General features: G+C 41.5%; 3 protein-coding genes and 1 pseudogene across 3 annotated transcripts; all 4 read right to left on the bottom strand.

Moving 5' to 3' along the window:
• Positions 1 to 6,617: 6,617 nt before the first annotated feature.
• Positions 6,618 to 7,691, bottom strand: LOC103700679 (thaumatin-like protein 1b). The gene is made up of 2 exons (XM_088723585.2): positions 7,540 to 7,691; positions 6,618 to 7,451 (listed from the first exon to the last, which is right to left on the bottom strand). Exons 1-2 carry the CDS (start codon positions 7,592 to 7,594, stop codon positions 6,781 to 6,783), a joined length of 726 nt encoding a protein of 241 aa, XP_088579711.2. The 5' UTR covers positions 7,595 to 7,691; the 3' UTR covers positions 6,618 to 6,780.
• Positions 7,692 to 35,219: 27,528 nt separating this feature from the next.
• Positions 35,220 to 37,373, bottom strand: LOC103723365 (zinc finger BED domain-containing protein RICESLEEPER 2-like). Its single transcript, XM_089923737.1, has 3 exons — positions 36,132 to 37,373; positions 35,352 to 36,038; positions 35,220 to 35,267 (listed from the first exon to the last, which is right to left on the bottom strand). Exons 1-3 carry the CDS (start codon positions 37,371 to 37,373, stop codon positions 35,220 to 35,222), a joined length of 1,977 nt encoding a protein of 658 aa, XP_089779863.1.
• A 10,439-nt stretch (positions 37,374 to 47,812) lies between these two features.
• LOC103698510 (thaumatin-like protein 1b) lies at positions 47,813 to 48,838 on the bottom strand. The gene is made up of 2 exons (XM_088724199.2): positions 48,784 to 48,838; positions 47,813 to 48,663 (listed from the first exon to the last, which is right to left on the bottom strand). Exons 1-2 carry the CDS (start codon positions 48,836 to 48,838, stop codon positions 47,984 to 47,986), a joined length of 735 nt encoding a protein of 244 aa, XP_088580325.2. The 3' UTR covers positions 47,813 to 47,983.
• Positions 48,839 to 58,194: 9,356 nt separating this feature from the next.
• LOC103715410 (thaumatin-like protein 1b) lies at positions 58,195 to 59,160 on the bottom strand (annotated as a pseudogene).
• Positions 59,161 to 72,089: the final 12,929 nt, after the last annotated feature.

Genomic DNA, 72,089 nt, shown 5'->3' with positions numbered 1-72,089 from the left:
TAATACTTCTCTTAAATGATACATTGGGTATGAGTTTTAGCTCCTTTTTCTAGCTATTTTTGAAATGAAATATGCTAATATAATAAATTGTTATGATATCATTCGTTACACATCCCGATATTGTCTACTTAGTTAATATCCTCAGCTAATTCATGTTACCCAGAAAACCTCAAGTTGTCACTCCTCTTTTTGAGGCATCTCCTTTGATGGGTCACCTATCTTTTTCTTGGAAACTATGGAAAGAAAATATATTTTAATTCATGTGTAAAGTTATTCCATTCTAAATGTGCTAATGTGGTCATTCTTGTAGGAAGAAGAGTTTTTCAAGTTAGTTAATATCTCAAAAGCTAAAACATTTCACTAGCTATTTTAGTTGGCAAAATCATAATTTGTTTAAACTAGATATCTCTATTTCATCTTATTTATTAAGTGTATTTCATCATGTTAAAAAGCAAGAAATGTTTTATAGTCAAAGATCACATCCAACTATGTCAATTGCAATATGTTTATATTAATTTCGCCATATTGCAACATTACTTTAATTTTTTGTACTTTTAAAGAAAATAATAAAGAGTTAGCAAAAAAAATCTAAAGAGGATTTAGACAATTATATAGAGCTAGTTATAATACACATGCTTATGTATGTGCAATAGAAAAAATAGTTTAAAGTAAAAAAAATAAAATAGATGTAAAATGTAAACTATATATATATATATATATATATATATATATATATATATTCTCCTTGATAATAATTTAATTAATAAATGGTATAAATATGTGAAAAAATATGTGTAGCTTATATAATTGAATAATTATTTGTTGTTAAACTAAATTAAATTCCTAGAAAATGGATATAACTTACAATAGTCAAACCGGACGTATAGCCTCTCTATCAAATCAAAATTTATTTGATTAGAAAGATTATAACAATTAAATGAATGAATAAATTTGGATTTTAATTTATATATTATTTATGCCACAATATAAATACCAAATCGGAAGATTCATTAAAAGAGAATATAATCTAAAAAGAGTTTATCATGTTTTTTTTTAAATAATGCGCTTTGGCTAGTGGTAACTCATGTAGCTATTGTTGAAATAATGTAGACACAGTTTTTTAAAATGATAGCTGATAACTTATTATTGACACTTGTTTAGAGTGTTTTGAATTTGTTTACACCACATTCTAACATATAAGGATCACCATAAATGTGGCAGTATTGAAGAAGAATTAGATAAGGTGCTCAAAGTTTTAAGACAGGATGTACATAACCACCATGATGACCAGTAGAAAGAATAGACCGAGGTAGATAAAGTGGTCTCAAAGATATTCCTAAGTGCAGAAGACTATATGGTAGGCTGAATAAAGAGAGATGCCCAATATGAGCTATGTCAGGATAAGCTAAGGCTGATATAATTTGATTATCGATCTGATAGTTGATGCAGAAGGATCATGCTAAAGAATATGCATGGTGGAAGGCCAGCTGGCATCAGTTCTTAAAATTACTAGAAGTAAAGGCTAAACATAAGTAAAAACTATCAAAGTGGCAAGTTATTATATTTTATTATAAATAATATATTTGTAGTCTACAAAAGAATTCTTCAATATTCCAAATCAATACATTTTATCTTATCTTAATTTATAGTAGTTTCTATCCAAGGAGTAGAAGTAATATAACTTAGATTTTTATTACTATAGCTCAGTACTATATCTATATCTGTCGAAATCTATTTTTATTGAATAGTGGTGTGATGATGATGAAAATCCATAAAGATTAAGGTACCTAAACCTATGCCGCTCTCTATTTTTTCTTTGATCAGCATTGCTAGCACCTGATTCAGGATGAAGCAACAGTTACCAACAGGGAATAGTTGTACCAAACTCATCTGTACAAAACATTTGAAAAGTAGGTATCTAGCTTGATTATTTCTAGTGTTCATCTTAACTGTTGATGCAATTCGGTGCTTATCTTTCTGCACCATTAGCCAAATGTTTGACCTATGCATTTAAACATGCTTCCTTGTTTCCTTAAATCCTTTGCCCTTGTTGGACCAATGGTGGTGTTTTGAGGCCTTGAGAGCAATAAAATGATGAAAAACTAATATATCCAGGGCCAATAACATGGGAAAACCCTTATTACTTGTGTTTTTTCGGATATTCATGCATGATTGTACGTGCAATAATCTGTATCATAGCAAGTGGACTGCTTATGGAGGGCTACCTACAGCTGATTATAGCTAGAAAATTATTGTTTGCTGGATAACTGCAGATCTTATGTTCTCTTGATGGCGAGTCTTTTTTCCTGATGACCTTATGTTATTGTAACGTTTTGTTAATAATATATATATATATATATATATATATATATATATATATATATATATATATATATATATATATATATATATATATATATATATATATATATATATATATATATATATATATATATATATATAGGGGATTGATAACCTACTCTCTGTTATGGTAGGTTATCAATCTACCCATTTTTCATTGGACAAAAAATACCCTTATTTTTTGTAACTCTTAAGGATGCTTTATGTCTTTTTATAATCTCACCATAACTCACCCTCTCAACCCCCAATTAATGCTCTCTCCCTCTCTCTCTCTCTCTCTCTCCGGTGTGTGTGTATTTATGTATGTACATACATATGTATGCATGTATGTATATGTATGTATGTATGTCTATATATGTATGTATGTATGTATGTATGTATATGTGTGTATGTATGTATGTATGTGTATGTATGTATGTATGTATGTATGTGTATGTATGTACGTATGTATGTGTATGTATGTATGTATGTGTATGCATGTATGGATGTATGTGTATGTATGTATGTATGTGTATGTATGTATATATGTATGTATGTATGTATGTATATATGTATGTATGTATGTATGTATGTATATTTATATGTATATGTATGTGTGTGAGAGAGAGAGAGAGGGAGAGAGAGCATTAATTGGAGGGGTTAAGAGGATGAGTAAATGTGAGATTGTAAAAAGACATAAAGTGCCCTTAAAAGTTATAAAAAGTAAGGGTACTTTTTGTCTAATGAAAAATGGGTAGATTAATAGCCTACCATAACAGAGAGTAGGTTATCAACCCCCATATATATATATTTAAAAAAATTAAACAGGTGCAAGAATACATAGATGACACACAGGATTATGTGAACATCCAACTCGACAACCAAACGAAATGACCTCATCCAGCTCCAGCTGATATTGACCACTGCATCCTTTGTCATAGCTATTAACACACTAATAGTCGGGATATTTGCAATGAACATTCCATGTCAATTGGATGCTCCCAAGTACCAGCCCTTCTTTTTTCCCTTTGTTGGAGGGACATCGGCAGGCTGTTTCTTGATGTTCCTGCGAATGCTAGGCTATGCCAGATGGAAGAAGTTGCTTGGTCCTTGAATGAAGCTTGTTCCAAGCAACATGGCTGGTACTGCCAGAATAATCAAGGGCATTGAGAAGTGGAACTTGTCAGGCTATTAGGTTCATAGCATGTCGAGTTTATGGACTAAACACTATGTAGAGGGCTAATACTCTGAGGTCTGTGAGGAGTATTTATAGGGGATACTGCTTGACTATGTGGTTAGAGGGCGAGCCTTGGTATAACATAAAGCTTGCTCACCTAGAGCTCATGGGTTTCGAAATACAGAAGACACTCTCTTGGCGTGTGGAAACGCTGCATATATCTGACGTTTCCTAGACTCAACATTTACAGGAGCCTCGTGAAGAAGATGGAGTATGTGCATGGAAGGGAAAAGAGATGTCCAGGTTTGAGACTATTGAGTTGTGGAATTTTTTTCTCTCCACCAAGAGAGAGGAGTCCAGGCTTGGGTAGCGGGCCATTTGCATCTCACTAACTTGGACTAAATCGGATTGTGAAAGTAATGGAACAAAAAATGGTTCACACTTATACTGGTTGGAAAGACTAGACACAGTATACAATTTTATGAATTTCTAAGTCATCCTACGGACTTGGACTAATTAGTGGGAAGTTGTTGGCTCGTGGAAAGTAATAATAGTACATAAAGTTTGTTGTTATGATTCATACTTTCTAATAAAAAAAATTATGTTAGAAGACACCAATCCTCTAATGCCATTTAGGAGGAACTTGCACGCATGAAATCGGAGCCTAAAACTTTAGTCCTACATCCTCTCATTCACGGACGGCCCAATATATTTGGAGGCCTAAGACAAATTCAGTGAATGAAACCTCATTTTTTTTAATAATAAAAAATTTTAATAAGTACAAAATACTTTAAAAAATAATATGAAAATAGATAGCTGTTAAGTATACTATTTCAACAAAAATGCATGATTCTAGCAAAGGTAGACAAAAAGCCTCTTTAGTTTAATATAATTCTTGAATGGAAGCATAGAAAAGTAATTACTCTAAAAGAAGGCTCATGAAACTAATTAAATAACTGGGATGATGCTTGACAATACTGTTTACCATGTCAAGCAAGAGCAGAATAGGAAATGGTTATCCCATGGCACTTCATGGTTCAAGTTAAAGGAAAGAGTTTGTCCAGAAAGGGACCTCCCCATGAGAGAAAGTAGGGGCATTATGGAAAATTCACTCCATCTAATTAATAAAAGTCCCATCCCACCATCTCCCCTTCAAGTGAGTACCCAAGCAACAACTGCAACATCACAGCACAGCAGCCATTCAACCCCCTCCCTCCTTTTCTCTCTCTACCACCCAAGAGGGGAGAAGAAACAGAGAGGAGAAAATTAAAAGACTCTCCACCCTCCAAGAAGTTCATCTCCAATCCCCCTATCTTTCTTCCTGATGGCCCAGCTGGATCAGGAGTAATGTGAGGGAAGGAAAACCAAGACCAAAACCAAAAAAGAGAAGGGACGAAAGATGAGTGGCTTCAGACGTGTATCAAGCCAACTAAATCCCTCCTCTCTCTTTCTCTCCACCCAAAACAAAACTACTGTCCCCAGCTTCCCAAATTGCCCCTCTGCAGGCCAGGAAACTCTCCACCTCCCTTCCATCAAGGGGGATGACTCGTAGCCAGCTCCTGTTCCCGTTTTATATGGGGCTTTGCTTCCTTTTGGTCATGATCAGACATAGAAAACAAAGCAAGGAACCTCCCTCTCCCCCCCCTCTCTCTTTCTCTCAATCTCTTTCTCTCCTCTCCTCTCCTCTCTTTATTTCATTGCAAGTCGGTACCTTTTTGCCTTTCTCCCTTTCTTCTGTGGTTATCTTCTCTTCGCCTCTCGGAGGCCTTCTTTGGGCCGAGGCCTGAGGCGACCAGCCCGAGCCAGACCGGCCGCTCGGGTCGGCCTTGTCTGTTGTTAGGGGCAAGTTAAGTTTCTTTTTTTTTCTTTTTTTTTTCCTTATTGCTTCCTAAATCACCATTGTAATTTCACCGTTCCCTTCTCACCCCCTTTTTTTTCTCCCCCTATTATCCTTTTGGAATTCCTACATTCTTACTTCTCTCGTTCTCACCGTGTCTCTTATAACATTTTAGTGTTTTAGCCAGCATTCTTACTTTTCTCGTTCTCATCGTGTCTTTTATAACATTTTAGTGTTTTAGCCAAAAGGATTATTTTTCCCAAACACTTTTTTCAAAAAAGCGGAAAAAAAATCTAATCGAATATTTAGATTGATCTCATGTTATACTATACTTGGTTGAATAAGTCTCTCTTTTCGGCGTGCCCAATACACAGTCATTCCCACCCCCCCCCCCCCCCCCCCCCCCCCCCCTCCTTTTTCCAGCAAGAAAAAAAAAAACAAGTCTCTCCCTCCAGAGTGATTTCTAATTTATTATATAAATCAGCCTGAGTGGCAATCTTTGATAATATCAAAAACGCATATACGGACATAGGAATCCCAACTCAGTTAAAACAGAAAGAGTGCCTATCATGATAGCAGCCCCATATCGAATTCACACGGAGACCAGGATTTGGGTGGGTGGTGTGTGACATCAGCACCGTGCTTGTCGGATCTACACATCATGCTTGTTTGTTTAGCTTTATCCTATGACCCAAGAAAGGTCTACAAGCAACCACAAGAAAAGAGCAATTTTAATCTGATTAACACATCAATTATCGTGCCTATCAAAATTTAAACATAAAGATATATGGAACTCTTTCACATTCAACACTACACTAGATTTTCGAACCTAAAGGCAATTTTGGTGGGCAGATGCAATGGGCGTGAAGATGGAACTCTTTGATGGATGTTATGACATTAGAGGAAGTGCAGACGGTTGCGATTCCCATCATACACCTACGTTTAACTTATACCCTCTTATTATTCCTCTCTCCTAATCAAAAGTTTGAACTGATTAGAGCATGCATGCATGCACAGACACACATATACATATAAATATATAAATATATACATGAGCACACATATATGCACACATAGAATCTATAGATAACTACAGACAGGTGTTAGTTTTGGAGCATGGAATCGGGTTCGAAAACTGTAGATGACGACTGACATGGGCCGGGAAACTAGAATTTGGCAGTTGCAGTGCACATAAATTATCTAAATTGTCGCAATCCAATTATTGCCCTTCATACAATTTGGGAGGATGCTCTCCCTCAAACGTAAGGAGCAAAAAAGAAGTTTATTTATTTGAAATAAGCATTATTTTGTCGTGCAGAGGATGACCGCACGACGTGGGAGCCTCAACAAACAATGATTTTGGGCTTTATTCTCCTATTATTACTATAGTGTAGATAACAAGGACTCGGTGATGCACCAAACGTTCTCAAGGACAGAAGGTGATGAGGTAATTAGCCCCAGTGCAAGTGAAGAGACTGGTTTTATCATCATAAGCGTAACTGTAAGCCTGAGGGCACTTATTCTTGAAGAACTCCGAGTAGTTCGTCGGCGGGCATGTTGCCTCGGTGTTATGATCTCCAGTGCAGCAGTACTGGGGCTGGTTAAATTCCAGGCAAGCGCTCTTGCAGCCAACGACGGAACCGGATACCGTGTCCTGCAGCACTGCCGGGCAATCGGCGTTGATGTTCGCCGAGCATGATGGGGCGGTGCAGCCCGACACGCCCTGTGGAGTGATGGAAACCGGCAAGTTGAAGCCATCGACCAAGCTAATGTCGTAGTTATCCTTCCCACCATCGCCCTGCAGCGTGAACTCGACGAGCGAGGCGGGTGGGGCACCACCGTTGCCGTTGCATGCGACCTGCCCGCTGCCGCAGTCACCGGTCTGGCATGTAAATTTCCCCGACGAGTCGGTGGAGCAACTGGTCCGGCCCCACATCCGGCCGGCCCACTTGGCCGGGGCGGTTATCGAGTTGGAGGCTGAGGCGGCGAGCTCGAAGCCCGTCGATGGGAACGCCGGGACGTTGGGGTTGGTCAGCACGCCAGGCCAGATCGTTTGGCCGCAGTTGTTCTTGATGGTGAACGTAGTTGAAAGCCCACCTGAAAAATTTTAGAGGTTAGCCAGATATTATAAGAAGGGAGACGAAAACGAGGCTCGGAGGCTTTAAAAATGGATCATGAAGAAAACCTTGGACGTAGAGGGCAGCAAAGAAAATGGCAAGGAGAAGCGATGGGTTCGCCATTGAGGACTAGGAAGGCTTGCACTGGATGGATTCCGAATGCAAGAGAGGAGGAGTTGGTGAGAGCGTCTGAGGTTTGTGGGGGTATTTATAGGGGATATTTTTTGACTCTCTAGATGGAACGTGGATGATAAGATGGAGAAGTTTGGCTACGTGCATGAAGGGAGGCGAAAAGTCTTGTTTGATTTGTAGAATTCTTCTTCGAGTGGTGGAGGTCTTTCACACCGGGGGTAATTATAAACGGAGATAGTCCTGGCCTGGTTAGTGGAATTCTTGCTCCTGTTAGGTGCGTAGTTTGGGGACCTGACCATGTCGCATTAGGGAAGAGTAGAGGAACCGGAAGTAGCATTGGTAGAAAACAGAAGTTTCTTGTGTTCCTAAATTAGCGGGAAGTCCTTGGGTCGGGGGGTGTCGTGCCGTATGCGCTTTTGCCACTTGCCTGGAAGAGGCCCAAGAGGGAGAACCGCCATGGTTGAGTTCTCATTTGTTTGGTTTTCGACAAAGAATGCCTGAAAACTTGTATTCTTTGAAAAATTTGAACAAAAGAGAAAGGATGAATTTGGACGATTGATTCACTCTTCTTTTTAGGAGAAGTGGAAAAAATAAGAATGCACTATTATCTATTTTATAGATTTATCTATTTTGAATGTTTTATGAAAATAATAGAATAAATTATCAAGAATATTATCTAAATGATATTAAATATTTATATACTTCAAAAATAATCATGTTCCTGCCTTTCACTAAATTGCATCCAATATTTTATAGATTCAAAAAGTTTACTGAAGAAAGCCCATTGTAGGGCTGTCAAACGGGCCGAGCTGCTCGGGCTCGGCTCGGGCCCGGCTCGGTAAAAGCCCGGCTCGAGCTCGGCTCGTTAGTCAAACGAGCCCGAGCCCGAGCCCAAAATGAGGCCCGTTTAAATCTGAGCCCGAGCCCGAGCTCGAGCCCGAGCAGCTCGCGAGCCCAAATGAGCCCAAAAGAGAGCTCCAAAATCGAATTGGATTGGTTTGGGTTGGGACTTAGCCCGTTAATCCAAACCCAATCCGTTAATCCTTCCCTCCCACCTGACTGGCTGACCACCTCCTCTTTTTTTTTTCTTTTTTTCTTCTCCTTTCTTGATTCTTCTGGGTTTCTCCAGAAGCTTCCGGTGCCCTCCCCTCCCCTCTTCCGGGTATCCCTCCCCTCCTCCCCTCCGGGTGTCCCTCCCCTCCCCTCTCGCCTTTCTCCTCCGCCGCCGATGACTCGCTGCCTCCCTCCGCCGCCGATGCCGAGCTCGGTTCCGTTTCTCCCCTCTCTCTTTTCCCCTCTTTGCCGACTCCTCCACCGGCGATCGTCGCTTTCGCGAGCTCTCCAGATCCGAGCTCCCTCCGCCGCCCTTCGTTCGTCTCAGAAGAAGAAGGCACCGGTCGTTAGGGCTGTTAACGACCGCGAGCTCTCCAGATCCGAGCTCCCTCCGCCGCCCTTCGTTCGTCTCAGAAGAAGGCACCGGCCGACGAGGTGCGTCTTCTCTTTTTTTATTTCTTTCTTCTGAGTCGCCTTCGTTCGTCTCTCCCTCTCCCTCTCTCCAGATCCGAGCTCCCTCCGCCGCCCTTCGTTCGTCTCAGAAGAAGGCACCGGTCGTTAGGGCTGTTAACGACCGCGAGCTCTCCAGATCTGAGCTCCCTCCGCCGCCCTTCGTTCGTCTCAGAAGAAGAAGGTGAGTCATTCTTCTCCTTTTTTTTAATTTCTTTCTATCCTTCTTCTCTTCTTCTTCTCTTTCCTTCCTTCATTCATCTCCGACGAACCGCCGGAACTGAGCTCGGCTGGCGGCTGCTCGTTCTTCTCTCCGACGGTCGACGGAGACAGGGACGGGGATGGCCGGATGGGGCTGGGGATGGGGCGGGCTCGGGCTCGCCGCTCGGGCTCGGGCTCGGGCTCGGGCAAACGAGCTTCACGAGCCCGAGCCCGAGCTATGCCGCCCGAGCCCGAGCCCGAGCCCGAGCCCAATCCTGGGCTCGGTACCGAGCCCGAGCCCGAGCCGGGAAGTTGGTGAAACGAGCCGAGCCGAGCCTGCGGAGGCTCGGGCTCGGCTCGGCTCGTTAACAGCCCTAGCCCATTGAGCACTAATTAGAAGAAATAGAGAATTCTGTTCTTGGGGCTTGAAGCCGATGTCACTTGTTGTCACTACTAGGGATGATCACAATTGTTAAAAACTCCAAGAACTCATTCAACATGTATTGTAGGATCATAAGAAGGGTAAAGCTAGGACGATCATGGTTTTATTTGAGAGCGAGAATAGGGATAAGCTCATCATTTGCTTGCTTGATAAGCTTAATTAGGTGAATGGAGAAGGTGTGAGGACCATGCAGACGTATGTTTTGTCATACATTAATTATGCACTGGATAAATATTGAGTACTTATACAGGGTCAAGAAACTTAAATTATCATCCTTCATTGAAATTATAAGCTTCTCAAAAAAAAAGGGAATCATTTTTTCTATTAACTATGAAATTCTTATACTCAATGGCTCACATATTTTATTTTCAAATCTACAAGTACTCCTACATATAGTATCATCTTAAAATAAAATTTCTCTGGTGTGTGCATGTGAGAAGATTAGAAAGAGTAGTCTTCCTTTTTTTTGACATGTATCCTATCACGTCCATCTTAAGGTGGATACAGAAGAGTAAAAGTGTGACAAAACTCTTCATACTAATAAAGTCTATCCATCCTTTGACTTTGAAAAAAAAGAAAAAATGTGACGTGTTGTCTATAAGGCCGTCCACCCATATCCCTCTATTCTTCCTCATCAATCCATCCTTCCCTCTTTATCCATCCATGAGCCCTTTCTCATTCTCCTAAGTCCCTTTCTTCTCCTTCGAATTTTCTTCCTCATGAAAGGTGTTCGTCTCTTGCGTCTGTCTATGAAGCCTTTTCCTTGCTCCCCAAGTTTCGTGGCTTTAACTCTTTGGTTTTTATGGATGCGATAAGCTATGCAAAAAAAAAAAAGAAAAATCACTCCATATAGTCTTCTCTCGTGCGCGCACCAGAGAATTTTTGTTCATCTTTACCATCGGCATTGCTATCATGGTGCCACCTGCGCTATTGTAGGCATTTCAGGTGTCATATCCCACGATCCCTAAATAGGCTCAAGAATTTTTTTGGCATGTTAGTTGAGCATTACATTTAGGCTCACGTCAAGATGGCCAACTAGGCCTTGAAATTTAGCAACAGGATGATTGTGGGAGCGAGAGTGAAGCTAGTCGGCCTGCTCGAATAAAGCAGAATGGAGGTTATCCGCTCCATGTCTATTTCATGTCCTTAAGGCTAGAACAGTGGTTCCTACCCTATACTAGTATAATTTTGTGAGATATAAGGGAAGTTTTCTCAAAAACATGAATAGACATTTTTTCTGTTTTGAACTAATCAAGGTTTTGAGAGTTGAGATCAGATCCTTTTTGCTTTGGAGCTAAAAAATATACGGAGAGGCCTAGTTTTGAATCATAGGCGATCCGTATATTGCAAGCAGTTGTGACTTAGTGGAGCTCAATGTTCTTCCCCTTCATTTTGTATACTATTACCTTGCATCTTAATATATTGGGTTAAAACCTCCTATCTCCTCTCTCTTTTCTTATAAAAATTGTGAGGTGATCCACTCTTCATGTTGCAGAACAAGTGTGTCCCGCTCAATTACGGGCTGTCTCGTAACAAGTTTGTGAAGTGAAACTGGAGCTCTCTAGCTCGGCCCAAAATGGTGTTAGTCCAAGAAACAAATATTTGAATATAAAGTCTACCCGAGAAACCCAATACTCGGAGCTATTATGTAGCCATCGCTTCGTAGGGTTGCATGTAACATCAGAGCTCTCAGTCCGATGGTTGAATGATGGTTTTATAGTTCTGTGACGCTTCTCTTTGAAATTTCAAATGATTTTTTTATTTTCTTAATAATCAAAGCTGATAGAGGTGGAAACTTGTTCCATTATCTATGCTGCATAATCATTATATCATGTACGATGAAGCATCTTATTATTTTGATTAAAGACTTTGACTTTGCAAAAGAGTTCTCCTTTGATCCTCTTGCTCATATTTATTTGCTTGATTTCCGATAGGTAGAGAGTTTATGTGGATTTTCTTTGTGCTACCTTGTTACCTCAAACTTGGTGCCCAATCTACTAGTTTTGACATTGAAGCTTAGGTTGTTATTGAATCTAGTGTTCATTACATCATGCTCAAAATACCAAGAAGACAAGTGCAACAAATTCAATGGTGTTTTGCTTACCCAAAAGCTTCGAGATGTGATGCATCTCAAGCAAAGATAAGCAGAAGGTAATCCACTTTCATCAATTTCATGAAGGAGAAACCAACAAATCTAACCCAGATCTCTTGTGTCAAAAAAAGAGATTTTACTAACCCTGCCAATCCTCATGATGTGGGGATGTTTAATATATTCATTTCAGTTTCTTTCTTAAATTATCACCAGACATGGATAATTCAGTAGTTTAAGTCATGTGACATTCTGATCATGTAGAGAATTACAGGTGTTGGGGGAAAAACCCCAAGTCATATCGCCACGGAGGCGCTCGGCTAGAGAGCGCCGACCGGAAAGGCGCTCGGCCAAAGGGCGCCGACCAGAGAAAGCGCCAAGAGGCGCCCAACCGAAATAACCAAAGTAGGGATGCTCGGCTAGAAAGAGCCGACCAGCGGGCGCCGACCAAAGAAGCGCTCAACTAGAAAGCGCTGACCAGAGACAGCGCCAAGTAGGGGCGCTCGGCTAGAAGGTGCTCGCCCAGAAGGCGCCGACCAGGAGTACTCAAAAGCAACCCCGCCACAGGGTGCCCCATTGGGCGACCAGCTCGGCTCGGCACCCTTGCCGAGCCGATGCCTTCACCAAATGATTCAACTCTCGCTTGACCCTCTAAGGGACCTGACAACTCCACTATAACTTGCCGCTATCTTCAAGCCATCAAGGCATAAGATCTCCGCAGGTATTCAGCACGACCTGCCATTACACGAGGCTCCCTCAAGTCTCCGATGCACTCAGTCATTTAATGAACACGGCCCAAGACGATCTCCGGATCACTGAACCATCAGAGCGTATGGCTCTCCCTGACCGCCGGTTCATTCGGTAATAAATGCACTTACCATCCACGGACCCCAGGCCCACCACGGCCGGCGGTTCAACCACTTCAACAGGTCCGATCGACCGTGACAACTCCCTGATTCCGGTCTGATCCGGTCCCGTTCTCCATCACGCCATTAATGGGCCAAATCGTGCCCAATTATTACAGAACGGGACAAACCTACTGTCACCTCCCAGGTAACCAAATCCTCCTATAAAAGGAAACCTGGGGGGAAGAGGAAAGGGGACTGGGACTGGACTCGGACTGGACTCTGGTAACTAGACTCTGGGGTCTGGACTCTGAGGACTCTCAGGACCCTCGGGACTGAACCCTCTTGGACAGCACAGATACAATGGATGACATCATCTTCTTCATCCTCTTGATCTGATCTAAATATTCTTGCTGTTTTCTCCACATACTTTCTTCCCTGCTCTCTCCACATATTCGCCCCCTCTGACTTAGGCATCGGAGGGCCGGCGCCGGGGAGCCCGGCCACCGGTTCTTCCTGCAGGACTCGCACCCCACAGTGGAGGACGCGGCCGGCCGGCGCACCGTCGACCACCCTTCCAGCGGCGGAGCTCTGCCCCTCCAGGAGGACGCCACCAGCCGGCGCACCGTCGACCACCCTTCCAGCGGCGGAGCTCTGCCCCTCCAGGAGGACGCCACCAGTCGGCGCGCCGTCGATCACCGCCCCTGCGGCGGAAGCCCCTCCTTCCCCGGCTTCGCGGCGGCCCCCGGGTCCAATTTCCAGCAACAGTTGGCGCTAGAAGGAGGGCCCGATATCACTGCCATGAAGCTAAGAAGCAAAGGGGCTTCCAATGCCTCTCGACGTCCTCCACCTAGCCCGGAGCGTTCCGTCCGAAACTCATCACCTCCGACCGAGTCAGTTCATCAAGTTCGGCCGGAGCAGTTCGATGCCCTGGTACAACAGGTGCAGGCCCTGGCTACCGCTGTCCAAAGCCTGCAGCCCAGAGGCATCCCAACGGCACCGCCTCCTCCGGCTCCAGTTCAACCGGAGCCTCCCACAAGCGGACTTCCCCTTCGAGGTCAGGACTCCCAAGTCCAAGCCTCCCTCTGGAGAGAGCACCCAGCCAGAGGCCACGGAGGCTGGCCACAGCCTTCAGAAGCTGAATCGGTTCCAGGGCAACCTGCGCTCGAACGAACCGCTGCAGCGATCCTCCAGAACGGTGGACTCGACCGGAAGGTCGAGAGGCTGGAACGTCAAATCCAGGCACTCCACGGGAGGAAGTCAGGACATAACGGCGACTTTGAGTTCAATACGAAGTCGCCCTTCTCCCAGGAAATTGAAGATGAACCGGTCCCGTTACGGTTCAAGATGCCCCAGGTGGAGCCCTACAACGGCAAGGCTGATCCCTTGGACCACCTGGAAAGCTACCGGGTCTTAATGGCCCTACAAGGAGCCTCGGAGGCCATGATGTGCAAAGCTTTTCCGGCGACACTCCGAGGACCAGCCCGGCTGTGGTTTACCGGGCTAAAGCCGAGCACTGTCTCCTCCTTTGAGCAGCTCGGCAGACAGTTTGCTGGCAATTTCGCCGCCAGCCAGCCCCAGCGGCGGACATCCGACTCCCTCCTTGATATCGAACAAAAGGAGGGAGAATCCTTCAAGGAGTATTTGGACCGGTTCACCGCCGCAACATGGGAGGTCCGGGAGCTTGACCAGTCAATCGCCATGTCGGCACTGAAGACTGGAGCCCGGTCCTACAGATTTCTCTTCTCGATTGAGAAGAATTTTTTCGCGGACCTCACCGAGATGTTCGCTCGGGCGCGGAAGTACGTCAAGGCCGAAGAAGCCGTGGCAGTCAGGCGGGGCGGGACCGAGCAGAACCTCAAGAAAAGACGCCGCGAGGAGCGTGGCCAGCCCAGAGGCCCGTCTCCGCGACGAGCTAAGAATCCGCCCCGCCCGAAGAGTCCACCCCGGCTGAGGGGACCGCCACAGCAGAGGTCACCACTCCGCCCGAGGTTCCCACTGCAAGCCCCTGCACCCGAAGGGAGGTATGAAAGATATACTCCCCTCAACGCTCCTCGGGCTGAAATCCTCATGGAGATCGAGAGTCGAGATCGCATCCGGCTCCCACCTCCGAAGCCAGACACCCGAACCCGGCGTGATAACCGGAAGTATTGCCGTTTCCATCGGGATCAAGGCCATGATACCGAGGAGTGTTACCAGCTCCGAAATGAGATCGAAGCACTCATCCGCCGAGGGGTGCTCGATCGGTTTGTGCAAGGCCGGCGTGAAGAAAAGCAGCCAGCCGAAAAAGCCGCGCAGCCTGAAGGTTCAAATGCCAACAGGCCCATAGCTGGCATCATCAATACCATCCGAGGCGGGGCCTCGGCAGGAGGAGCTTCAGGGGAAGAAACCTCCCCGAAACGCCTGCGCGCCTATGAAGCTATCTCCTTTTCAGACGATGATCTAGAGGGGGTCGAAACTCCCCATGATGATGCCGTCGTCATCTCCATGATCATAAATAGATTTGATATAAAACGCATCTTAGTTGATAATGGAAGCTCGGCGAATGTTTTGTACTTTGGTGCATATTGTAAAATGGGGATGACCAAAGAACAGCTGCGGAGGATGAATGCTCCGTTGGTTGGGTTTACTGGGGATTCAGTCCCAGTAGAGGGCGAGATCGACCTTTTGGTCACAGCCGGGCTCGCCCCCCGTGAAAGTACCGTGGGGATGAACTTCCTCGTGATACGCCTTCCCTCGGTCTATAATGCCATCCTCGGAAGGCCGGGCCTCAACGCCCTCCGAGCGGTGGTCTCCACTCACCACCTGCTCATGCGATTCCCCACCAGCCAGGGGGTCGGCGAAGTCCGAGGGGACCAAATGGTGGCAAGGAGATGCTACCTGGCGACCCACGAGGCAAAGCAACCCGCCGAGGTGCCTGCCCCAGCGACTGACCAGCCCTCAACTGAGGTCATGGAGGCACGGGTCGACCCTCAGAAAGAGCGGGTACAGCCTGGTGAGTTACTAATCCAAGTTCCCTTACGAGAGAGCTTTCCTGAGCTAACCGTGCAGGTCGGCTCTGGCCTCGATGAGCACGAGAGGAGTCGTCTCGTCAGCGAGACAACGTGGATGTCTTCGCATGGTCGCCTGCAGACATGCCGGGGATAGATCCAGAGGTCATGGTCCACCGGCTCCAAGTAAGGCCAACCAGCAAGCCTGTGCGGCAGAAGAAGCGAGGCGCCGCCCCTGAGCGCCAGCGAGCAGCAGCCGAGGAGGTCAGTAAGCTCCTTGGAGCTGGCTTCATCCGGGAGATAGCCTACCCGGAGTGGCTCGCCAATGTGGTCCTCGTCAAGAAGGCCAACGGAAAGTGGCGTATATATGTGGACTACACCGACCTGAATAAAGCCTGCCCAAAGGACAGCTTCCCACTTCCCAGCATCGATCAGCTCGTAGACTCCACCTCGGGTCACGAGCTGCTGGCATTCATGGACGCCTTCTCCGGATACAACCAGATCCGCATGGCGCCGGAAGACGAGGAAAAGACCGCCTTCATCACGGAGGGGGGAACCTACTGCTACAAGGTGATGCCATTCGGCTTGAAAAATGCCGGGGCAACTTATCAAAGGCTGGTCAGCCGGATCTTCAAAGACCAGATAGGCCGGAATATGGAGGTCTATGTGGACGATATGCTGGTAAAAAGCAAGGTGGCACAAGATCACGTAGCCGACCTCAATGAAGTATTCTCCACACTCCGAAAATACCAGATGAAGCTCAATCCAGCCAAATGTGCATTCGGGGTCACCTCCGGCAAATTCCTCGGTTTCATCATTACACAACGAGGAATTGAGGCCAATCCAGAGAAGATCCGAGCTCTCCAAGAGATGACGCCTCCCAGGACGGTCAAGGAGGTACAACGGCTCACAGGCCGAGTTGCAGCTCTCGGGAGATTCATCTCCCGCTCGGCTGAGCGCTGCCTTCCATTCTTCGCAGCCCTCAAAAAGCCGAAGAATTTTTTGTGGTCGGACAAGTGCCAGCAATCTTTTGAAGAGCTCAAGCACCTCCTGGCTTCCCCTCCCCTGCTCACAAAGCCTCACCAGGGCGAGCTTCTCTACCTGTATCTGGCCGTCTCCCCTGTGGCAGTAAGCTCGGTCCTGGTCCGAGAGGAGGGCAAACTTCAGAAGCCAGTATATTACACCAGCCGGGTCTTGAGGGACGCCGAGACCCGATACACCAAGCTTGAGAAGACTGCCTATGCCCTGGTCATCTCAGCTCGGAGGCTCCGACCCTACTTTCAAGCCCACACAGTGGCTGTGCTGACCGACCAGCCGGTCAAGCAGATCCTGCAGAAATCAGATTGCGCGGGACGGATCGCCAAATGGGCCATCGAGCTCGAGGAATTCGACATCGAGTACCGACCCAGACCGGCGATCAAAGCACAAGTGCTCGCCGACTTTATTGTCGAGTGCACTATACCAGATGAGATTGAGCCCGAACCTGAACCACCAGTGGAGCAGACCCCGAGTTTGACATGGACTCTGCATGCCGATGGCTCTTCAAACTCGGGGGGTAGCGGAGCAGGGCTCATCCTCACCAGCCCAGAAGGGGTGGTCGCCGAGCAAGCCTTGCGCCTCGAGTTCCCTGCTTCCAATAATATGGCGGAGTACGAGGCGCTCGTCGCCGGGCTCAAGCTAGCCAAAGAGCTAGGAGTGAAGGACTTGAAGGCCTTCAGTGATTCCCAGCTCGTCGTCAACCAAATTGTGGGTGATTTCGAAGCCAGAGACCCGACCATGCAGAAGTATCTTCAGAAGGTACGGGATCTCGCCTCGACTCTGGACTCTTTTCACATTCAACATGTTGCCAGGTCGGAGAACCTCAGGGCCGACCAGCTATCAAAGCTGGCGTCCTCTCGCATGAGCGCGCTTCCCAAGGAGGCAGTACTGGAGTATCTCCAAAAGCCCAGTACAGATGAGCCCGAGCAGACCCTCTGCACTGAGTTCGAGCCAAGCTGGATGGACGAACTCATCGGCTACCTGCAAGACGAAGTCCTCCCCACCGACGAACAAGAGGCTCGCCGGATCAAACGCCTCGCTACCCGGTACATATTGTACGAGGAAAAACTCTATCGGAGATCCTTCACCTCTCCCCTCCTCAGATGCCTCCGCCCAACAGAGGCTGATTATGCCCTACGTGAAGTCCACGAAGGGATTTGCGGGAACCATCTGGGAGGGCGAGCATTGGCCCATAAAATTCTGCGCCAAGGATATTATTGGCCGACACTCCAGAAGGATGCTATGGACTTCGTCCAAAGATGTGACCGGTGCCAAAGGAACGCCAATGTTCAGCGCCGGCCCTCGGCCCCTTTGACTTCTATCAGCTCCCCTTGGCCCTTTGCCCAGTGGGGAATTGACATCCTAGGGCCATTTCCACTGGCCACCGGGCAAAAAAAATTTCTGGTCGTCTCCATCGACTACTTCACCAAGTGGGTGGAAGCCGAGCCCCTTGCCCGGATCACCGAGCAGAAGATGCGGGATTTTGTCTGGAAGTCCATTATCTGCAGATTCGGGCTTCCCCGCATCCTCATCTCTGACAACGGTCGCCAATTCGACAACATCCACTTCAGAGAGTTCTGCTCCGAGCTTGGCATTGACCACCGCTTCACCTCGGTCGCGCATCCTCAGACGAACGGAGAAACCGAGGTAACAAATCGTACTATTTTGCAGGGTCTCAAAGCCAGGCTCGACAAATCCAAAGGGCAATGGGTCGAAGACCTATACAATGTCCTGTGGGCTTACCGGACCACGTTCCGTGTCCCCACCGGCGAGACTCCCTTGAACCTAACATATGGAACGGAGGCCGTCATCCCACTGGAAGTTGGGCTTCCCTCTCCAAGAGTCGAGCATCATGATGCCAGCTCCAACTCTTCGCAGCTCAGAAGCAACCTCGACTTGATCGAGGAAACAAGGGAGGCCGCCCGAGTTCGTATGGCGAGGTACCAGCAAAAGACAGCTCAGTACTACAACGCCAGGGTCAAAATCAAATCTTTCAGACCAGGGGACCTTGTCCTCAGAAGAGCTGAAGCCTCCCGACCAACTGAGCAAGGGAAGCTGGCCCCAAACTGGGAAGGACCATACCGAGTCACGCGCGTCCGCCGACCCGAGACTTATCAGCTAGAGTCTCTAGATGGGACTCTCATTCCGCGGAGCTGGAGCTCTGAAAATCTCCGCGTGTACCATCAGTAGAACCCTAAGGGGTTCCCCATTATTCAATTATTGAATTTCATTTTATGAATTCCATTTCATAACGAACTTATGGTCCGCATACTCATTTTGAGCTCACCGATTCTCCTGATTATCTCATGGTGTCAGGTTTATTTCTCCTACCCTGACCACGGTCAGGATGCCCTGCCACAACGGGATGCCCCGATTCGTCGGGATGGCCCGAGACGTCGGATATGAGTAGCGGTCCTCTCTGACCGGACGAGCTCGGCTCGTGCTCCATCGGCTATGAGTTAGCGGTCCTCTCTGACCGGACGAGCTCGGCTCGTGCTCCTACCCTGAGACGTCAGGATGCCCCAATATATTGGGATGCCCTGCCACAACGGGATGCCCCGATTCGTCGGGATGGTCCGAGACGTCGGGATATGAGTAGCGGTCCTCTCTGACCGGACGAGCTCGGCTCGTGCTCCATCGGCTATGAGTTAGCGGTCCTCTCTGACCGGACGAGCTCGGCTCGTGCTCCATCGGCTATGAGTTAGCGGTCCTCTCTGACCGGACGAGCTCGGCTCGTGCTCCTACCCTGAGACGTCAGGATGCCCCAATATATTGGGATGCCCTGCCACAACGGGATGCCCCGATTCGTCGGGATGGCCCGAGACGTCGGGATATGAGTAGCGGTCCTCTCTGACCGGACGAGCTCGGCTCGTGCTCCTACCCTGAGACGTCAGGATGCCCCAATATATTGGGATGCCCTGCCACAACGGGATGCCCTGCCACAACGGGATGCCCCGATTCGTCGGGATGGCCCGAGACGTCGGGATATGAGTAGCGGTCCTCTCTGACCGGACGAGCTCGGCTCGTGCTCCATCGGCTATGAGTTAGCGGTCCTCTCTGACCGGACGAGCTCGGCTCGTGCTCCATCGGCTATGAGTTAGCGGTCCTCTCTGACCGGACGAGCTCGGCTCGTGCTCCTACCCTGACCACGGTCAGGATGCCCCGAGACGTCGGGATGCCCCGATCCGTCGGGATGCCCCCGAGACGTCGGGATGCCCCGGCTATAGGGATGCCCGAGACGTCGGGATATGAGTAGCGGTCCTCTCTGACCGGACGAGCTCGGCTCGTGCTCCATCGGCTATGAGTTAGCGGTCCTCTCTGACCGGACGAGCTCGGCTCGTGCTCCATCGGCTATGAGTTAGCGGTCCTCTCTGACCGGACGAGCTCGGCTCGTGCTCCTACCCTGACCACGGTCAGGATGCCCCGAGACGTCGGGATGCCCCGTTTATAGGGATGCTCGAGACATCGAGATGAGTAGCGGTCCTCTCTGACCGGACGAGCTCGGCTCGTGCTCCATCAGCTATGAGTAGCGGTCCTCTCTGACCGGACGAGCTCGGCTCGTGCTCCATCAGCTATGAGTAGCGGTCCTCTCTGACCGGACGAGCTCGGCTCGTGCTCCATCGGCTCCAGCCAACGAGCTCGGCCCGCTCTTCACTTTTCGATTTCTCTGCTGACGTCCCCAAAGAACGGAGTCCGAGCAGAGAAGCGTCTTCAGTCGCCTCGGCGCAAGGACGCACACGGTACAAGGTACCCATTTACTAAATGTTTCTACATTAATCTCTCTATATTGTCTATTCTATTTTTGGATTTCTCTGCCGACGTCCCCAAAGAACGGAGTCCGAGCAGAGAAGCGTCTTCAGTCGCCTCGGCGCAAGGACGCACACGGTACAAGGTACCCATTTATTTAATGTTTCTACATTATCTATTCTGTTCTCGGATTTCTCTCTGCCGATGTCCTCCAAGAATGGACACTGAGCAGAAGAGCATCTTCGATCGCCTCGGCGAAGAAGTGCTCATGACACCAGCACAATATTATACTAAGTCCGGCGAATCCCCGTCACGAGCTGACGGGCATTCGACCCATTCGTTGGAAACGAATCTGGTCCGCCCCGGCAACGCGAGGATCGAAACTCGCTAACTTCGCTGAGGGTCAAGTCCTGGTGACCGCCTTAGGGCTCGGTCGAGTCCTGGACTAGGCTCGAAAAAACTCTCCGAGCCCAAATCCTTGGTATAAGCACAAGCGTTGCTATACCACTGGTTGAAGGACCGAGCAATGGAGCTCGGCAAGCTAAACTTAAACTCAAACCCTGTGGCGGGAAAAGCTGAGGCCCTAGAGCCCATATCCTCGGAACCTAAAGCGGATCCGAGTAGGAAAACTTGGACTACGACAGACGAGTTTCCAAAAAAGAAATGTATATTCATTTCAAAAAGGCCCGTAGGCTAAGTACAAAATTCGGGTTTGGCCCTTACAAGTACGGGAGGCCATCCCGACTTTACAAAACGAAACAAAAATTACACTAAGGCCCGCTCCCGACCACTTCGGCTTCGGCAGTGTCGGGAGCGGCGGGCTCGGCAGTCGGGACCTCCTCGGCCTCGGCAGCGATGGGAGTAGCCTCGGGGGCGGCTTCGGTCGCCTCGGCCTCCGGAGTCTCTGCCTCCGCATCCGGCCTTTCGACCCCTGCTCCCAGTTGGAGCAGGTTCACATCAAAATCCGGGAGAAGCCGCCGCAACTGGTTACGGAAGTCCTGGAAGCCTTGGATTAGCCCGTTCACGCCCTCCTCTTCTAGGAGGTCGCGGAACTCCGCCGATTCGCGAAAGAGAGCCACCGCGCTCTGAGCTTGCTCCCGAGCCTCGAGCTCCCGAGCCTCGTGGTAGGTGGCCTTCTTCTCGAGGGTCTTTATTTCCCGCTCAAGCTCCGAATGTCGGAGGCGGGCATTCTCCACCTCCTGCTCGCGGGAGGCCAGCGCTTGCTCGACTTCGGCCAATCGAGCCTTAACGGCGCGCAGCTCGGACCTCGCCAACGCATGCGCGCCCTTTTCCTCATCGAGCTCGGCGGTAAGAGCTCGAATTCTTCCCTCAGATGCTCCGACCTTTTCTTGGAGCACCTGTCGTTCGGCCTCAGAGGCCTGGTACTTTGCTTCAGAGGCCTGGTACTTCGCCTCGGCGGCCGTGTACCTCGTCTGGGCCTCGTCGTACCCGTGCTGGCACCTCCGGGCCTTCTCCCGGTATTCTTGAACAAGGTGCATCAGCATCTCCGTCTCGTGCAAATGCTGTAAAAGAGACGAAAAGGAAAACATAAGACGCCATAAATAAAAAATCTATACAGATTACACAGGTGGAAAATTTTACTTACCCGGACGGCGTTGCAGCGGGTATAGTCCATGAAAGCATTATAGCTCATGGACTGTATCATTGCCCGGTCGGCTGGGAGCAGCGCGACCCGGAATATCTCCAGCGCTACTCGAGGGTTCTCGAGGGCTGAATCACCCTCGAACACCGACCAGGTGGGTGCAAGGGGCACCCGTCCCCCCGAGCCCGATGGGCCCGGAAGGCCAGCATCGGCTGGCCTAGGTAGAGCCGACCCCGAGGCTCCCTGACTGCTCCCCGGTTCGGAGCTAGGGGGCTGGGGTCGGACGAGCGGCCGATCAGACCGCCGCACAACTATAGCGGGGCGTGCAAGCACGGGACCCGCTGAACTCCTCTCCTGGTCGGCAACTGGAGCGTCCTGCCGACCAGGAATCTGCGCCAAGGGCGCCGGACATGGGGGCGCCATTGAGGCTCCTCTGGAGCCCGAGCCCCCGGAATCCGCGCCCTCCCTCCGACCAGCTTCGGGGCGCGCGGGCTGAGAAGGACCCGCCTCGGAGCGAGCGGGGTGAGAAGGACCCGCCTCGGAGTGAGCGGGCCGGGAAGGACCCTCCTCGGTCACTGCTGTCGCTGGGGCCTTGGAGGTCGCCGAGACCTTTTGCCTTTTTCTCGGCTCGGTCGGCTCGCCCGAGAGCTCGGCTGCCCTCTTTTGGAAGCGGGCGTAGAGGACTTCACTTTTCGTCACCATCTTTGCGATATCTGCAAAGGCAAAAAGGATTAGAACATTAGAACAGTAAGGAAATAAATACACCTTGAAATTACCCTTACCATGGGGACGCGCCGAGCTCAAGCCCACGTTTACCAAAGCGTCCTCACATATGAGGCCGTTCAGTAAGATGCCGTCCCCGAGGCTGCGGATGGCGTCGAAGATCCCCTGCTCACGCTGAGAAAGTCTGGGGGGTTTGTTGATGGCCTTGAGCTGAGCCGGTCCCCACCTGGGGTACAAACCCCCAGGACTGTGCAGAACCAAGGAAGAAGAATTTCTCCTTCCAGCCATGAATGGATGAGGGGGCACCATGAAAAAGTGGCCGACCCACCCGAAGGGCGATGTACAGCCACTCTCCGTCTCCCGGATTCGACTTAAAGATAAAAAGTCGCCGGAAGACGCTGACAGAGGTCGGAATCCCCTGCAGTAAACACAGGGACAGAAAACCGACCACCGTCCTCCAGGCGTTCGGAGTGAGCTGCGCCGGGACCAACTGGCACGCCGTTAGCAGCTCATTCACGAAGCCGTGAAGAGAAAATCGGAGGCCGGCCCAGAGCGACTCCAGATGCACTCCGATCCGGCCTACCGGAGGATCGGTTATCCGATCCCTCCGCCTGGCGGGCTCCAAACGGAACCCGTGAAGAGGGAAGAACCACTCTTCGGTCATCTCGACCTCCAGGACACTCATGGTGGACTCAACTTCGCTAGGGATAGAACCCATTGCAAGAGAAAAAGAAATCAAAAGAGGAGGGGAACCTGGGGAAGATGCCGGAGAAAAGGGACTTCGGTCTGAAGAAGACTGGAAGAATAAAAAGCTGGAAGCAGAAGGCAATAGAAAGAGGATAGAGGGCCAGGGAAGAGTTTAAATAGACCTCCCCAACGGCCCGGATCAGCGAGAAAAATGCTGCATCCTGTTTAGATGGCGACGCGTGTCGGTCCAAAAGACAAAGCGACGCATCTAATTAGGGCTAGCGCTTCGGACGCTGAAACGCCCCATCGGATCGTGCGGCCCCATCATGAGCCCACGACGCGAGGACGCTTCGCAAGAAGTGTCCCAATAATGAGACTCCTCGGGTAAGGAGAGACGCCGCCTATTAAAGGCATCTCGAAGCGCTCGATAATTCAAAACGCGCAACAAATTAAAATTTTCGGAATCCGTAATGCCCCAACTAAAGCTAGCTGGTAGCCAACTGGAACTCGGAAGTCGGGGGGTAGTGTTGGGGGAAAAACCCCAAGTCATATCGCCACGGAGGCGCTCGGCTAGAGAGCGCCGACCGGAAAGGCGCTCGGCCAAAGGGCGCCGACCAGAGAAAGCGCCAAGAGGCGCCCAACCGAAATAACCAAAGTAGGGATGCTCGGCTAGAAAGAGCCGACCAGCGGGCGCCGACCAAAGAAGCGCTCAACTAGAAAGCGCTGACCAGAGACAGCGCCAAGTAGGGGCGCTCGGCTAGAAGGTGCTCGCCCAGAAGGCGCCGACCAGGAGTACTCAAAAGCAACCCCGCCACAGGGTGCCCCATTGGGCGACCAGCTCGGCTCGGCACCCTTGCCGAGCCGATGCCTTCACCAAATGATTCAACTCTCGCTTGACCCTCTAAGGGACCTGACAATTCCACTATAACCTGCCGCTATCTTCAAGCCATCAAGGCATAAGATCTCCGCAGGTATTCAGCACGACCTGCCATTAATGCACGAGGCTCCCTCAAGTCTCCGATGCACTCAGTCATTTAATGAACACGGCCCAAGACGATCTCCGGATCACTGAACCATCAGAGCGTATGGCTCTCCCTGACCGCCGGTTCATTCGGTAATAAATGCACTGACCATCCACGGACCCCAGGCCCACCACGGCCGGCGGTTCAACCACTTCAACAGGTCCGATCGACTGTGACAACTCCCTGATTCCGGTCTGATCCGGTCCCGTTCTCCATCACGCCATTAATGGGCCAAATCGTGCCCAATTATTACAGAACGGGACAAACCTACTGTCACCTCCCAGGTAACCAAATCCTCCTATAAAAGAAAACCTGGGGGGAAGAGGAAAGGGGACTGGGACTGGACTCGGACTGGACTCTGGTAACTAGACTCTGGGGTCTGGACTCTGAGGACTCTCAGGACCCTCGGGACTGAACCCTCTTGGACAGCACAGATACAATGGATGACATCATCTTCTTCATCCTCTTGATCTGATCTAAATATTCTTGCTGTTTTCTCCACATACTTTATTCCCTGCTCTCTCCACATATTCGCCCCCTCTGACTTAGGCATCGGAGGGCCGGCGCCGGGGAGCCCGGCCACCGGTTCTTCCTGCAGGACTCGCACCCCACAGTGGAGGACGCGGCCGGCCGGCGCACCGTCGACCACCCTTCCAGCGGCGGAGCTCTGCCCCTCCAGGAGGACGCCACCAGCCGGCGCACCGTCGACCACCCTTCCAGCGGCGGAGCTCTGCCCCTCCAGGAGGACGCCACCAGTCGGCGCGCCGTTGACACCGCCCCTGCGGCGGAAGCCCCTCCTTCTCCGGCTTCGCGGCGGCCCCCGGGTCCAATTTCCAGCAACAACAGGCACAATTTACACGGCGATCATTGGATTCTCTAAGGCAAGGAAGAATGAACCTACTCGAGGCAACGACCATAAATAGCCCCCTTTTAATATCTGCTTCCAAGTTCAATTCACATGGAGACTAGATTTTGGGTGGGTGAGATGCGAATAGCACTGCTCATGGGTGGTATAAATCTACAAATGCATGGATGTATGCCTGGCTTTTCCTCGAGAATTGAGCAAAAGGTCAAGAAACAATCGCAAGAAAATTAATGCTTTCTTATATTTGACATATGAATTATTGTGTCTAGCTATTACCGAGAAAGGTAAACTTTTTCTCAATATTTTACTAAATTTTCAAATGTATAGTCAATAATTGATCCAGAAGGATCATCAAATTTGATGTGGCTCATTTTGACCATTACGTATATTTAGGAGGATCACCAAACTCGATGTGAATCACTATGGCAACTATAAATATCCAAAAGGATCACCAAACTCAATGTGGAATACTTTGGCCACTACAGATATCTAAGAGGGTCACTAGACTCGATGTTGAATACTTTGGCCACTACGAGTAGAGCTAGCTCAGAAGCGAGATCTGCCATATCGAAAAGCCAAGTCGAATGCCAAACTTCTGGATGCCATAATTTGTTTGTACGATTTCTGATTGAGATGATCTTCTTTTTCAAAATTGGGTATATTTTTGAGATCTACAACTTTTGGCCAACATCTAAAAAGTTGAATCGGGCTAAAATTTTTTCGTTCAGACTCTGAAATGTTCTGGTCAAATCGAATTTTTCTTTTCAGATAAGACTTTGACTAGACGTAGCTCTCTATCCGAGAAAAATCAGATGGAGCAACATAAAGCGGAGTTAATGTAAAAATAGAAATCTTTCTAAAAAAAATTAGTCTTTTCTAGAATATTTTTACTAATCATATTTATTTTAAGATATCTAGTCCTATTTGAACTAGAAGAGGAATCCAACTTAGATTGTGAAAGGGAGGACCTCACTAGTATTGTAAATAGAGGCTACTTAGCTTAGTTTAAGAGGTATGAAAGATCAATGAAAGAAAATAAGACTTAAAGCCCTATTTTCAAAGTTCCTCTATCTTTTTTTAGTTTTCTTTTGAAAGATTTAAGTTGAGCAGGTTTAAAAAAATTTTTTTTTTCTCTCCAATCGGATCAATGATGCTGGATATAGCGAATACATGTGAAGAAAAGCTTGGATGAATCATACGAAGCATTGATGGTTGCGATTTCCATAGCTAAGTCTAGACACGTGTCTTCTTGGAGATCTGCATAGGTAGTTCATTGACTTGCATGTTTTTCGGATTCCATAGGCTCTCCTACAACAACATTGATCTGGGTTACAAGCGTCAAATCCTAAAATGCCCTTAACATGGCCATCTACAACTCCGCTGGGCACTGGTTGAATATTTTTATGAGGAAAGCTTGGGTTTGTTGGATTCCAAAGGTCGGAGAAGAGGTGTTAAGAGAGGCTGAGGTCCATGGAGAGTATTTACACAGGATACTACTTGACTATATGGTTAGAGGGCGAGTCTTGACATGACCATACAATTGCTCTATTGTGATAGATCCGAAATGCAGGAACATCCTATCTGCGTATGAAAAGGCTACGTATATCTAATTTTCTCAGGCTCTACAATTGTAGAAGCTTCGTGCACTAGGCCATCTTTATTGACTTTGTAGTCATTGGATAGGGTTGGGGGAAGAAGATGAAGAAGATGGGGTACGCGTGCATTGAAGGGATGAGAGACTTCCAGGTTCGAGACATTGCGTTGTGGACTTTTTTTCGCTTCATCAATAAGGAGATGTCCAGGTGGTTCCGGCGGTGGAATTCTTTGTCCCCATTTGCAGTCATCGCATGGACTTGGACAAAATTGTTCTGCTTTTTTATGAATTCCAAAGTCATCCCAAGGACTAGACTAATTAGCAAGAAGTGTTGGCTTGTGGAAAGTAATAATCAGATATAAATGTTGTTATGATGCATACTTTCTGCAATAATAATAAAAAAAGCTTCAGGTGCTCATTTTCATGTGAACAAGCACTTGCTTAGATTCTTTAATGCTGTTTTGCATCACAACAGTTTTGTTAGAAGACGCCAATCCCCTAATGCCGTATAGGAGGAACTGATATGCATGAAACTGGAGCCTAAAACTTTTTCATGTCCTCGGATCTTCCCTTCTTGAATGTGTCCTTCTCTCCCATCCGATGTCCTTCAAAAGATAATTTTTTTGTGAAGGAAGAGAAAAAGAAAGACTCACTCGCTATTATAATTATCGTAATTTCAATTTTGTAAGATGCGCAGTCCAAAAATTGGATCCAGAATTTTTTATTACTAAAAATAAAGAAAGGTGTGACTGCCGAGACCAGCGCTGGTTCACTTCTTTAAGAGACATGAATCAAGCAAATATAAAAGCACAATTATTATTTAACTCAAATAATAAAATATCTTTAGTTGGATTAGTCTAAAGACAACAACCACACCTCATCTTATGTGAATCAAAGGTACCCAACAATTAGTAGGGGGAATGCACATGGACCTATTCTTATTTTTGAGGTGCAGTAATCCTCTTCCTAGTTTTAGAGATCTTAAATTGGAATTTTTCAGCGTAGCAATGAATTTCATTCCAACGATTATAGTAGTAAAGAGAAATTTGTAATGTACTAAAAAAAGAGAGGAGAAATTTGTAGAAATTTTATATATTTTCCATATTTCAATTGTTTTATGAAATAAAAATGTGGACATGATTTACAACAAATTATAATTATGATTTTAAATTTGTCAAGTTCAGTTTTCTTTTCACTAAATTATTCCCATTGCTAAGTAACCAACTCATAAAAAAAATCCTCACCCAAACCAATGTAGCTATTAGGCTACTGACTGTTACGATCTCTTTGACACCAAAATAGGCCCAACAACAAGCATACAAGACGAGTCCAAGTTATGAGCCCATGCATGAAATCCATCCCATGAATATTAATATATAATCCACTTGGTAGATGGGCCTATAGTTAAGTCACTCTCAGAAACTTGGGATAATTGAGAGTTGCTATGATGACTATCCTGAGAGTTGTTTGTCATTGATGTCACACGGGAGCATGCATCTATACTATATAACTAAGCCACTTAATGAATGAGATAAACTATTTTTGAATTCAAACCAATTATCCCTCAAGAAGTTCTTATTCTCTGTCCTCCCTCTCGTTGTGGATTTTAAAGGGGTCTGATTCACAACCCAAAGTGTTCTTTATGCTCCTCGTGTCCCTCCTATAATTCTCAATAACGGAGGAAGAAAGCAAAAATCATCCTACAAAGCTATTAAATTATGGGCGGTAGAGTTTGTGACATTTTAGCTAATTTAGTTAAGATGCATCAACATTTGTTTAATGTGTTTATACTTATATGGCCAAATAAAGAAATAAGCTATCCAGATCCACCTGAAAATCTTATCTGTAATCTACCAATCCAAATTTGTTAGGTCTTCTGTAATGAAACTTATGCATTTTGGGTCTATACCTGCCAACTTGTTGCCACAATTAAGGGTATAGGGCCTTTACATGCATAAATCAAACCCAACCCTGACAAGTAGTGGGATAAAGCTTAAGTTACTTGTTGCATCAAAAAGTATTTTGGGTTGATTGGAAATGCAAAAATCTAGATATTTTATTAAACATAAAGTTGAAAAGAAGAAAACCTTTGTTATCTATTTATTTTGCATGAGATGGCTTGCTATTTGTAGTTTTAAGTGTGTATACATCAGTGTTTATGCATGAATGCATCTCTAGACATAGATATTGTTAAGCCTGATGGCATCGATAATCCAGTCTTTACTTGTTTAAGCTATTAGAGTCTAGTCGCTAGTTAATATGATACTAACAAGTCCTCTAAGCTAATTTCTTCTCTAATTACATAGTTGTCATTTTGTTCCCATTTAAATCTCCGTGCGCTGTGGATAACTCGTGAGGCAATGTTTTAAGCCTGACTTACTTTAAGCTTAAGTTTTTGAGATCATTTGGTTATCTAGCATATACATTCGTGTATGTATATATATAAGCGTGCTTACATACATACATATACATATATATATAATCATATTAGGAGCATATTTGGTTCGCGACTGGAATCAAAATTGGAATTAGAATTGACATGGACCGAAATGAAAATTGAAATGGAAAAATTCTCTGACATGTTTGGTTCGTGACCACAATTAGAATTAGAGTCAGAACAAAATTCGAATATTAGGGGATAGTAAGGATTGAATTTTAGAGGATTGGAGAATTCTCATCCCTCCCTAGAATCGAAATGGGAATAAGACTTCTTCCAACCGAAAGGCTGGAATTGGAGTTACTCATTTCTATTTTCATTCCAAACTCTAACTCTCTCCAACCAAACATGCCTTAGAAGAGTTTATACATAGGCATCCAAAGAACAACCTAAATAAGGTTGGTCCTACTTGGAAACTAGAAGCGAGACACTGATAATCTGAGTCGTTGGATATGATTTATTATCTCTAAATACTTACCGTCAAAAAATTATGTAATTTGGAGATCCCTAGTTTATCCCTCCACTGGTCAAAATGAACAATTTAAATTATAGACAATTCATATTTTTTGACTATAGGATGTATAAACTAACGATCTCTGATCACATGATTTTTTGGCACTAAGTAATTTAGAGAGGGTAGATTATATCCAACGGCTTAAATTATTTGAGTCAGACCTTGGTCATTTAGTTAGAACCAGCCTTATTGGGATTGTTGTGCGGGCACCTATATACTAGCTTTGATACATACATATAGAGAGTAGAGGGGAAATGATAATATCTTATATATGAATTTTGCTAGATGTAAGATAAAGCTGGTCGTTGCAGATTATTTGTAGGCCCCTTTCTAATTGGATTGTCTAGTTAAGATTATGTTGACCCCCTAATGGATTTTGATGAATACAAAATACTAGAGTATAATTCCATTTATCTTAACAATTTATTTGAGAATTTCAGGTGATTAATTATTAATATTGTTAAGAAATGTCTAGGCAAGTTCCCATAATTTTTAAGAATTTATTGAAGAATTTTTGAGTTGAAGAAAATAGATCAGGGACAGCCGAGACGTCTCCGGTTAGTCCCAGAGACGTCTCTGGCACAAACAGGAAGAACTGGCACGTTTGGAGACGTCCCCGGCACCTGGCGAGGCGTCTCGCAGGGTCGGAGTCGACTCCCGACACTGCGGAGTCGACTCTCTCAGAGGCGGCAGAAAGGCCGATTTCAAGGGATGCGCCCGAGTCGTCTCCACAGGACGCGGAGTCGTCCCCGCAAGTAAAAAGCAGAGTTCCCGAGTCGTCCCCAGAGAGTGCGGAGTCGACTCTCTCAGGGTATTCCAGAGGATGTCTTTTTCGGTGTTAAGGCAGCGGAGACGTCCCCGAGGTAGCGGAGTCGACTCTCTCAGAGAATTCCAGAAGACTTGTTTTTCGGAGATATAACGGGGGAGTCGTCCCCAAGGCAGCGGAGTCGTCCTCATGCAAAAAGCGCAAACAAGCCGAGACGTCCCCGTAAAGTGCCGAGGCGACCCTCTCAGAAAAACAGAAAAACAAGGATTCAAACCGTTCGTCCTCAGAGTCGTCCCCGTAAAGCGCCGAGTCGACCCCAAACAACGTCAAAAGTAAAATCTTACAGCCGAGACGTCTCGAGTTAAAGCGGAGACGTCTCCGGAGCGCCTGGGACGCGACTGACACCTTTTTGCAGGTTTGTTTGAATTTCAAACGTTTCTTTCTTTGTGTCTAACGGCTATATTTGCTTTTTGGGCTATAAAAGGGAGCTCCTAAGTGCCTTCCAACAACTTCTCACCAACCCAACACAAGATCATTCAAGAGAGAAGCAAGAGAGAGAGGTTCAAGGGAGTTAGTGCATTCAAGTGAAGAAATCAAGTGCTTTCAAGTTTCCCAACTGATTTCGTGCTCAACTACTCTCTCCCGCTCGGCATTCAAAGCTCACATTCAAGCCAACGCGATCCACATCGGAATAATCACCATTACCCACGCTTCCAACGGCAAAAGGGTTCTTCCGGGTTTTTCATTATTTCTCATTGTCATATTTGCTTATTAAGAGCTTTCAAATCCTTTGTAAAACCTTTGGTTATTGTGCTTGTTCCAGTCAAGGGACTTGGAACAAGGGAAAGGCGTCCCAAGCCTAGGTGAAATTGGGGGTTATAGGGTTCGTTGTTAGCCCGGTGTAAAACAACGAGTTGGGTAGTGAACTCGCAAAACTACCGGACTGTAATCTTGGATTATAGTGAAAATTCCCAAAGGTGCTTTGGGGAGTGGATGTAGGAGCAGTGGAAGCTCCGAACCACTATAAAACCCTGTGTCTACGATTGATTGTTCTCATACCTCTATCTTTACTTTAGTTCATACATTTGTGTGTTTTATTTTTAATTAGACAAAAAAGTTTTAAAACACCCAATTCACCCCTCTCTTGGGTGACCATCTCTGGGCAACAAGTGGTATCAGAGCAGGTGCTCTGTGTATTTCTTGAAGACCTAACCGTCTTAGCCAAAGATCTAGATGGCAACACCCTTCAACAATGTTCCTGCTGAGGGGCAGGCAACCAATAGACCTCCACTCTTCAATGGGACAAATTATACCTATTGGAAGACTAGAATGAGGATTTTTATTCAAGCACAAGATTATGCCTTGTGGAGGGTTATAATCAAGGGACCACACGAACCATCTCACATGGTAAATGGCATTCAAGTTCCCAAACCTGAGGATGATTGGGATGAGAATGATAGTAGGATGGTTCAACTCAATTCTAGAGCCATGAACTCATTATTTTGTGCTCTAGATGTAAATGAGTTCAATAGAGTCTCCACCTGTAGTTCCGCCAAGAAAATATGGGATAGGCTTGAAGTTACCCACGAGGGTACAAATCAAGTCAAAGAATCTAAAGTAAACATTCTAGTTCACAAATATGAGTTGTTTAAAATGGAACCCAATGAAACCATCACATGCATGTTCACACGCTTCACCGATATAATAAATGGCTTAAAGAATTTGGGTAAATCTTATACTAACCCAGAACTTGTGAGTAAAATTCTCAGGTCTTTGCCGAAAGCTTGGGAAGCGAAGGTCACGGCGATTGTAGAAGCTAAAGACCTCAACACATTGGCACTCGAACAACTATTGGGCTCATTGATGACGCATGAGCTCACAATGAAGCAACATGAAGAAGATGTGCCAAAGAAGAAGACAATCGCACTCAAGGCCACTTCGAGTGTGTGTGAAGAAGAAAGTAGTGAGAGTGAAGAAGAAAGCGAAGATGAAGACTTGGGTTTAATAGTAAGGAAGTTTAAGAAATTCATGAGAAGAAAGAAACCTTTCCCAAGAAAGAAGTTTGGAGGGAGAAATGATTGGGAAAAGGAAAAAGAAAAGGAAAGAGACCCAATCATTTGTTATGATTGCAAGAGACCGGGACACATCCGTTCCGAATGCCCTCAACAGAAGAAGCACTTTGGAAAGAAGAAGAAGAAGGCATTGAAAGCAACATGGGATGATAGTGACACATCATCCTCCGAGGAAGAGAAGGAAGAGACCGCCAATTTGTGCTTCATGGCATTCGAAGACGATGAGGTAAGTCATAGCTCAACTACAAATTTTACTTTAGAAGAATTATATGAAGCTTTTCAAGAACTCATGAGTGATTGTAGTATGTTAGGAGCAAAGAATAAAGAATTAAAAGCCTCCAATCAAAAACTAAAGGATGATATTGAAAACCTATTGATTGAGAAGGAGAGCTTTAAAAATGTTAATACCATTGACCTAGAAAATAAAAATTCAAAACTTAGCATTGAAAATGAAACGGCAAAAACACAAATTAAGGAATTAAATCTAAAAGTTAAATTCCTACTCAATAGTAATACCTTACTTGCGCAAAATGTTGAACTCCTTAAAAAGGATAAGGAAGAATTAGTTAAAGAAAATTTGGATCTCAAGAATGAGGTACATAAGTACAAACCAATTGTTGAAAAATTTACACATAGCTCTGAAAAGTTAAATCTTATTCTATCCAATCAAAGAGCTGTTTTTAATAAAGCCGGTCTAGGATATAAAACTAGCAAACAACAAAAGTATCTAAAGAATTTCTTTGTGAAAGCAAAAGATGTCAAATCTGAAAAACCTACATGCTTTCATTGTGGAAAAAGTGGACATAAAGCCTATTCTTGCATTCAAAGAAAGATTCAAACTAACAAGAATACATTTGTAAAGGGTAAAACAACAACTAAAGTATGGGTGCCTAAGGGAACCAACTACACTAACCAAGAAGGACCCAAGAAAACTTGGGTACCTAAGAGTTTCACATGATTATTTTGCAGGTATGCCTTGCAGCCGGTAGGGCTGTTAACGAGCCGAGCCGAGCCCAAGCCTGGAAGAGCTCGGGCTCGGGCTCGGGCTCGGGCTCGTTAACGAGCTTTGTATTGAGCTCGAGCTCGGGCTTGCTTGGCAAAGCAAAAGCTCGGGCTTGAGCTCGTAAAGCTCGTTTCAATTACGAGCTCCAGAACGAGCCCGAGCTCGGGCTCGGGCTCGGGCCCAGGCTCGTAATCGGGCTCGGGCTCGGGCTTGTTTCCTTAAAAAAAAGAAAGGGAACTAATTTACATGTTTCGAAATGGCAAATCATATAAATACAAATCAAAATTAAATCAGGCCTCCTACCAAGACCTTGGAAATTTGGAATTTTTCATATGAATAAGATATCAAAGATGTGTTTCGCATAAATTACATCTGTCTCTGCATACTGGTAATATGTTTTCTGACTTTTATTCTTTGTTGCCAGTTAAGTGCTCTCTGCTTATATGTTTTCTTATTCTTATATACCAGGTGGATTATATTCACACTGTTTGCCCTTGAAGCTGATGCATACTGGAAACTAGCAGTTAGATGTATGGCATTGATGACCTGCATCATAAGTAAAGCTCAATTACCATCTGAAAAGGCTAATGAAGATATGTATAAGCTGATACAGCAAATTTGAATCTTAAAAAACCTTTGCCTGAGTCATAGATGACATAGACAGAGGAGTCTACACATGTGAAAATAGTTCCTGCTTGATTTGATGTTGCCTTTCCCCTATGGTAAAACAAGCGCAGATAACTTCCAAATATTATGAAAAAAGAAGTAAATGCCCACTCGTACATTAGCAGCAAACCCGTCCATGGCATCACTTGCCTGGGTACAACTGCAAATGCAAGCGCAACTGAGACTATGGCAGCCATGAAGCAGAAAACAACAGAGACTGGACCCAGACAATGATGGTCTTGAGTCTTTATCGCCATGACCAGCTATTATTGTCCAGGTTGACCTGCCAAAAGAAAAGAAGATACAGTGATAACAATCATGAATACACAGACTGTTCAAGAACTTTAGTGTCATGTACATCTTACAGCAATGATATGGCTGAGTCTGACCAAGTATCATCTTTGTCTCTGGAACTCCAGGAATTCTGACACTTCATATCAGACCACAACTGTAAATTTATATGATATTGTAAGGACAACAACGACAAATGAAGCATTACCTTGAGTAGAAGAATAACAATAAGGTACCTCATGCTCATAGGCGGTTGAACTTGTTTCTGCTGATCCATCTAGTGGGCAGGCAATTGTTGAAATGGTCACAGACAAAAAAAAGCAATGACAGCAAGCTCGGTCACAAACAAAAAAGAAAAGAATTAACCACATCCAAGCACAAAGGCAATGATAATCAAAGAGAATTTAAATGGTCTAAGTGAAACCCCAACAAACTAAAAAACTTCTGATACAAATCAAGTTCTACAAAAGAGTTCAAGAAGCACAATAAACATAATAAATCTCAAGTTCTCAAGTAGTCTAGTTTAGGCCAGTCTCTGTATTCCATTGCGTAAACTCTTCATCAACCTGCAAATTAAACAAGAAACCAGAAATTATAAATTGAAAAACTAACTACTAAAAGATATATTAAATACTATAAATGATACTTACATTTGAAGACTGCTCCAATCCAAGCTCTTGACGCAACCAATCTCCAGTACAAATCAAAGCTTGTACAGTCTCAGGCTTCAAAGAGCTACGATATTGATCAAGCACTCTACCTCCAGCACTAAATGCAGCCTCTGAAGCAACAGTAGTAATAGGAATGGATAGTATGTCCCGAGCCATTTTTGATAGATAGCGAAATTTTAAAGTGTTGGCTTTCCACCAATTTAAAGCATCAAACTTGTCATAGTCTTCATCACTAGGCTTGAAAATATCTTCTTCTAGATACATGTCCAACTCAGTTTTGTTTGAAGGAATAGCATTCCTATGTTGTTGAGCCCACATATGAAACCGATGATTAGTCCTTTTTTTTTGCAGTTTGGAGGAGATACTTGGGATATTGCTAGCATCAACATCTATTTGTCCATCTGAAGATACATATTCCTTGTAGAGCATATCTAAAGCTTCATGAACATCATCAATATGGCGTTGAAAAACATCCTCACCATAAATTTGTGGAAAACAAAATACAATGAGCTGCATTTTATAGCGAGGATCCAAAACTGCTCCAATTGCCATTAGTAAGTTACAGTCTCCCCAATACTTCTCAAATTTTTCATTCATTCTTCGAGTCATGCGCACCACAAAATCTCTAGTATCAAAGGACATATCATTTAATTTCTCCTTCACTCTCTAAATTTCATTAAGGAACAAATTTGAAGTTGGATATTGACGTCCTGAGAACACTTCTGTGACTTCATTAAAAATTTCCAAAAATTTTGAAACCTCTGTAGCTCGTATCCAGTCCTCCTCGGATGGTAACCATTTATAGTTGGAGTCTCTTTCCTTGTACATTGGAAACACCGATTTGAACTCCAATGCCGACTCTAGCATTTCATATGTTGAGTTCCATCGAGTAGGCACATCAAGTTGAAGAATTTTAGAGGTTGACAACTTCAACTGTTTAACAATTTCAGTAAACTTATGAAGTCGTGAAGGAGACATCTTCAGATATTTCACACTTTCGCGGATATTCTCAATTACATCCCGTATTTCTGCTAAACCATCTTGTACCATTAGGTTCAAAACATGTGCACAACAGCGAACATGAAATATTTTTCCACTGAAGTAAAGCTTTCCTTTGATTGCAAAATTATCCCTCAAGACTTTAACTGCTGTGTCATTCAAAGATGCATTGTCTAACGTAATAGTGGAAACCTTATCTTCAATCTCCCATTCAGTTAGACACTGAAGAATACAATCAGCAATAGCAATTCCCGTGTGGGGAGGTGCCAAGCTACAAAAATTTAAAATTCTCTTTTGCAACTTCCATTCAGAATCTAAGAAATGTCCAGTGATACAAATGTACCCTATTGTTTGATTTGAGGTCCATAGATCAGTCGTTAAGCTAATTCTATCAACATTTCTTAACATTGACCTCAACTTTTGCTTCTCAATTGCAAACATTTTCATGCAGTCATTTCTCAAAGTAACCCGCTTTATTAGCTCAAATTTTGGGTTAAGAGCTTTGCAGAATAAAACAAAGAACTGATGTTCCACCATCCTAAAAGGATACTCATGCACTATAAACATCTTTGCAAGAATCTCTCTTATCTTGTCTTTGTCATACTTGTAAGTTGCTAGCATTGCATGACCTTGAGTAACATCAAACGACAATAAGCTTTGTTTTAACTCTTTATCTTCGCTAGACTTAGAAAGTTTTCGAGGCATGCAAGCATTTAAATGTCTTTTGAGATGAGTTGTGGCACCCCCCTTCTTCCATGCCAATTTAGCACTGCAATAATTGCATTTTGCCTTTGTGTTGCCATCTACTGTTACGATATCAAATTCAGTCCACACCTCAGATCTCTTCCTCCTATTTGGGTCATCCGAAGATTGTCCTGTACCCATTTTTTCCATTTCATCCATTGCATCATCTTTATCAATAATATTTTCCAATTCAACAAGTTCATTTGCACTATATGCTGTAGAGGCATGTTGATCGAATTCATGTTGGCCATCTGACATTTCTTGAAAAATATAAACAACCAATCAAATTACATATTTAGTACATAAGCATGCCATACTGCCATACAATTATACAAAGCCTATTCAAGGCTAAAACAAAACCAAACAAATCTAGACGCCAATTCATTTAAACACTTGAAAACATAACATTCAGCCCTCCTCCCAAACAAATTTTCATAAAGAAATAATAATAGATAAAATCAAACAGTGAAACAGAACGGTTGAGGAGTTGAGGACTGAGGACTGAGAACTGAGGAGCAAAGACTCGGAGGGGAGAAGAGGAAACTCACCAGCAAGTCGGGGTCGGCCGGTCGCCGGTCGGGGGTCAGCGCTACAGCAACTCAGCAAGTCGGAGACTCGGAGTCGGGGAAGATCCGGGAGGAGCAAGTCGAGGGATCGACTGATCGAGTCGTCGTCTCGTCGAGGTCCAGCCGTCCAGTCGTCCAGATGATGGAAGGGGTGAGGGGTTCGGAGGAGAAGGAGGGCCGGAGGGGTTCGGAGGAGAAGGAGGGCCGGAGGGGTTCGGCGGCGCGGCGTGCGGGCGAAGGGAGGCGGAGCGCGGCGGGGCTGGGGCTTCAGCTTCAAGCCTTCGAAGGGGAAGGCCGACCGGAAGGGGAAGGCCGGAAGGGGATCGTCGCCGGAAGGGGGTCGTCGCCGGAAGGGGAAGGCCGGAAGGGCTGGGAGGGCTGGGAGTCGAGTGGGAGAGGCCGAAATCGGGGGAGGGCTGGGACTTGGGAGTCGACTGTCGAGTGGGAGAGGCGGCCGAGAGGGAGACAGGACTCAGGAGGAGACTAGGGCATCGCATGAGCTGATGAGCATCTGGATCTGGTGAGTGGTGGTGATCACGATCTGGGTCGATGGACGGTGGGGGCTGGTCCGGCTGGAGAGTGGGCTGGCCGGGTGGGCCCATAGCCATGGGAGACTAATCAATCAGCATTCAGCAAATAGCTAAAGGCCCAAGCTCGTTTGGGCTCGTGAGCTGCTCGGGCTCGAGCTCGGATGTAAACGAGCCTCATATTAGGCTCGGGCTCGGGCTCGTTTGACTAACGAGCCGAGCCCGAGCCGGGCTTTTACCGAGCCGAGCCCGAGCCGAGCCCGAGCAGCTCGGCTCATTAACAGCCCTAGCAGCCGGAAATAAAAAGAGAATGTGGTATCTTGATAGTGGTTGCTCAAGGCATATGACCGGTGACAAGAGTCTCTTCGTCACCTTGAAATCAAAAGAAGGAGGAGTAGTCACATTTGGAGACAATGCTAAAGGTCAAATCATTGGTGTTGGTAAAATCTCCATATCACCCTCCTCTTTTATTGATAATGTATTGTTAGTTAATGGACTAAAACATAATTTATTAAGTATAAGTCAATTTTGTGACAAGGGCTTTAAAGTGTCATTTGAATCATCACTATGCATAATTAGTAGTCCAATTGACAATGAGATCATACTCACAGGACATAGGCATGGAAATGTTTACATGGTAGATCTTGATGATCTCACCATGAAGGATGGCCAATGTCTTGTAGCCATGGATCCCAAAGTCAATGAGACTAGTTGGTTATGGCATCGTAGGTTAGGGCATGCTAGCATGGATTTAATCTCTAAATTAATTACAAAAGATCTAGTCAAAGGACTACCAAAAATAGACTTTGAAAAGAACAAAATTTTTGCGGCATGTCAATTAGGGAAACAAACAAGAAGTTCTTTCAAGTCTAAGAACATAGTCTCAACATCAAAACCCTTAGAACTAATTCACATGGATTTGTTTGGACCTACTAGAACTGCTAGTCTAGGGGGTAAGAAATTTGGTCTTGTAATTGTTGATGATTTTTCACGTTTTACATGAGTTTCATTTCTTGCACACAAAGATGAGTCCTTTTCCGCTTTTATCAAGTTTCATAATAGGGTTTCGAATGAACTCAATCTTAAACTAAAAGCAATTAGGAGTGATCATGGTACCGAGTTTGAAAATCAGTATTTTGAAAAATTTTGTGAAGAAAATGGTATCAATCACAATTTCTCGGCACCTAGGACACCCCAACAAAATGGGGTGGTAGAAAGGAAGAATCGCACACTAGCAGATATGGCTCGTACCATATTGTGCGAATCGGATCTACCAAAGTACTTTTGGGCTGAAGCAATAAATACTTCATGTCATATTTTAAACCGTGCTTTAGTTAGATCCATCTTAAAGAAAACGCCTTATGAGTTGATAAAAAGTAAGAAACCAAATATAAGCTATTTTCATGTTTTCGGTTGTCGATGCTTTATTTTAAACAATGGAAAGGACAATCTAAGTAAATTTAGTGCTAAATCAGATGAGGGGATCTTCTTAGGTTATTCCTCATCTAGTAGAGTATACAGGGTCTTCAACAAGAGAACTCTCATTGTTGAAGAATCCATTCATGTTGTTTTTGATGAAGCTAATGGAGATTCTTCTAGAAAAGAAGAAGATGGTGATGCAGGTACACTTGAAGACCGAATGAAGGAATTCTCCATACAAGACAAACAACATGAGGATGAGATCAAAGAAGATACAATTCAGCAAGATGAAGAAGATCAATCTCCATCGAGAAATCAAAATCTTCCTAAGGAATGGAGGTATGCACATGGTCATCCAAGGGATCTAATTCTTGGTGATCCTTCACAAGGAATAAGGACTAGATCCTCTTTAAGAAACACTAGTAATTATCTTGCATTCATTTCACAAATTGAGCCTAAATCACTAGAAGAAGCCGAAAAAGATGATAATTGGATGAATGCTATGCAAGAGGAATTAAACCAATTTGAAAGAAATGAAGTTTGGACTCTAATGAAAAGACCCCCTAATGTTTCAATTATAGGCACCAAATGGGTATATAGAAATAAACTAGATGAAGATGGAATAGTAATAAGAAACAAAGCTAGGCTAGTGGCCAAAGGATATAATCAGGAGGAAGGAATAGACTTTGATGAAACTTTTGCTCCTGTTGCTAGATTAGAGGCTATTAGACTACTTTTGGTATATGCATGCTTTATGGATTTCAAACTCTATCAAATGGATGTAAAAAGTGTCTTTTTAAATGGTTATATAATGGAGGAAGTTTATGTAGGACAACCTCCAGGTTTTGAGAACCACTTACATCCAGATTATGTTTTTAAATTGCATAAAGCATTATATGGACTTAAGCAAGCCCCTAGGGCATGGTATGAAAGATTAAGTAATTTTCTAATTGAAAATAAATTTAAGAGAGGAAATGTAGACAAAACCCTCTTCATTAAAAGAAAAGGAAATGACTTATTGCTTGTGCAAATTTATGTGGATGATATAATTTTCGGTGCTACTAATGATAGTCTTTGTCAAGAGTTTGCCAAGCTTATGCAGGGAGAATTTGAAATGAGCATGATGGGTGAGCTCAACATCTTCCTTGGGCTACAAATAAAACAATCAGAAGAAGGCATCTTCATCAGTCAGTCCAAATATATCAAGGAAATGTTGGAAAAATTCAAGATGAAGGATGCAAAGGAAATCAGCACACCCATGGGCTCAAGTTGCAAGCTTGACAAAGATGAAAAGGTAAAAGTATAGACTGCAAATTGTACAGAGGTATGATAGGCTCTTTACTTTACCTTACTGCTAGTAGACCAGATATATTATTCAGTGTTTGCATGTGTGCTAGATACCAAGCATGTCCTAAGGAATCACACTTGCAAGCTGTTAAAAGAATTTTCAGATATCTAGTAGGGACATCTAATGTAGGCTTATGGTACTCTAAACAATCTGACATAAACTTAATTGCTTATTCCGATGCTGATTTTGCCGGGTGCAAACTCGACAGAAAAAGCACAAGTGGCACATGTTAATTCTTAGGTGCTAATTTGGTTTCTTGGTTTAGCAAGAAACAGAATTCAGTTGCCTTATCCACAGCTGAAGCTGAGTACATTGCAGCTGGAAGCTATTGTGCCCAAGTTCTTTGGATTACGCAACAACTTGAAGACTTCGGTATCAAAATGGACAATATACCAATTAAATGTGATAATACAAGTGCAATTAATTTAACAAAAAATCCTGTCCAACACTCAAAATCAAAACATATAGAGATTAGGCATCACTTTATTAGGGATCATGTGCTGAAAAATGATGTGATGATTGAATATGTATGTACTGAAAATCAATTGGCCGATATCTTTACAAAGCCCCTTTGTAAAGATAGGTTCAACTTCTTAAGGAATGCTTTGAGCTTGTATGATCCTAGCAATTAAATTAAACTTGTATTGCAATGCTTTGCCACTCAAACTAGTAATCCACCTCAAGGTCAACATAAGTGAAAGCATCAATCTATCTAAGTTAAATGACGAATTGTTCGACTTTTCGGAGGATGGTTACCCTCCCTTGGACTCTTCATGGAGATATTTTCAGAGCCTATTTCATAGGTATTCGAAATTTGGTCAAACATTCCTCATTTCAATATTAATAATTCAAAAATCATTATCAAACTTTTATAGGATGTATTATTAAAGGGGAGGATCACAAACAAATTCACTCTGTATTCACCAAAAGAAATCATGTTGATTAGTGTGGTTAAATAAAATAAATTGGAAAAAGATAGAAATTAGTCTGAAATGTTTCAGTGCCGGAGACGTCTCTGGCAAATCGCAGAGACGTCCCCCCGGCGAGACGTCTCGCATCAGTCGCGGAGACGTCTCGGGGACCGAACGAGGGTTTTTAAAATAGGTCGAAACAGCTCGAGCCGACCCGAGCTATCCCTTTCATCCCCAACAAAACACAAAACCCTAGCCTCCATTTTTCTCTCCACCTCAAACCGAACCAAAACTCCCCATTTTCCTAGGGTTTCCGAACTATGGCACCTAAAAGAGCTAGGAGAACCGGTGGGAGGCGTCCTAGGGTTGCGACCGACAATGAGGAACGGAGGGAAGAGCCTTCCGCGCCGTCTCCTCCGGTTGCTCCGCCAACCACGACCATTTTCTGTGCGAATCGCACAGTAACCACCGGTAGGTATATAGATTTCCATTTTCTAGATAGTGAGGGGTTCTCTATTGGAGAGAGACTCCGTGCCCAAGGGTGGGAATATCTTTGTACCCTCAATACATCAACCTACCCCGGCCTAGTTAGAGAGATGTTTAGTAATATGGCCTTAGGGGACTCGGGGTACACTGCATATGTCCGAGGGACATTGATAGAGATTAACGAGGATATCCTTTCTAGCATGTTGCAAATCCCTAAAGACGGTGAGGCTCCGACCTCACATCCCCAAAGGGAAATAGCCCTAAACCTACTATTAGGGAGAGAGGACTGCGGCCCTCTTGATGTAGTTAACTCACAAGACCTAAATGCCGAAATGAGACTACTTTTGAGTATTGTCAACCGGGTCTTGTTTCCAAAAATCGGCCGCTTCGATTTTGTTTCGGAGCGAGATTTAGTGATCATGCACCATATCTTACTAGGGATTCCCCTAAACCTACCTAGACTTATGTTAAACTATATTTCTATATGTCATAGGTATTCTAGGTTTAGCATACCCTATGGGATGATCTTTACCCTAGTATTCAAACATTTCAAGGTTCACATTCCAGAAATTGAACCTGCAAAACCCTTGAGAAACACCGACTATTATAATGAAAGCACAATGCGTAGAATGGAGTTTCACAAGGTAGATGGGTCTTGGGTTAAGGTCCCTAAAAGAAAATCTCAAACCTTAGAGCCCGAGATCCCACATCAGGAGCCTGACCACCACTCTCCTCCACATAGCCACATGGCATTCCCTGATGTACCCTCCAGCTCAGCTGGACCTTCCACATCTGTGCCTCCTCCTCCTCCAGTCAGTGGGCCCTTCTCCCTATCAGAAGAACAGATGCGCACTTTAGCATCTGTAATATGCCAGCAGATGAGGGAGGAGATGAGATCGATGATTTCTGCTGAGTTGGCCCCCATCAGAACCTCACATGAAGGGCTTCTACAAGAGTTGAAGGAAATTAGAGCTCAGATAGAAGCTACAGCGACAGAACTAGTTCATGTGAGTGCCACCCAATCCCTTAGATCAATTGAGCTACAGGATGACTTGAAGAGCATATCAAAAAGCCTTCAAGAATTGACAAGCCCTGGAGGCAATGTGGGCACTGTGGTTGCCCAACTTAGAGGAAGAATTGAAAGGGCAAGCATTGAATTTGAAGCACTAGTGGCAGCCTTCCATCAGTCTCAGGAAGATCAGTTCAGAACACTGCTAGATTCAATTAATGCATTTATAGATGCAGCTGCTAGGGCTTATGAGCAACGTCGCCGATGAGGGACATTTTGTAGACATCTAGGGTTCATCTGTTTTTGTAAAACCCTAGGCTCATTTTGACACTTCTTTTGTATTAGGAATCAATACTTGTAATGATTTCCTCTTTTTTAACCTTGTAATGCCTTCAAATGATTGCAATGACATATGAATGACATACAATTTCTTTTGAAATCTTGTGTTTGTTTCAAATCCTGTGGAATCAAACTTTGTGGTTGTGATTCTGTGTTGTGCCATAAAAATCTCATAACATACCTTAAGTGTTCAAACTTGACACAATTTATCAATGCATATAAAACAGGGGGAGCACATCTTGTGATAACTATTTTAAACAAAAAGAGGAGTCTGAAATGAATTCCAAAACAAAGGGGGAGTGAAATGAATGCTGAATTCTACTAGGAATTGAGTTTTAAGTACCTAAGGATAATTTGTCCCCTTCATTGTTGATGACAAAAAGGGGGAGTAGAACCTATATAGATATTGCCAATATGGATATTGGATATATTGAGTAGATATATATATATATATATATATATATGGAGTATATGGAGTAGAACCTAAATATGGAATGCAAAATTTACACTCATACTTAAAAATTGAATTAGAAAAAGATAAAATTGAAGAATATTGGCTTTAAGATAATTGCCCTTCTGGAAAAGAAAGGGGGAGTCAAAAAGAACTTAGCCTTCAATGGTCTTTAGCATCAATATTTCATTAATTTAAATTTTAACTTGATTCAAATTCAGTTGATATGCTAAAATTGCTTAAGAGCTATTAAGATCAATCTTATGCATAAGGATAGAACTGAAAGTTGACTATTTTGAATTATGCACACTGTATCTAGCTCAAATCAAAACATTATACTTGTACATCTGACCAAATACTGTGTATATGTTTAAATTTCGAATTTTGCATATACTCAGTGTTTTGTCATCATCAAAAAGGGAGAGATTGTTGACCCCCTAATGGATTTTGATGAATACAAAATACTAGAGTATAATTCCATTTATCTTAACAATTTATTTGAGAATTTCAGGTGATTAATTATTAATATTGTTAAGAAATGTCTAGGCAAGTTTCCATAATTTTTAAGGATTTATTGAAGAATTTTTGAGTTGAAGAAAATAGATCAGGGACAGCCGAGACGTCTCCGGTTAGTCCCAAAGACGTCTCTGGCACAAACAGGAAGAACTGGCACGTTTGGAGACGTCCCCGGCACCTGGCGAGGCGTCTCGCAGGGTCGGAGTCGACTTCCGACACTGCGGAGTCGACTCTCTCAGAGGCGGCAGAAAGGCCGATTTCAAGGAATGCGCCTGAGTCGTCTCCACAGGACGCGGAGTCGTCCCCGCAAGTAAAAAGCAGAGTTCCCGAGTCGTCCCCAGAGAGTACGGAGTCGACTCTCTCAGGGTATTCCAAAGGATGTCTTTTTCGGTGTTAAGGCAGCGGAGACATCCCCGAGGTAGCGGAGTCGACTCTCTCAGAGAATTCCAGAAGACTTGTTTTTCGGAGATATAATGGGGGAGTCGTCCCCAAGGCAGCGGAGTCGTCCCCATGCAAAAAGCGCAAACAAGCCGAGACGTCCCCGTAAAGTGCCGAGGCGATCCTCTCAGAAAAACAGAAAAACAAGGATTCAAACCGTTCGTCCTCAGAGTCGTCCCCGTAAAGCGCCGAGTCGACCCCAAACAACGTCAAAAGTAAAATCTTACAGCCGAGACATCTCGCGTTAAAGCCGAGACGTCTCGCGTTAAAGCGGAGACGTCTCCGGAGCGCCTGGGACGCGACTGACACCTTTTTGTAGGTTTGTTTGAATTTCAAACGTTTCTTTCTTTGTGTCTAACGGCTATATTTGCTTTTTGGGCTATAAAAGAGAGCTCTTAAGTGCCTTCCAACAACTTCTCACCAACCCAACACAAGATCATTCAAGAGAGAAGCAAGAGAGAGAGGTTCAAGGGAGTTAGTGCATTCAAGTGAAGAAATCAAGTGCTTTCAAGTTTTCCAACTGATTTCGTGCTCAACTACTCTCTCCCGCTCGGCATTCAAAGCTCACATTCAAGCCAACGCGATCCACATCGGAATAATCACCATTACCCACGCTTCCAACGGCAAAAGGGTTCTTCCGGGTTTTTCATTATTTCTCATTGTCATATTTGCTTATTAAGAGCTTTCAAATCCTTTGTAAAACCTTTGGTTATTGTGCTTGTTCCAGTCAAGGGACTTGGAACAAGGGAAAGGCGTCCCAAGCCTAGGTGAAATTGGGGGTTATAGGGTTCGTTGTTAGCCCGGTGTAAAACAACGAGTTGGGTAGTGAACTCGCAAAACTACTGGACTGTAATCTTGGATTATAGTGGAAATTCCCAAAGGTGCTTTGGGGAGTGGATGTAGGGCAGTGGAAGCTCCGAACCACTATAAAACCCTGTGTCTGCGATTGATTGTTCTCATACCTCTATCTTTACTTTAGTTCATACATTTGTGTGTTTTATTTTTAATTAGACAAAAAAGTTTTAAAACACCCAATTCACCCCCCTCTTGGGTGACCATCTCTGGGCAACAGATTAGAAATCTAGAGAAGATCCTTGGTCTGGTGACTAACAAATCAAAGGTGCTCAAGCTTTAAAACTAGAAAAAGTTAGCTAGTTGTAAAGAGTTGTTCAATTTGTAATTAGTTATTAAATAATATCTTTATCGCCAATTTTAATTCTTGTTGTGCTATAACTATAAGGGTATTATGATAAATATATGTCAATAAAAAATATGGAAATATAAATCTAAAGTCACATTTGATTTGGTTAAATAATGATTAAATGGAAAAAATTGCATTACTTCACTTATTCTATTTTAATTCATCTAAATATCAAAATAATTATCAAAATATCTAAAGATGATTTAGCAAATTATATAGAACTAGTTACATTATAACGTACATGCTTATGCATGTGCAATAAATACAATAGTTTAAAGTAATAAAAATTTCTAATTGATGTAAATTGTAAAGTATATATGCATTGATACATAATGAATGGTATGTGTATTTGAGAAAATATATGTGACTCACATAATTGAATAATTATTATTTTCCAAACATAATTAAATTCCTTGAAAATATATATAGCTTATAGTAGTCAAAGGGAACATGTAGGCTCTCTGTCAAATAAGAATTTATTTGATTGGAAAGATTATAAAAAACTAATGAACAAATAAATTTGGGCCAATTTATATATTAATTATGTAGCAATATAGAAAAATCTGAAGATTAATTAAAAAAGAACAGAATTGAAACAGAATTTATCGATTTCCTTCAAATAATGGGCTTTGACAAGTGCCGGCTCATGTAACTCTTGCTGTAATAGGAGACATAAAGTTTTATAGGATGGCCGATAACTTACTATTGGCACTTGTTGAGAGTGTTCTCTTTCCCACTCAGTTAGGCCAATCACCCATGGTACAACAAATATATTATGATGGAATAATGTTAATTTCTAGCTCAACTCATTAATGTATCTTAGGCATAATATAGTAAACCTTTAGAATAAAAAATAAACATAGCATTATAAGTTGGGCCGGCAATTGTTGGCTCTTCTAGGATTAATTGTACATTTTGGATACAAGAAAATAAAAATCTATAATTATTTTTCAAACGTAAATTTAATATAGTGATTCTTTGAATTATATGAAAATTTTATGTATAAGAAATATTGAGATTTTTATATAGCAGTAAGAAAAGATCTCCAAAAGTCATAAGAGAAAAAAAGACTATTAAACATGCTGCATGGACAAAACTAGCCCTTCGCACTGAAAGAAAATAAATGGTGCAAATTATATGTCAGACGAGGAGAAATATTTTGATCAAATGAACATTATATTTAATCAATTGTATGCCAACCCAATTGGATGACTCTCTGTAGGCATAAAACAAAAGCATAAAATTGCATAATTTATTTTGCCAAACTTCATTAAATTTCAATAAAATACATATATTTTATAATAGTCAAACCAAACCTAGGCGCTCCATCAACCTAGAATATATTTATTAAAAAGATTATAGTAGTTAAATAAACAAATAAATCTCAATTTTTAAAATACATAAATTATGTTTAATAATATAGATAAATAAATCAGAAGATATATTAAAGAGGAATAGAATTGAAATAGCTTTTCGATTTCTTTAATGGGTTTTCACAAGCCGAAAATCATGTGACCATTTCTAAAATGAAATAGACAAAGTTTCTATATAAGGGATAGCTGGATAATTGAATTATTGATTCTTGTATTCTCATTTTTTAATGCTTCACAACGATTTCATTCCTACTCGCATTCCTCAATATATTAGGTCACCAATCTCAAGGACAAAATGTAATGAGATAATCAGCCTCCACACAAGTGAAGATGCTGGTAAGATCGTCGTAGGCATAACTATAAGCCTGAGGACATGCTTTCTTGAATAGCTGGGAGTAGTCCGTGGGTTTGCATGCGTCTGGACCCCCATAGGCTCCCCTGCAGCAGTACTGATCCGTATTAAAAGCCAAACAAGCACTCTTGCATCCCACCACGCTGCCATCCTGCGCCTTCTCCTGCAGCACCGATGGGCACAACGCATTGATATTAGCCGAGCAGGCGATGGCATTACAATATCCCATCGCTCCGGCCTGCGGAGCCACCGAGACGGGCAAATTGAAGCCATCTACACAGCTGATGTCATAGAAATCGTTTCCCTGGTCTCCCTGCAGGGTGAACTCAACGAGAGTGGCGGGTGGGGCTCCCCCGGAGCCAAGGCAGGATACCAGCCCAGTGCCGCAATCGCCGACGGCGCATGAGAATTTTCCCGAGGCATCGGTGGAGCAAAGTGTCCGGGCCCACACGCGGCCTGCCCACTTGGCCGGGATGGTGATCGAGAGGGAGGCCGAGGGGGCGAGCTCGAAGCCGGTATTCGAGAGGGCCGGGGCGGTGGGGTTGGTCAGCGTGGCGGGCCACACCGTTTGGCTGCAGCTGTTCTTGAAGGTGAATGTTGTTGAGCGGCCACCTGAAATATAGTTATATATTTTTTTTTAACACATGCAGTCGTTACTTACAAAGATTAAACGATGAAAAAAAGAAAAAAAGAGAAAAGCTTAGAGACCTTTAGATGGATATAGAAACAAACCTTGAACGAGGAGGGCGATGAAGAAGACGACGAAGAGAAGAGTTTGCATGGCCATGGCGGAGAAGGGCTTGGAGTGCTCTAATGGGCTTCTGAAGGAGTGAGTAATTTTACCAAAAAAAAAAACAAAGGCAAGAGAGTAGGAGGGGAGTGGGTGGGAGGCTGAGTCCTTTGGAGAGATTTATAGGAGAGGGAGTTGCATAAAGGCTGTGGAGCGCGGATCCGACGGATGGCCCGTAGAGTTCGTCGGCACGAATATGGACTGGTTGCATCTTGGAAAGGAAAAGGGAGCGGGTGAGCTTGGGCTCGGTTGGAAAGACCATTATTAAAATTTAATTGAAACGCCTACAAAAGCGGGAAGTTATTGACCGGGTGGAGATTACATTATCGAGTGAATTAAGCCAGTCCCTTTCCAGACCATTCTATAATTGTTATTATTATTTTTTTTGCTAACAGAGATGTGAGGATAACTCATTACAGGCGGATGATAGAGTTACCCCCTATATCCGCATTGATGAAGAAAGCCAAAATAGATGGAAATCCTTCAATCCCGATCCTTTTAGCCCGTTTAATGCTTGCAAAATTGGTCGGCCAATCTGCAATGTAATTAGCTTCCTAAAGAACATGAATGCATGAGAATTCCGAAATGGTTGAATAAAGAAGACTGTATTCGATGTTGAAAAAACTCCCTGCCATTAATCCAAGACTGCCATATTCGAATCCCCCTCCAACCATACTATACTCTTTAGGCCCCGCTGACCGGTCTAGGCCAGCCCATAGCCCAGTCTATTGGGACTATACGAATTACAGGAGATCACTAGGGATGCAACCAAACCAGCCCATGGCCCACTCATCTCAGCTCGTATTGTTAATTGGCGTAAAATATCTCTGTAGGATAAGCTGAGCTTAGGTCATAATTTTTTGGCCCAAGTAGAAATCAGGCCTCGTTTGCAAGCCCAGTCGACCCAGCCTAAAATTTATATGGTGCTTGCATATAACTTGCACGGTGCATGAGGTATAATTTTTTCTCTTTTTTTTTCAATTATTTTTAAAATGCAATATAGTTGCATAATAATTATAATAAGGGGAAGGCTTAAATAGACAAATTTATATTATACAATAGGAAATAAACTTTAATAATTGCTAATATGAAACTTCTGCTATTCCTATCACCGAGATTCATACGGTGAATAGAGAGCTCTACACAAATTGAGCCTATATGCATAGTTCCCATCATTAATACTTTTCTTAAATGATACATTGGGTATTACTTTTAGCTCCTTTTTCTAGCTATTTTTGAAATGAAATATAGTAATATAATAAATTGTTATGATATCATTAGTTACACATCCCGATATTGTCTACTTACTTAATATCCTCAGCCATTCATGTTACCCAGAAAACCTCAAATTGTCACTCCTCTTTTTGAGGCATCTCCTTTGATGGGTCGTCTATCTTTTTCTTGGAAACTATGAAAAAAAATATATTTTAATTCATGTTGTAATGTTATTCCATTCTAAATGTGCTAATGCGGTCATTCTTATAGGAAGAAGAGTTTTTTAAGTTAATTAATATCTCCAAAGTTCGCTAAAACATTTCACTAGCTGTTTTAGTTGGCAAAATCATAATTTGTTTAAAGTTGATATCTCTATTTCCTTTTATTTATTAAGTGGACTTCATCATGTTAAAAACAAGAAATGTTTTATAGTCAAAGATCACATTCAACCATATCAATTGCAATATGTTTATATTAATTTCGCCATATTGCAACATTACTTTAAATTTTTGTACTTTTAAAGAAAATAATAGAGTTAGCAAGAAAAATCTAAAGAGGATTTAGACAATTCTATAGAGCTAGTTATCATGCACATGCTTATGTATGTGCAATAGATAAAATAGTTTAAAATAAAAAAATAAAATAGATGTAAAATGTAAACTATATATACATGAATATATATATATATATATGTGTGTGTGTGTGTGTGTGTGTGTGTGTGTGAGAGAGAGAGAGAGAGAGAGAGAAAGAATATATATATATATATATATATATATATATATATATATATATATATATATATATATATATATATATATATATATATATATATATATATATATATATATATATTGTAGCTTACATAATTGAATAATTATTTGTTGCTAAACTAAATTAAATTCCTAGAAAATAGATATAACTTACAATAGTCAAACCGGACATATAGCCTCTCGATCAAATCAAAATTTATTTGATTAGAAAGATTTTAACAATTAAATGAATGAATAAATTAGGATTTTAATTTATATATTATTTATGCAGCAATATAAATACCAAATCGGAAGATTAATTAAAAGAGAATATAATTTAAAAAGAGTTTATCATGTTTTTTTTTAAAATAATGCACTTTGGCTAGTGGCAACTCATGTAGCTATTGTTGAAATAATGTAGACAAAGTTTTTTAGAATGATAGCTGAAAACTTATTATTGACTCTTGTTAAGAGTGTTTTGGATTTGTTTACACTATGTCCTAACATATAAAGATCACCATAAACGTGGCAGTATTGAAGAAGAATTAGATAAGATGCTGAAAATTTTAAGACTAGATGTACATAACCACCATGATGGCCAGTAGAAAGAATACACCGAGGTGGTTAAGGTGGTCTCAAAGATATTCCCAGATGCAGAAGACTATATATATGGTAGGTTGAATAAAGAAAGATGCCCAATATAAGCTATGTCAGGATAAGCTAAGGATTATCGGTCTGATAGTTGATGCAGAGGGATCATGCTAAAGAATGTGCATGATGGAAGGCCAGCTGGCATCGGTTCTCAAAATTACTAGAAGTAAAGGCTAAACATAAGTAAAAAACTATCAAAGTGGCAAGTTATTATATTTTATTATAAATAATATATTTGTACTCTACAAAAGAATTCTTCAATATTTCAAATCAATACATTTTATCTTATCTTAATTTATAGTAGTTGCTATTCAAGGAGTAGCCGTAATATAACTTAGATTTTTATTACTATAACTCAGTACTATACCTATATCTGTCTAAATCTATTTTTATTGAATAGTGGTATGATAGTGATGAAAATCCTTAGAGATTAAGGTACCTAAACCTATGCCACTCTCTATTTTTTCTTTGATCAGCATCATTTGGGCTAATCTAATGGTGGTAGCATGCTCGCATGCATATACCTGTTGCTACTAAGTTTGTTGCTACTCTTTCCTAATTAGCACGCATAGATAGGACTCCACCGACAAGTTCTATGGCACATTCAAATATGATAGAAAAGGCACCGACATGATCCTATTTGATTTGGCCAATCACCCATGGTACAACAAATTAATATTGTGATCGAATCATCCTAAGTTCTAGCTTGACTCATTAATGTATCTCAAGAATAATAAAGTAAAACTTTAAAAGTGAAAGATAAATTTAGCATCATAACTTTAGCCGGCATTCATTAAGTCTTCCAGGAATGTAGGTTTTGGTTGCAAGAAAATAAAATCTTATAATTATATTTTAAAATTGAACATGATATAGTGATATGTTAAATTATTTGAAAATTTTATGGAGAAGAAATATTTAGATTTTTATATAATAGTAAGATAAGATCTCCAAAAATTATAAGAGGAAAAAGACTATTAAATATGGTTCACGGATAAAACTAGTCCCTCGAAATAATTGGTGCAAACTGTATATCAGAAGAAATGTAATATTTTGACCTTACAAGCATTATATTTAGTCAATTATATCCCATACTAACGGGATGACTTTCTCTAGTACATAAAATAAAAACATAAAATTGAATAATTTATTTGCCAAAACTTTATTAAATTCCAAGAAAATGCATATTCATATAATAGTCAATTCAAACCTAGAGGCTCTCTTTCATCTTAGAATATATTTATTAGAAAGATTATAATAATAAAATAAACAAATAAATCCCAATTTTTCAAGTTTATATATTATTTTTAGAAATAAAATAAACAAATAAATCAGAACATAGAATACAGAAGAATAGAATTGAAAGAGAGTTTTTTGCTTTCTTTTAAGTAACGGGCTTTGACAAGTGGAAAATCATGTAACCACTCCTGAAATGAAATACACAAAGTTTCTTTGTAAGGATGGCTAAATAATTTATTATTGACTGATGTTGAGAGTATTTTGGATCTCACTCAGTTCGGCTAATCACTCAAGATAAAAAACAAATATAGTAATGGGATTATGTTAGTTTCTCTCAGGCACAATAAAATAAAACTTTAGAATTGAAAAGCAAATTTGGCAACATAAATTAGCTAGCAATTGCTGGGTCTTCTAGTAACATACATTTTGGGCACAAGAAAATAAAAACTCATATATTTATTTTCAAAATAAATTTGATATAGGGATATTTTGGATTATTTAAAATCATTATATAGAGAAATTTGATATTTTTATTGTTAGAATGCCACATCATTCTTCTCTCAAACTGTCTCCCAGAATTGTTATGAAAACTGTTTACCAGGATTAGTTTTGAATTAGTTTCTTGTAACAAATACAGCTGAGATCTACCAGCTCATTTACCTAATTCTGGAACCTTCATTTCTGCTCTATAAATACTGTATCACAGCTCAATAGTGGCAAGGAAAATTAATACATTCTTCTTCTTCTTCATTTCATTTTCCTCTCTGTTTTCTCTGTACAGTAACTAGCATTTCACCGTGCCAGTTACTGTTCATTTGTATCAGAGTTTCAAATGTGAAACTCTTTATGGTATCAGAGCAGGGATCCAGTGCTTCATCTTATGCACGGATTATATGTCTGACTGCTTCAATCTTGAAGTAGTTCTGCCCTCCCTCAGCAATCAATCGATGGAGTCTCCTGGTTCTGTCAACAAGTTCAACGAGGCTGCCATAAGTTCTTCTACCTTGGTTGTATCTCCCAATCTCAAATTTTTGGTCACCAGAATACAGTCCTTGGTACCTACTCATCTCACATCTGATAACTATCTAACCTGGAAATCCCAGATTACTAGGATTTTTAAGGCTAGTGGCTTCTTCGGTTTTCTTGATGGAACCACTAAATCTTCTTCTCTATCTAATCCTACTGAGTTTGAAACTTGGTCCTTCACTGATCAGTTTTTAGCTACTGCATTAAACTCTACCATTTCTTCCACTGTTTTACCATTTGTGATTAATCTTGATCACTGTGACCAAATCTGGTCTACTTTGGAAGTTCGTCTGAATTCTACCACCAGATCCCACATAATTCAGCTTAAAAATGAACTTCATAATATCAGGAAGAATGAACTTTCCATGCATCAATATCTTCATGGGGTTCGTGAGAAGGTAGATGCTCTGACTGCAGCTAGTTCGCGTCCAGATGTTGAAGATGTAATTCTTTATATTCTCAATGGTCTTCCGCCTACATATGACTCTTTTGCTACATCAATTCGGACACGATCATTCTCCATTTCTCTTGATGAGCTCTATGCTCTCTTATGCAGTGAAGAACTTATTCTAGCTGCTAAAGACAAGCAGGCCACTATAGGAGATTCAGCTTTTGCTTTGTTGGCCATCAGAGGAAGAGGCCGGGGACGTTTTGCCTATACCAGCAGGGGCAGAGGTCGCTCTCGATTTGGGAGTTGGAATTCTTCTGCATAGAATAGGGATCATAGATCAATTGTTGAGTGTCAAATTTGCTCAAAAAGGGGGCACACAGCATCATATTGTTGGTTCTGAATGGATCCCAACTACCATGTGTCCACTGCTACTCGTCCTCAGGCTCTCATTGCACATTCCTCCTCTGATTCTACTTCAGGTGATTGGATTTTGGATAGCGGTGCATCTGCACATATGACGTCGGATTCTTCTTTACTACAAAATCCGGTGTCATATCGTGGTTCAGAGAAAATTCTGCTTGGTGATGGGTCCTCTACTTCGATCAGTCAGTCAGGTACAGGTGTCATTCACACTCCATTTCATTCCTTTCGTCTTTTCCAACTTTTGCATGCCCCACATATTTCTCATAACCTCCTGTCTGTTCATAAATTTGCCACTGATAACAACTGTATCCTAATTTTTGACTCTACTGGTTGCACTGTCAAGGACAAAGTTACCAACAAAATCCTTTTTCAGAGTCCTTGCACTGAGGGGCTTTACACAGTTCCTCTTCAGACTGTTCAACGTTCTTCATCCTCATCATCGTCTCAGGCACTTACTGCTTCCGTGTCTTCCTCTGCATCTCTTTGGCATCATCGACTGAGCAGCTTCATCTTTCCTCTGTTTCAAGTCTTTCTTCATGTTCATCCTGCTGTATGGCAAAGAGTCACAGGCGCTCTTTCAAACTGTTTTCCATTTCTTCTTCTCAACCTTTAGAAATAATTCATTCTGATGTATGGGGACCATCTCCCTCTTCTTCTATAAAGGGATTCAAATTTTATGTGTTGTTTCTTGATGATTTCACTCGTTTTTCTTGGGTATATCCTCTGGCCCGCAAATCTGATGTATTTCCCACGTTTCAAATGTTCAAAACACTAGTTGAAAAACAATTCTCCTCCTCCATTAAAATTTTTTGCTCTGATGGTGGAGGTGAATTCCACAATGGCCGTTTCACTTCTCTCTTTGCTCAAACTGGTATTGTTCATCAAATGTCTGCTCCTTACACGCCTGAGCAGAATGGTGTTGCCGAACGTAAACATCAGCACTTGCTTGAAGTAGTCCGGAGTCTGCTGTTACATTCCTCTCTTCCCTCTCAATTTTGGGTTGAAGCTTTACTCACTGCAACTTATCTCATTAATCGTCTCCCTACACCTTTACTCCATCACAAATCTCCTTTTGAACTGCTGTATCACAGGCCACCTGACTACAAGTTCCTAAGAACTTTTAGTTGTCGTTGTTATCGTTGGCTTAAACCTTATATTTCTTCAAAACTTTCACCACGGTCCGTTCCATGTGTGTTTCTTGGTTATTCTTCTCAGCATAAGGCATATAGATGTCTTAATTCCTCCACTGGAAAGGTTATTATCTGTAGACATGTCGAGTTTGATGAAACCAATTTTCCATTTTCCTCTTCCAATGCTATTGTCTCGTCTCATCCACCTTTACTCCCTTTTTCTTATTTAGTACCACCATCTATGCTTCGGTCTTCATCCTCTCATTCCTTGTTATCTTCATTTTCCGATACTGGTTCTTCTGCATCTACTCATTCCTCTGCTACTGCTACTTCCACTCCTTTACCATCACTCCCATCCTCTATTTCTTCACCTGTCCTGCCTCCTGTGACTGTTCCTCATCACCACATGATTACCAGGTTACAAACTGGCTCTCTACGGCCTAAGCATATATTTTCTCTGCATCAAACTACTAAGGATCATGCCGAGCCTTCCTGCTACACCTCGGCAGCAAAAGATCCCAATTGGAGACTGGCTATGTCTCAAGAATTTGATGCTCTGATGGTTCAAAACACCTGGGAACTGGTTCCTCGTCCTTCTTCTCAGCATGTTCTTGGATGCCGATGGATATACAGACTTAAACATCACTCTGATGGTTCGCTTGCTCGGTACAAGGCTAGGCTTGTTGCACAGGGATTCAAGCAAGAATATGGCATTGATTATGCTGAGACATTCAGCCCTGTTGCTAAATTCCCCACTATTCGAGTTCTTCTTGCTCTTGCTCTTACATCCAAATGGAGTATTCGTCATCTTGATGTGTCCAATGCATTTCTTCATGGTAGTTTGGATGAATCTGTGTTCATAGAACAACCAAGAGGCTTTGTCAATCCTCTCTATCCTGATCATGTTTGTCATCTCAAAAAGGCCATCTATGGGTTGAAACAAGCCCCCAGGCAGTGGTTTGCAGCCTTCTCAGGTTTTTTATTAGATCATAGTTTCAAGTCAAGTGAAGCAGATCCATCTTAGTTTATTTTTCAGAAAGATGAGGATGTTCTTTACATTCTCGTTTATGTGGATGATATTCTACTCACCGGGAACAATCCTACAGCTATGTCTCTTCTTTTCTCTCAACTGCAGAGTACTTTTCTTATGAAATATCTAGGTAATATCTCCCAATTCCTTGGTCTTCAGGCTACTTTCTCTACCAATGGTGTTTCTCTAAGTCAACAACACTATGCTCTCAAACTTCTTCAGAAAGCTGGACTTCATGATTGCAAACCAGTTTCCTCTCCGTTACCCACCAAACGTGAGGTCCCAACGAATTTATCTGGTCTGTTTTCCAACCCAGAGCTGTACTGAAGCTTAGCCGGTTCTCTTCAATACCTCACTGTTACTCGTCCTGATATCTCATTTGCAGTAAATTTTCTTTGTCAGTTTATGCATTCCCCGCTTGACTATCATTGCCAGTTGCTCAAACGGGTTCTTAGATATGTGAAAGGCACACTATCTTCATCTCTTCAATTTCAACCCGGGTCTTTTCAGTTGGTTGCCTATTCAGACTCCGATTGGGCAGGTGATTCCACCGATCGCAGATCTACCTCAGGATTTTGTATTTTTCTTGGGCCCAATCTGGTTTCTTGGCATGCTAAAAAGCAACCAACCGTAGCAAGATCTTCCACGGAAGCTGAATACCGAGCTCTGGCAGTCACAGCTTCTGAACTCATCTGGCTTCGACGTCTTCTCTCCGAGTTTCAGGTTTTGTCTTCTGCACCCACAGTTTTACATTGTAACAACATCTCTGCCATTGCTCTCGCCAACAATCCAGTCTTTCATGCCCGGACGAAACACATCGAAGTGGATTACCACTTCGTCCAGGAAAAGGTTCACTCCGGCGAAATTTGCTTGGCTCATATAGCCACTGAGGATCAACCAGCTGATCTGTTCACCAAACCAGTTTCCATTTCTTGACATCATCATCTCTATTCCAAGCTGAAGGTTAGAATGCCTCCATCAGCTTGAAGGGGGGTGTTAGAATGCCACATCATTCTTCTCTCAAACTGTCTCCCAGAACTGTTATGAAAACTGTTTACCAGGATTAGTTTTGAATTAGTTTCTTGTAACAAATACAGCTGAGATCTACCAGCTCATTTACCTAATTCTGGAACCTTCATTTCTGCTCTATAAATACTGTATCACAGCTCAATAGTGGGCAAGGAAAATTAATACATTCTTCTTCTTCTTCATTTCATTTTTCTCTCTGTTTTCTCTGTACACTAACTAGCATTTCACCATGCCAGTTACTGTTCATTTGTATCAGAGTTTCAAATGTGAAACTCTTCATTTATATCATAGTAAGATAAGAATAATATCCTCAAAAAATCAGAGGTGAAAGAGGTTGTTAGATATGCTGCATAGACAAAAGCAGTAGCCGGGAGGAAAGAAATAGTGCGAACTACATACCACAAGAAAAGAAAAGCGATGTTTCGGTCCAACAAATATTTTTATTTAGTTGATTGTATCCCATCTTCCTCTAAAACACAAGAGAAATAAAATAAAATTTATTGTGCCTATTGACCTCGTACTCTCAACGCTTCACAACAATTTCAGATGCACAAGTATTTCTCGGCAAATTAGGTCAACGTTGTCGAGGACAGAAGGTAAGGAGATAATTAGCCCCCACACAAGTGAAGGTGCTGCTACGATCGTCGTAGGCATAACTATAAGCCTGAGGACATGCTTTCTTGAATAGCCGGGAGTAGTTCGTGGGCTTGCATGTGTTCAGATTTCCATAGGCTCCCCTGCAACAGTATTGGTCCGTATTAAAAGCCAAACAAGCGCTCTTGCATCCCACCACGCCGCCATTCCGCCGCACCTTCACCTGCAGCTCCGGCGGGCACAACGCAATGATATTAGCCGAGCAGGCGATGGCATTGCAATGTCTCATCGCTCCGCCCCGCGGAGTCACGGAGACCAGCAAATTGAAGCCATCTATGCAGCTGATGTCATAGAAATCCTTTCCTTGGTAGCCCTACAAGGTGAACTCGATGAGAGTGGCAGGTGGGGCACCCCCGGAGCCGAGGCAGGAAACCTACTCGGTGCCGCAGCTGCCGATGGCGCATAAGAATTTTCCCGAGGCATCGGTGGAGCAAAGTGTCCGGGCCCACATGTGGCCAGCCCACTTGGCTGGGACAGTGACCGAGAGGGAGGCCGAGGGGGCGAGCTCGAAGCCGGTCTTCGAGAGCGCCGGGGCGGTGGGGTTTGACAGCGTGGCAGGCCACACCGTTTGGCGGCAGCTGTTCTTGAAGATGAATGTAGCTGAGCGGCCATCTGAAATATAGTTATATTTTTTTTAACACATACAGATGTTACTCACAACGATTAAGAAATCAATAAAAGGAAAAAGAGTAAAAGCTCTGAGACATTTAGATGGATCCATGAAACAAACCTTGAATGAGGAGGGCGGTGAAGAAGGCCACGCAGAGGAGAGTTGGCATGACCATGGTGGAGGGGCTTGGCTTGCTTTAATGGGTTTTTTAAGGCAATTAGGGAGGAGGAGGGGAGTGGGTTGGAGGCTGAGTCCTTAGGAGGGATTTATAGATGAGGGAATAGGCAACGGTGTTCTCGGTTGGAAAGACTATCATTAAACTTTTGCTGAAACTTTGATCCAAAAAAAGGAAAAAACTTTTAATGAAACGCCTATATAAGCGGGATGTCGTCAGCCAGAAAATCACATGTTTTCTAAGGTTGAGATAATAAAAAATGGAGCATGGAGAACTAAAATGAAAATAAAATCTAATAGCTATATATATATATATATATATATATATATATATATATATATATATATATATATATATATATATATATAGTAAAATGGAGGCTTGGAGCTTTTCATTCACCATATAAATGCTCATATTAATGATATCATTTATAAGATCTTTATTTTGAATAATAATAAAAAATTTCATATTTATTTGACTATATATTTTATTATACATTATATCTATTATCTACTATATATATATATATATATATATATAAACTAAAATAGGGGCTTAATTAATTGTGCTAATTAAGCTCTCCATTCACCACATGGACATCCTTATTAATTAATATTATTAATTCGGTTCTTATTTTAGAAAATAATTACTCTTATATTTATTACATTCTATTTTATTTCTGTTATCTATTCTATTATATTAATTTTATACTGTATTTTAAGAACAGTTAAAAAAAGAAGAAAAATTTGGACGGTACACATTGCATGTGTTATACGCTAAGTATGAGAACTTGATAGCCAGTCCCCATGCAAAATGTACTATAATCTTTACCCCTTGTTAACCAAGCCAGGCCAGCCCACGACCCACTCAAATATATAATAATTACACAGGATCACTATGGATGCGACCAAGCCAGCCAATGGCCCACTCAACTCGGCTTACATTATTAGTTGGTTGGGCAAAATTGTGGGATAGGCTGAGCTTAGATCGCAAATTGTGAATTGGCCTGATCATAAATCGGGTCTAGTTAGAGTAAATGATTTGTGAACCTAGTCGACCCAGCCTAAAATTTATACGGTACTAGCATATAACCCGCATGATTTGTGGAGTATAATTTTCTTCTTTTTCTCTAGCTGTTTCTGAAATACATGCAATGTAACAATGTAATAAGTTATAATAAGGAGAAGACTTTAATATCCAAATTTCTATTGTACGACAACAATAAATTTGGATGATCGTTGAGCGGAAACTTCTATCATTATTATTGGTATGATTAATACTGGTATTCATATGACAAATGGATAACTCTACACAAGTTGGAAAAACTCTTAATACTCACCTGGCGCAATACACTAGGTATGGCTTTTAGCTCTTTTTTCTAACTATTTTTAGCATACAATATGACAACATAATAAATTACAATAAATAGAAGGTATTAATAGCTAAATATCTATTTCATATTAAATAATAAACTTTAATGATGGACGAACATATTAATATCAATATCTGATGACCCAAAGATATTGATTTTGATGATCACAAAACCTTGAAGTATAAATACTAATGTTTGTGTTGCAAGGAGAAAGATATTTATTTTGCAAGGAACATAGCAAGTTGAAAGAACACAAGAAGACCTCCAAAGCTCTCAAGAAAAGTTGGAAGAAAGCTACAATTTATTGGCCCAAGTTTCAAGTTCAAAGGATTCAAATTGGAGGAGCAAATTCAAAGGAAAATTCAAAAGAACAGTCTTCGAGTCGACTCCAGAGTAGAACGAGTCGACTCCAGGGAGTAACAAGACAGAAAGACAGAAAAGACATTTAGGGCTGAGATTCGAGTCGACTCCTGTGGAACGCGAGTCGACTCCGATGGTTGGCTGGTCGACTCCAAAGAAAGCTAGCGAGAGTCGACTCTCAGTGTTACACAAGGGAAAAGTCAGAGAGCAGTTTTTCGGACACTAAGATTCAAGTCGACTCCCACAAAGTCCGAGTCGACTCCAAGACAGCGCAACCCCAAAGACAGAAGATGGTATTTTCGTCTCTGAGAGGCGAGTCGACTCCAAGACAGTTCGAGTCGACTCCAAGGCAGCGCGAACCCAAAAATACAGAGGATCAGTTTTTCGGGCTCTGAGAGCCGAGTCGACTCAAAGGGAATCCGAGTCGACTCGAGGAAGAAAATCAGAAAGTATGTCCTCTGGATTCCTGAGAATGAGCCGACCCCCAAGTACCCGAGTCGTCTCCAGCCATTGGCGAGTCGACTCCAGTTTGATCCGAGTCGACCCAAGGACAAGGCAAGCACATTAATTCAAATTTGGAACAGTGGCCGAGTCGTCTCCAGTAAAGCACGAGTCGACTCCTGCAACAGGCGAGTCGACTCCTGATCGCGCGAGTCGACTCCGATCCCAACGGTAATATTGTCAGGAGGTGCAGACTGTGTCCAACGGCTCTATTTTTGTCTCTAACGGCTAGATTCTTGTTTCCACGCCATCTAAAGCTATAAAAACAAGAGGAGAGCTAGGGGAGAAGGCATGGAAGTGGGAGAGAATATTTAGGAAAGAGATTTCAAAGAGATTACAAGGGAAATCTCCCATAAGCACAAAAGGGCCACTCAAAGTGAAATAGAGAGAAGAAGAGCATCCAAGTGCATCCCAAAGCTTCCTCTCCATCTGTGTGCTGCCTCGGTGATCCTCTACTTCGTGCCAAATCAGAAGAGGGTCAAGTAAAGAAGAAGCCGAGCTCCTTCATCTTCAAAACTCGTTTGAGGGCTTCTCTTTACTCTATTTGTTTATATTGTTATATTTGCTTGTTTAAGAAGCTTTGATTTGTTTTAAACTTTGTTTTTAATATCTTGTAACTTAATTCAATCAAGGGATTGAATCAAGGGGTTAAGGTTTGTTGGTGAGCCAAAAGGAAAACCAATGGTGAGAGGTTTGTTGGTGAGCCTAGGTCGAAACCAACGGTGTAAGGGTTTGATTGTGATTCCGGAAAAACAATCGGGGTGGTTCTAGTCGGTGAGCCTGGAAAAACCGACCGAGTTCGTTGTGCGCTCGTAAAACAACAAGTTGGGTTGTGAGCTTGTAAAACAACCGGCTGTAATCTGTAGGATTATAGTGAAATTCCCAAGAGGTCTTGGGGAGTGGATGTAGGTGCTGGGGTGCACCGAACCACTATATGTTTGTTGTGTTTGTAATGCCTCTTGTCATTGTCTAACTAACACACTTACTTACTTAGATAAATTGCTTGTTTTACTGTTATCCGCGCATCCTTTAGTTGCAAGCATATTCAATCAAGTCACATTCTATACATCAAACTGTTGACTTTCACTGTGCATCCATACAACTTAGCATAATTAATCAAAAACTTTCAGAAGTAGGTTAAAAGTTTTAAAAGACCCAATTCACCCCCCCCCCTCTTGGGTTGTATCTACTGGGCAACAAGTGGTATCAGAGCAGGTGCTCTAAGTTTAATTATTGATCTCACGATCCAGAGCCAAAGATCATGACAACTCAAATAGATAGTTTTCTAGGAGAAGGACAATCAATTGATACACCTCCACTATTTAATGGCATAAACTATACTCATTGGAAAATACGCATGCGCATTTTTATTCAATCACAAAACTATTATTTATGGAAAATCATAATAAATGACCTTCACACACTCTCTCAAACTATTAATGAAAAGGACTTAGCACAATTGAATGCTAATGCTATGAACATGTTATATTGTGCTATTCAAGAAACGAAGTTTAATGAAATTTCTGCATGCTTATCTGCTAAGGAGATCTGGGATACTTTAGAAAATATTTATGATAAATCTCAGATTAGCTCACATGTGCTTCAATTACCTACTAACAATGAGACTGCAGAAAAAGGTGTTGAATCTCCCACCTCAGTCGAGTCGACTCCCAGGTTGTCCGAGTCGACTCCTAGAGAAAAACAGAGACTTAGTTTTGGAGGTCCTGTGAACGAGTCGACTCCAAGTATTCCAGAGTCGACCCTCAAGTTAACCGAGTCGACTCCAATAAGGTCCGAGTCGACTCCGAGGCAAATCAGCTTCCTAAAGACAAAGAAGAAGAGGAAGCAAGAAGAAAGGAAGAAAGAGGTAAAACGCAAGAAAGCCTTGACCAAGAGAAAGTCAGACAAGGAATTGAAAGTTAGGAGCAACAATGAACCACAAGAGGTAACTAATTTATGTCTTATGGTACAAGAAGATAAAGTAGAATCTGAATCTAATCTTACACCAAATGAATCTCATGAAGAATATTCTTATAATGAACTTTTAAATGCTTTTCATGATTTGTATGGTGAATGTAGAAAACTAGCTATGAAGAATAAAAATCTTAAGAAACTAAATTTTGAAAATGAAAGCTTAAGGTCATTTTCAGAAGAATTGATTCAGAAAAATCATAGCTTAATTAAAGAAAATCAAAACTTAAGTAAAGAAATTAATCAATTAAAATCTTTTATCAACAAATTCACCGTAAGTTCAGAACGATTAAAAATAATGTTTGAAAGCCAATATGTTGCTTATGATAAATCAAAACTTGGATTGACTCCTTTACTTAACAATAAATCTCTAGAGAAAAAGGTTATCAACTCACCAAGCAAACCATTAAATAAGATAACTTATTTCAAACATGAAAAGAATGGGCATAACAACTTTTTCCATCGTTCTAACACAATTAAATCAAATGATAAAGTTATTACTATTAAACAGATTTGGGTTCCAAAAGGAACCATATGTCCTAACTCTCAAGGACCCAAGCAAGCTTGGGTACCCAAAATGAAAATATGAGGATGTAGACATAGGTGTGCCAAGATACCCATGGAACAAAAGAAACTTATAATATACTTATGAAAAGTTATTAACAAAAATAATAATAATAAAATCAGTAATCCTTGCATCTCATCATTATTTTTGCTTTAGTATTTGATATGAATTGCTAGTATTGATCAATTTTGTGATATAGAAAATACTTTTGAAAATATAATCAAATCATTTCATTTTATAGTATACTTTACTCACTATTGGATAAGTTGCTAAATGATTAATCAATTTATTAAGATTAACTCTATGAATTCTCTATATGCTTGATTGAGAGTTTTTATCCATGGTATTATTGTTTATTGATCATAGATATGATAATGTGTACTTGGTGTGCTTTTGAATATATGCACTATGAATACCAAGATTAAAGAAACCATCTTTGGCATATAAAATCAACTCATGCTAGTATGTACTTAATCTCAAAAGACCTTGCCATTGGCTTACTTAGATTATCTTCTGAAAGGTCAAAGTTTACTATGCATGTTAACTAAGGAAACAAACAAGAATCAATTTCTAAATCTAAAGATGTTGTTTCCATCACTAAGTTTTCAAAAGCTTACATTGGATTTGTTCTTGGCAAATAAAATTAAAGAATTTTCTGTATTTGCTAAATCCTGTAAAAGTGTTTCAAATGAAAAAGGTTTCCAAACTGTGAAGATAAAGAGTATCATGGCACAGTGTAGAAAACCAAAATCCTGATAAAGTTTATACAGAAATTAATTATTTCAGCACCAAGGACACCTTAAGTAAAATAGGGTTAATAGAATTCTTGAAGAAATGAAAAAGACAATTGTGTATGATAGTCATCTACTTAAATAATTTTTAAAAGCTATCATCACTGCTTGTCATACATATGATTTCTATTAGATCTATTTTTTATGAAAACTTCTTTTTGTTCTTCTGAAAAATAGAAAATAAACTATTGCATATCTTTCAGTCGTACACGTTATGCTTGATATGTTCTTATGAAAATAATGCCAAATCTGATAAAGCTATTTCTATTCTTAGATATCATTCATCAAGCAATGCATATAGAACATTCAATGAAAAGATTCGAGTTGTAGAAATATCAATTCATTTTATTCTTTATGAGACTAATGATTAATGATCAAGAAACTGAAATTAAAATTATATATGTATATGGTTAATCTGTTGCATATAACAATCTGAAAACTTGTTAATAATTAGAACCAAATTGAGTTTTTCAGAAATGGACTTAATAAAGAAAAATTGATGACTACTAAAAGACTAAATTAAGAAAAGATGAAATAGATCTTAAGAAAATTCTTGCATGATTAGAAGTAAAGATCACCATTATCATTTGCTTGCTTTATGAGCTTTATATTCTATCAAATGAATGTGTAGAATACACTCCTAGGTGCTTATTAACAAAGATATATGTTAAATAACCACCATATTTGAAAACACTCATTACAAATATGATAAAGCAATATATAATTTGGAACAAGCATCAAAAGCAGGATATAAAAGCTTAAGTAACCTTTTTTTTATAGAAAGTAATAGTGATAAATCTATGCATCAAAAAGAAAAATTTGTGATATCTTATTTGCTCAAGGTATGCATTGATGACATCATTTTTGGTTCTACTAATGAAGAGTTATATGAAGATTTTACTAAGCTCATGCAAGGTGAGTTTGAAATATGTATGATGAATGAATTAACATCTTCTCTCAAACTCCAAACTAAGACAAACAAGAAAGGTGATCTTCATTGACCAAAATTAGTCCACAAGAAAACTCTCATAGAAGATTGGCATGAAGAAGGTATGTCTATGACCCCATCTTGTAGAATTTGAAAAGAATGAGCAAAGTTGATCTATTGTTTTAAAGCTGTATTGAAGCATGATAGAATAATTATTTTATCATACAGCTCGTAGACCAGATTGTATTCTCATTATGCTACCTTGTGCAGGACTTCAATCTAACTTTAATGAATCATATTTTATTGATAACAAATAAATCATAATCTGAATTTTGATAGAAACAATTGTTTAAGATAAGTTGATTAAAACTTAGCTAGCATGTCTTGTTGATAATTATCTTAAGCAAATAGAATCTAAGCTAAATTGATTCTAAAAACAAAAAAAAAATTTTTTTTTTTTTTTTGATTTGACCTTGATGAATCTTCCTATTGCCTCACATGCTTGTCCTTGAACCATCTTGGTTAATGAAACTATCTCTTTAGTTCAAGTGACATGTGCTTGCTTATATTTAGGCAATCTCTTGAGTAAAGTGATTCAACATTTGATTATTGTCATATCTTATATTGAGTCATCTAGTTAAGAAATATGTTGAATGAATATTTTGTATCTTAAAGAAACTAAAGACTTTCTTCCAAGAAAGAGAAGGAGTTTGTTAATAATGCAGGATCCTTGAGCAAGAAAATGAGAGATTTCAACTTGAAGGACACCTCCACATAAGATACAATAAACATTCACATGCAAACAAGAGAGAGGATCTTCTTCAGCCAAAAGTTCACACATAAGAAATCTAGTTTGGCTTGAAGAATATATAATGAATAGGTAATTTTAGATATCTTTCTCATAAATTAATTGAGCAAAGTCAATAACTTAAATCTTATTATGGCATGATTAAATTCTTTAATTATTAATTTTTGATATCATGTCTATATGTGTATTGACTGACTTATACTTTTAGAAACTGTTTCATGGTTTGCCCAAACTAAATTATTTCTTTGACTATATCATAACCATGAAATACATAAGTATATGCTTAAAATTTTGATGTAAAATAACTTGTGAGAAGTTATGAATCTATGAGCATAATGAAAATATTGTTTGCATGATATACATATATATGATACATAAGATTAACTCTTTATTCTGCTCCTTCATGTAAATTACTTGAGAATAACAAAAAGAGAGAGAGATAAAGAAAAGAAAATGGATATTATTCAAGAGAAGTAAAATCTAAGTAAAGGCAAATACTTCAATCTTAAGGAAAAGCAAAACAAACATAATATATTCGGCACATTTGTGAGACTTGTGTGAGCATTCTTTTGGAAGGGATAAAATCCATAATTAATTACACTTAAACAGGGAAAGTTTGAAGTAAACATTTTAATCTTTCTATATTGCTCATCATAGGGATGGTGCCAATGGGGAGGCTAGTGGTAGTACCCGGCACTATTTGACCCAACTATTCGGTGTAGGGCATATTAGGGACGGCACAAGAGGGAGGCTAGTGGTAGTACCTCGTGCCCCTTCCCAACTCCACCGGATAGGGAGCAAATAGAGTATAGAGCATAAGAAAGTAAAAATGAAAGACAAAGTTAATGAAAGTATATAAGAAGAATCAAGTCATTTTGATCCTTGATATGCTTACTCTTAATATTCTAATGCATGACTTAACACATAATATATTTTGCATATGGCATGATGCTTTGAATTTTGGGTTCTCAATATTTTGTAATGCTCCATGCTTGGACAATTTGATTGAATGTTTGAAATACTACATAAAATTTTTTTTGTTTGGTATTATTGAAAAGAAATTTCAGATTTGTCATTCACAATCATCATTAAAATCTGAAAGTTGAATAAATTTGTAAAAAAGAGAAGAGAAGGATATCTCTATTTAGGCAAAATGAATTGAGTTTGTTTTATCCTTCAACTTGATTAACTTTGATATATAATGTGCTAACTCATACCAGAACTCAACATAAATACAAATATTCTGAATATGCTTGAAATATGTGTTTTCAATCGTAATGATTTAAGATGAGCTATAATGTGGACGATACATATCTCAAATTATGATTTTGAAAGCCTCTATTGAAAATCCTATGTAATTCAGAATCTGATTTTGTATAAAAGCTTAAACTCCATATGATTTCTAAATAAAGTCTTAATTTAAGAAAAACAGAATTAATTTTGATGCCTTGGTTGATTGCTCCGATACGCATCCGAAACATATCATTTCTTATCTTCAAAGTATACTAATATTGGTCTAAATGATGTGTCTGTCAATGATCTTGATTGCAAGCAAATATTTTTAAATATATGATTTTATTTTGATATTAAAAATATTTATTGTGATTCATGTATACATTGCTGAAAAACTGTGATTAAGAAATTGAGTTCTATAAATATACATACCTCAATAATCATGTTTTTCTCTCCTACATTCTTAAAGACTTCCATCAGAATATATATATATAGAGTGAATGATCTTAAAGCTAGAAAAATTTCAGCTCACTCAAATGATTCTAAAAGAAAGAAAATGTAAATGCTTTTGAAAGAAACTGAGCTTCAAATGAATCATTTTCTGACTAATATTTCTATACATTTTCTCTAAGATTAGGAGAAAGCATAACTTGTTCTTAAAGAATTAAAAAGAGTGATTGCTATAAATTTTGAACAGTTCTAGATTACTCTACATTCTCGATATCATAGAATTTCAGGTTTATTCACGCTTGTCAGTAAAATCTGAAATTCAACAAAAGAAAAGAATGATTAAAGAGGAATGCATCTTTTGAGGGGGAGCTTTAGATTCTTATCCTAAAGTTACTTTAATGCATACCTTGATTTTTATGAACCTCCTTATATAGCAAGACTTGCTTTAATTATATCATAAGTTTATACCTTGAGATGAGTTCTATAAAGGAAGTCCTATCTCAAACCTTGAGTCTTATGAAAATAAGCTGAAACTTATAGAAAATATATTTTTGAGATTGACAATTTTATTGAACATTATCTTCAAATTCTAAACTTTTAAATGGAATGATCAATTAAGGGGGAGAAAGAAAATTTTTTACGATACACCTTGAGGCTTGTTATTTGGTTAGTATGTCTTATGCATCAATCATGAACCAAATTGCAATTCAAATAGTTGATCTTAAGAGCCTCTAATCTAATGAAAAAGGGGGAGAATAACATGTTGAATTTTCTTGAGTATCTCTTAGAAAATCTATTTTGGAATTCACTAATGAGTCCTAATTAGCTTGCTCTTTAGAACTTCAATTTTGTGCCAATTCATATTTTTATATATGTATCAAATTGTGCTTATTTTCCAAAGGAATAAAAGAAAGTTTGTAAAAGAGCTCTAAGATGTATCAAAAACTGCATGAATTCATATTTTGGTATTTGTGCCCCAATGCTCTTATTATCATAAAAGAACTTTGAAGTCATTAAGAATTAATGATCCAACATGATGATATGTCTTTCAAGTATATAAGTTTTGATCTTTTACTCTGAAAATTAATTAAATTGCTCTCATGTTGATAAAATACTTAATAGATTGGGCAAAAGATCTTAAATGAACAAGCTTTCATACTTATTATTGAAGAGAGGTTAAATTTCCACTCGAACTTTCTTTGAATATCATTTGTGGTACTTCTTGAATTAACTTAAGAACGATTCCACCTACACTTGATTAGAAAACTATCTGTGGTATCAAATTAGAAAATTTCTTGGAATCACATTCGATGTGTTCTGCTCTGAAATTATCTTAATTGGCTCTGATCTATGCTCATTAATCTGATTCTAATATTATTGCCTTGCAATAATTTGACATGCAAATCAGAGTACAATAAGGAAAAGAAATATTTGAGGATTCTTATCTTTGTGCTTAATGTTTCACTATCTTTTTGATGTTGTCAAAAAGGGGGAGAAATATCTAAGTATATGCTCATAATGCTTTGTGTTTTGAATTGAATACAAATCAGCTTAAATTGAAATATGTTGATTGTGTTAAGATGATTAAATCTAAAGCATTATCATGAAGTATGTTTTTTAAATATATATGTTTTCTACTTCATGCAACTTAGCTATGTATTACTTCTAGAACACAATATATTTTATATTGCATATACTCCAAGTTTTGTCATCATCAAAAAGGGGGAGACTGATGACCCAAAGATATTGATTTTGATGATCACAAAACCTTGAAGTATAAATACTAATGTTTGTGTTGCAAGGAGAAAGATATTTATTTTGCAAGGAACATAGCAAGTTGAAAGAACACAAGAAGACCTCCAAAGCTCTCAAGAAAAGTTGGAAGAAAGCTACAATTTATTGGCCCAAGTTTCAAGTTCAAAGGATTCAAATTGGAGGAGCAAATTCAAAGGAAAATTCAAAAGAACAGTCTTCGAGTCGACTCCAGAGTAGAACGAGTCGACTCCAGGGAGTAACAAGACAGAAAGACAGAAAAGACATTTAGGGCTGAGATTCGAGTCGACTCCTGTGGAACGCGAGTCGACTCCGATGGTTGGCTGGTCGACTCCAAAGAAAGCGAGAGTCGACTCTCAGTGTTACACAAGGGAAAAGTCAGAGAGCAGTTTTTCGGACACTGAGATTCGAGTCGACTCCCACAAAGTCCGAGTCGACTCCAAGACAGCGCAACCCCAAAGACAGAAGATGGTATTTTCGTCTCTGAGAGGCGAGTCGACTCCAAGACAGTTCGAGTCGACTCCAAGGCAGCGCGAACCCAAAAATACAGAGGATCAGTTTTTCGGGCTCTGAGAGCCGAGTCGACTCAAAGGGAATCCGAGTCGACTCGAGGAAGAAAATCAGAAAGTATGTCCTCTGGATTCCTGAGAATGAGCCGACCCCCAAGTACCCGAGTCGTCTCCAGCCATTGGCGAGTCGACTCCAGTTTGATCCGAGTCGACCCAAGGACAAGGCAAGCACATTAATTCAAATTTGGAACAGTGGCCGAGTCGTCTCCAGTAAAGCACGAGTCGACTCCTGCAACAGGCGAGTCGACTCCTGATCGCGCGAGTCGACTCCGATCCCAACGGTAATATTGTCAGGAGGTGCAGACTGTGTCCAACGGCTCTATTTTTGTCTCTAACGGCTAGATTCTTGTTTCCACGCCATCTAAAGCTATAAAAACAAGAGGAGAGCTAGGGGAGAAGGCATGGAAGTGGGAGAGAACATTTAGGAAAGAGATTTCAAAGAGATTACAAGGAAAATCTCCCATAAGCACAAAAGGGCCACTCAAAGTGAAATAGAGAGAAGAAGAGCATCTAAGTGCATCCCAAAGCTTCGTCTCCATCCGTGTGCTGCCTCGGTAATCCTCTACTTCGTGCCAAATCAGAAGAGGGTCAAGTAAAGAAGAAGCCGAGCTCCTTCATCTTCAAAACTCGTTTGAGGGCTTCTCTTTACTCTATTTGTTTATATTGTTATATTTGCTTGTTTAAGAAGCTTTGATTTGTTTTAAACTTTGTTTTTAATATCTTGTAACTTGATTCAATCAAGGGATTGAATCAAGGGGTTAAGGTTTGTTGGTGAGCCAAAAGGAAAACCAACGGTGAGAGGTTTGTTGGTGAGCCTAGGTCGAAACCAACGGTGTAAGGGTTTGATTGTGATCCCGGAAAAACAATCGGGGTGGTTCTAGTCGGTGAGCCTGGGAAAACCGACCGAGTTCGTTGTGCGCTCGTAAAACAACAAATTGGGTTGTGAGCTTGTAAAATAACCGGCTGTAATCTGTAGGATTATAGTGAAATTCCCAAGAGGTCTTGGGGAGTGGATGTAGGTGCTGGGGTGCACCGAACCACTATATGTTTGTTGTGTTTATAATGCCTCTTGTCATTGTCTAACTAACACACTTACTTACTTAGATAAATTGCTTGCTTTACTGTTATCCGCGCATCCTTTAGTTGCAAGCATATTCAATCAAGTCACATTCTATACATCAAACTGTTGACTTTCACTGTGCATCCATACAACTTAGCATAATTAATCAAAAACTTTCAGAAGTAGGTTAAAAGTTTTAAAAGACCCAATTCACCCCCCCCTCCTCTTGGGTTGTATCTACTGGGCAACAATATCATTAATATATATTGCATATTAAATAATAAACTTTAATGATGATGAAGTACATTAATATCAGTGCTATTAATACCATGACCATGTGACGAAGGAAGAACATTGCAGAAGATGAGCCGCCATTTTAGATATATACTAGCATATAACCAGCACAATGTGTGGGATGCAATTTTTTCTCATTTTTTAAACTATTTTTGAAGTGCAATATAGAATTGATAGTACAATAGATAGCATAATAGAACAGAGAATTGAACAAAATAGAACAAATATAAAAGTCTTGCTTATTATCTGAAATA

The sequence above is a fragment of the Phoenix dactylifera genome, chromosome 6 (genome assembly GCF_051530095.1).
Source record: "Phoenix dactylifera cultivar Ajwa chromosome 6, Ajwa_hap1_PhDact_Kaust_v1.1, whole genome shotgun sequence".
NCBI classification, from domain to species: domain Eukaryota; kingdom Viridiplantae; phylum Streptophyta; class Magnoliopsida; order Arecales; family Arecaceae; genus Phoenix; species Phoenix dactylifera.
The sequence above is the reverse complement of the archived record's forward strand: the minus strand, read 5'-3'. Positions and strand labels throughout refer to the sequence as shown.

Bases quoted from the DNA above. Each gene is read 5' to 3' on its own strand.
- LOC103700679 (XM_088723585.2), bottom strand. From the start codon at position 7,594: ATGGCGAACCCATCGCTTCTCCTTGCCATTTTCTTTGCTGCCCTCTAC. The intron at 7,452-7,539 runs GTTTTCTTCATG...AAAATTTTTCAG, and splicing joins TGCTGCCCTCTACGTCCAAG to GTGGGCTTTCAACTACGTTC.
- LOC103698510 (XM_088724199.2), bottom strand. From the start codon at position 48,838: ATGGCCATGCAAACTCTTCTCTTCGTCGTCTTCTTCATCGCCCTCCTC. The intron at 48,664-48,783 runs GTTTGTTTCTAT...ACTATATTTCAG, and splicing joins CATCGCCCTCCTCGTTCAAG to GTGGCCGCTCAACAACATTC.
- LOC103723365 (XM_089923737.1), bottom strand. From the start codon at position 37,373: ATGTCAGATGGCCAACATGAATTCGATCAACATGCCTCTACAGCATAT. The intron at 36,039-36,131 runs GTTTCAAAATTT...AATGAAATTTAG, and splicing joins ACTGGATACGAGCTACAGAG to AGAGTGAAGGAGAAATTAAA. The intron at 35,268-35,351 runs GTAAGTATCATT...TTTAATTTGCAG, and splicing joins GATTGGAGCAGTCTTCAAAT to GTTGATGAAGAGTTTACGCA.